Source organism: Amblyomma maculatum, chromosome 10 (genome assembly GCF_055883805.1).
Source record: "Amblyomma maculatum isolate TAMU_Amacu chromosome 10, ASM5588380v1, whole genome shotgun sequence".
NCBI lineage: Eukaryota > Metazoa > Arthropoda > Arachnida > Ixodida > Ixodidae > Amblyomma > Amblyomma maculatum.
Genome location: NC_139353.1, coordinates 66,361,993 through 66,434,081, shown reverse-complemented (window position 1 = coordinate 66,434,081; position 72,089 = coordinate 66,361,993). Strand labels below are relative to the sequence as shown.

At 44.9% G+C, this 72,089-nt stretch overlaps 2 protein-coding genes across 2 annotated transcripts; one reads left to right on the top strand and one right to left on the bottom strand.

Moving 5' to 3' along the window:
* The first annotated feature begins 38,910 nt into the window (after positions 1 to 38,910).
* LOC146176723 (uncharacterized) lies at positions 38,911 to 40,182 on the top strand. The gene has a single exon (XM_084581371.1). It carries the CDS (start codon positions 38,911 to 38,913, stop codon positions 40,180 to 40,182), a length of 1,272 nt encoding a protein of 423 aa, XP_084437497.1.
* Positions 40,183 to 43,879: 3,697 nt separating this feature from the next.
* Positions 43,880 to 46,046, bottom strand: LOC146176722 (uncharacterized). Its single transcript, XM_084582933.1, has 3 exons — positions 45,653 to 46,046; positions 44,813 to 44,939; positions 43,880 to 44,311 (listed from the first exon to the last, which is right to left on the bottom strand). Exons 1-3 carry the CDS (start codon positions 45,913 to 45,915, stop codon positions 43,889 to 43,891), a joined length of 813 nt encoding a protein of 270 aa, XP_084439059.1. The 5' UTR covers positions 45,916 to 46,046; the 3' UTR covers positions 43,880 to 43,888.
* Between the last annotated feature and the right edge of the window lie 26,043 nt (positions 46,047 to 72,089).

Genomic DNA, 72,089 nt, shown 5'->3' with positions numbered 1-72,089 from the left:
CATCTAGGAGCTCATAGTAGGGATTCATCATAGTCTTCCTTATTTTTGCCCGTGGACATAATTTTGATGGTTTCGTAGTCAATAAGTCACCGCCCCTACCGCTTACACGGTCAGCACGGAAAATGCCTATTTTGTAAGGTAAATGACTTTACGGGGGAGAGCCAAGTTGCTTGTAAAATCACTGTCTGGCAATTATGCGTGGAAAGGAGATCTAAATCTCGAAGGAAAGATAGAATAAAGCGGTACTCCCACTGGAGAACCTTTACACCTGACATGATTACTTTCCTAAATTTGAGGCTGCAACAGCTATTTTACCACATCGGATTGGGGTAAAGCTTTGCAATGCCCCTTTTGGTCTTGATCTGGGGAACAGAGGACTTAGAGGGCGCGGTAGAAGAACGGCGCTTCAGAGTAGGGCACGTCATTTCAACAACTTTTGAGGAAACACTTTACGAGAAATGCTGACGGAGACACTGTCGATAAGCTGTATTTGAGCTGGCACTAAATGTGAAGAAACTGCATTTAACCTTTCAGCACAGGTTTGAAAGTAAACTTGAAACTAGACTTCACACTCGCGGAGGCGTACAAGATGAATGGCTAGCAACAATACCAGACAACGCTTTAGTAAAGCTGCTAAATATGTGGTCATGTACAACAGAAAGCGCTTTTTCAACCGTTGTCAGAATTGCGGTAGACAAAGTGGCCTCAAAGCCACGAGTAGAGAGAACAAAAAGTTGGCATAAGTGTGCCATTTGCGATCAAGGAGAGCATAAGCATCTGCTCGAGAGCAACGATTATGTTTGATTAATTCTAGTAATGTTAACTCCTGAGAACGTTTATCACCACTGGCGTCATAAGCGGTGTGCTCGTTATTGCATAAGCAACAGAAAGGCTTTGCAGCAGCACAGCTATCGGAGGAGTGGCCTTCGTCACTCCCCCTGCATCTAGTCGCATACTTGCACGCTCTTCCACAGTGTCCACATCGCCAACAGTTGGTACATTGCAGGGGGTGAGGACGTAGCGGATCAATGAGCCAAACAATTGGCCAAATTTGCAACTAAGATGGACACATGAGACCGGCAAAAGTGTAATCACAAACTCTGTAGCAACACGCACCACGGCCACCACGCGAGAGCAGCGATACACAGAAAGAACACCAGCTCCCGTGTCCTCAAATTCGTCCAAAATTTCTTGAACAATAGATTAAGGGTCTACTCCACGCGCAATACACTTAGTGCATGCTAGCTGTTCTGTTATGAAGGCGTTGATAGGAGTCGAGGTAAAAGAAGTGCAGCTTAGCAGATCTGACACATAATTATTGTTTGCAGATTTTCAAACAATGCCTCATGTTTCGAAAGATCGCCCATCGGTGCGAGTGCGACAGGAATTACATTGACACCCTTTTTAGCATATAAAACAGGAGGCAAACTTTCAATCGGCCGGCTGGCGAATTAATCTGCCGAGACCTCTTCCGGGGAGGTGAAAGACATGCCTGTGCACAAGGTAACAACACCTTTACATTACCGAATCTTATAAAGCTAGCCTGAAACCTGACCAAAAATCCCCTGAACGTGGAAAGGTTTCACCACGAAGAAGCACCAGGCAGCGAGCACCTTCAGAGGACCACCAGATAGGATCTCTTCTCCACGTCAGCACTGGACGCTTTTTCTCGCTGGCAAGAAGTATTCCTAGTGCTTCTGCACTAGGAACAGAAGTCTTTTTTATCTTCTTCTAATTCTTGAAAGGGTTCTACTCTGGTCTGCGCTACAATATTATCCTTTTCTAGTCGCATAATTATAGTCGTCAGTCAAGGATATCCTATATAAAAAACCAGCATTCGTGCTATATGTAAAGGCAAAGGTGAGATATTTCTCTTCTGTGCCTATATTAGAAATTGTTAAATGCGGCGCGACAGGCGTTTTTTCACCTATAATTTAGCAGGGTATTGACAACATCCTATTTGTAAAGAGATTGTTGCGTTCTATGCACATTTTTGCCATCAGTTGTGCTTTTAAGTTCTCTGCTCTTTCATAATTATCCGGCACTGGTAACTTCCCTCTTGCTTCAATTTAGCTTTCATATCTGATGCGCTTGCTTGCTTGTTAAGCTTTTTTTTTTCTGTAAGAGTGGAAGCGTTGATCTGCCCGGCTGTATTTATATATGCTTTCATTTTATTTGAATATTTATTTCATGATATGTTGCTTCCTCTTGGATCTTTACAAAATGCCTTTCTGGAAGTATTTTATTGTGCTGTTAGTAAAATTCCGGCCATATCCTCTAATATGCGTCCTTCGTTTGGTACAATTGTGCCTTGTTTCTCGCGATCACTGATCACGCTTTTTGATGCGTCGTCTAATTTAAGCACCAAGTGTGCTTTTATTTGAGAATCACAAACTAGTGAGGGTTTGGCGCGCATCCATTAAAAGAAGAGAACCTAAGCAAGTTGTCGCACTGGTTTCCTAAGCTAAGAGTCCATAATAGCGTCTAGATTGCATTGTATGGTCTCAGTGCTTTAACTTTCGAAATTTTATTACTATATGAGCGACTTAGGGGTCTCCGTTTGATAAAAATATTTCAGGGTTGATTTATTTAATGTCTTGTCTAGGCCCTGGGGCATGAACAATTCCATGAATGCTTAGGGTTCAAATGAGCCCCTCGTTACATTTAAATTTTGTATCCAGTGCTTCCTTAGAGCGCTAGAAATTGATCAAAAATTGAGCTTGCAGAATATATCTAATGTTAAGTAGCCCTAACCAAAGGCTCCTGAACTTGGGCTTGATTTAGGTCCAAACTCTCATTATTCTTTTCGGTGTGACCCTACTCGTACCCTCTCCAATAGACCAAAATATATTCCTGTTCTGCCAGGAATCCACAATGAGAAAGATATCAAAGAATTGTCACATCAGAGCGCCAATTTTTAAGGCGCATTTTTTCTACAGATATCCGATTTTCTTAAGCTCATCAGTTGCTTTTCTTTTCTATATAGCTTCTCAGGCATATTTACCCACTCCTTCAAGCGTGCGAAAAGTTGCAATGTTTCCCACTAAAGCGTCTCTCCCCATTTTTTCAAGTTACCTCAGCTCTTGCATAAAGATATCTACAGTGCCTCATGCAGCAGGATATTTGTTGTCTTCTATTCTCTAATTTAAAATATTAGTTCTGCACAGGAACTATGTGAATATAAACTACTGTGTGTACCCGCATTTGAAAGTTTCAGTTCTTTTTTTCCTTCTAAAACATCCATGCACTGCATTTCTCGAAGCCAAAAATGATGTGGATTACTCTTTTTGACTCCCCATGTACGATCTATAGAAGTAAATAGAGTAATCCGATATGTTGACCATTTTGTCCACTTTGCAGGTGATAGATGCCTGTTCTGTGCTGTAATAGGTCCATATTCTTGCCGTACAATTCAGGAACTGAAAAAAAGTGAAATATGTATTATTTATTATAATAAATATACTTTTTATGTAGGCCTTATATTGACAACATGGATAATAAAATTGATCATCAGAATGCTAACTTATCGAATAAATCATACTAAACTAGAAACACGGATTATTCAACACAAAACATTTATAAATGAGCCCTCTGCATTGAAATAAATTTAGATAGCCGGGGCTGTGAGTATTAGGTACAATAAATAACGTATTTTAGGACCAGCTTATTTTAAGACATTTCTTTAAAAAAATCAACCTTTTTCCTGCATTACAGACCATGCGTTTAACGATAGACTAGGACGGCAGTAGCGTACTGGCTCCGCTGCTCGATCCTGGTGGCGTCGAGATCCCCTCTTGTTCGTCTGAGCGCCTATTTGGCGTGTGCTAAGGTCCTGATCGCACTTCATTTTGTGCCAGGGACACTGGAGAGCAATGTTATATTTGACACTCTGCTGTGTGGAAGGCACACTGTAGGAGCTAAATATCTGCTGGTATGAAACCTGTACAATGGTTCACATCGGTGCTTTTCCGGAAAGCATTTTATGTTTGGCGGTTTATGAAGGCAACTGCATTGCTTCACTAAGGAACGTTTTTTTATGCTATCTACTACTATCATGTTCACAAAGAAGGCTACCATCGCAACGCATGTGCGCAGCACTACCGATATTTGGTTTTTCGTTTTGCCTAGTAAGAATCAAACCGCTGGAGAGCCCTTTTAACACAAGTGCGACCACGTATCCTGGTAAATGGCAAAGCTATTCCTTATGAAAAGAATCATCGCTTCCTTGGAATCGTCATTGATAGGAACCTCTCGTGGAGTCCACATATCAGTGGTATTAAGAAAAGACTGACGGCGATTGCCCATGTTCTCTCCTTTCTAGGAGGCAAGTCCTGGGGCGCGTCAGTGCACTCTATGCTGCAACTATACCGTTCACTTTTCCTGGGTTACATGCGGTACAGCTTTCCAATATTCAATAATATTAGGAAGACGAACATCGAGATCCTCCAAAGCGTGCAAGCTCAAGCTCTCCGCATCTGCCTTGGACTGCCAAAATGCACCTCAACGGCAGCAACGGTTCTTCTCTCCCGCGAGCATCCCATAGCTACATATATTGCTATTGAAACCATGAGGACACATATACGACACCTCACCCGGGTTTCTCGTCACCACCTGGCAACTATCCCAACAATTAGACCACATACTGCATTTGCCAAAACCGTAGCAGCTCATCGCACCTACCTTCCTTCATAGTTCACTCCAGCTTCAAGACCGAGTTTACCCATATGGAGCCTACATGAACCGAAAGTTTACCTATTTATTCCGGGAGTAAAAAGAAAACGGGTGTACCATTGCCTGCCTTGAAGCAAATGACGTTGGGTCCCCTGTGTTCTATGCACAATAATCGTGAACACGTCTACACCGATGGCTCAGTTGCTTCAACAAGCTCCTCGGGGTCCGTAGTGATACCGTCGAGGTCCATCGTGCTGAGTATCAAGACGACGTACCCCACCTCTTCAACTGGTGCGGAACTGGCTGCCTTACGTGCAGCTATTGAATACATCGGCCAGGAACTTCCAGGTGTCTGGTCCATTTTTACGGACTCGAAAGCAGCGCTTCAAGGAGTTCAAGGTGCGCTACGTCGTGGATCACATGAACAACTAACTGCAGAGATCCGCGTGCTATACCACGACGCTACATCAAAAGGTCATGATATAATTTTCCAGTGGCTACCTGGACATTGCGGTATTGAGGGAAACCACCAGGCAGACCAAGTTGCCCGTTCTGCACACAACGACGGAACTACAGTGAACATTCCTATATCTAGAGTTGACGCAGCTTGTCGACTTCGTTCCTTAGCGGCGGAGCTAACGCTTTCAGCCTGGAACAAAGGAGAATTTTCCAATCGACGCCTCAGGGAACTAGACCCTGGGCTGCGCCTTCGTGTTCCCCCTAACAAAGGGCGGCGCTAAACAACACTGATGTCCCGTATGTGGCTCGGTGTTGCATTCACCAAAAAATACGCTTATGTGAAGAGAATGGCGGATAGCCCTAACTGTAAAAGATGCTGCTGCGAAGAGACCACACAGCATCTCCTTTGCGAGTGCCCTGCTTTTTCAAGCGAAAGATATGAGCTGCGTTCGGCTCTGGACTATGTTGACAGCCGCCCTTACACAGAGGAGAAAATCCTCGGCCCATGGCCACAGAAGGCGTCTGACGGCAAAGCCTTCAAAGTACTTATGTGTTTTATGAGAGACAGAAACTTGATTGAGAAACTGTGACTGTGCTCCTCGCCGCCTTACCGTTCCTATCATTCTCTTCTATCTTTCTCCTTTAAACTCCTCATTCCCCTTCCCCAGTGCAGGGTAGCAACCCGGAAGCTTTCCTGGTTAACCTCCCTGCCTTCTCTCTCTTTCTCTTTCTCTCTTTCTCATTCTATTTTTAAAACGCCGATTAAATAGTTACTGTGAAGCAATTACATACTGCTGACAGGCTCGTAGGCCGCAGGGCTTTCTTCGAATTGTGCAAGCTCCTCTAAAATCCTGATATGCTACTGTATGCACTGATTTTTCTTAATGATATTCATCTTTCGAGTCCTGCAGGCTAGAAAAAGCTACACTCTAAAGCACCTATTAAATACCAAGAGGAGAGAACGAAAGAGAACTGTACACTGCAGCAGACAGCATTAATGCCGAGGCACTATTCGAGGTCATACAGCGCCAGAATCCAAGAACGCGAATTGTGTGAGTAAACGCAGCAGTTACCTGTCGAAATGAGATTTTGTACTTTCTTACCCTGTTCTAGGATGTGTGTTGTGAAGATATATGCACCTAATAAGAAAACAAAGATACGCTTCCAGATACACTGGACACAAAATAATGCTAAGAACGCTGAGCAGAGGAAACTTGACAACCTCACACACCAAATTCCAATCAATAATGCACCCCCACCAAGCTACCATTTTTATGCCCGCTACATTGTCTCCAACCTAGCATCCTCTTTGTGGAAAAGTACACGTGCCCCCATCCCACCGCGCACCTACCCATCCCACATAGCATAAACAGACTGGAGGAGGTATCCCTTTTAAACATAAACGCTGGGCGGCACTTACTACGTCGGTCACGTGCCGATGGGACGTGACCGACGAATGAGACATATGACGAACCACCTGCCCGAAATGTTCTACACCGGCAAAAAAGGTGGATGTTCGCCACATGGCGTGGCTTTGTGCAGGAACGAGGGCGTCAAAGACATGGATTCTACAGAACGTGGGACTCTTGGCGATGAGGGAGGAGTATTTATATAAGTGGAAAACAGACAACACTAAATGCAACACTTTCTTCAGTTTCTGGCAGAAAACGAGTTACACGACTTTCTAAAGTATGCCTTACGGCAAGTCACCGAATTAACAAAAATGCGGGGAAGTTTAGTCGCTTGCTGCGGCGCGCAGTCTGTTTATTTCGCTGAGAAAGGAGAGCCTTCAGATTAGAGGTGTATGATGTCTTAGCTGCAGCAATTTAGGGGGAATATAGGTTGCGCGCGGCAGCTGTGGGACAGATCGAGAAGGTCTAGCGATTGCGAGATGCACCATGGAAATAAGGACTTGTACGCCTTATGCCGCCATTTGACATATAAGTAAATCGCGATATTTTTAAATATAAGTTTAAAAATGTAAAAATGACCTAGCAAATTTTTAACTTCTTGTTTAAAGCGCTTGCCAACTTTCAATCATGTCGGCTGCTATTATTGGCGCTCAGTGAAACTTAAAAAATGTTTTGGTATGTTCAAGTGCCACGCATTTCTATGCATCCTGATATCAACTAGTACCCTCCTACAATTCGCGGTGTCTTAAAATACTTCGCCAATTTAATGCGCTTCTCTGGATTGCGTAGTGGCTATAGAGCACTCGGTTACCGGTTTTACTTTGGCCCGGCCATTGCTAATACCGTACCAATACTGGGCTCAAGATGTGTTCTGCCTGCGACTTCAGGGAACAAATGAATTGCTGTGGCGACTGATTATAACACCCACCGGCTGCGCTTCGGCGTTGCAGACTTTCTTCTGCATGACGTAATCTTGAATCATGGCACTCCCTGTCAACTAATCACAGCTCGTGGCTGCTTCTTCCTTTCTCAAGTGGTTGATGACCGTCTCCGCTCATGCGCTTCTCGCCACAAGTTAAAAACGCCCACCATCCACAAGCGAACGGTCTTACAAATCGCCCTAATCGATCACTAACCGCCACCCTGTCAATGTATGTCTTACCACTATTGTGAGTGGGACATCTTTCGTAACGTTCGCCTATAGCTCCTCAAGGCATGATACAGCCGGATATTCCTCCTTCTATCTACTTTTAGGCCGCGACCCTTTGCTCTCATTCGACACCTTGCTGCCTCTCGACGACTCTTCCTGCAGGTACGCTTCATACTCAATAGTCCGCGCATATGCTTCCCGCTGCATTTCTCGAGACTGGCATGGCGAGTTTCAGCGCTCTTAAAAGCGTCGTTACGACTTTCATCACCGTGACATCCAGTGCCCTCCTAGCTCTCTCGTACTCCTTTGGCTTTCGGTCCGCCTTGTGGGCGTGTGCGAGAATCCTCTACCTCGCTAGTGGACCCTTACCGCGTCTCAAGAACTCACCGATGTGACCTATGAGATCACCCCTCTGCACCCCAAGTATCCTACCACAACCCCTCACCCAGAAGTCGCACTTGTCGCCCGTTTGAAACCGTATTATTCGAGTTCCTCTGTGTAGTACGCATGGAGACTTTGCTTCATCCGCGCGCGATATACTGTTACGGTATGAAGTATTGACTCGACGACGACCTGCTGGTGTGGTGAGATGAAGAAGAGACTAAAGCTAGGCTGGTGTAGTTCTGGTGGTGTATCTCTGACGGTGAACTGTTGAGGGTACCTGCATATAATTTTACTAACACTATATATAATAAACCCCTGAGGTATAAATAAATTTTTATATTGCCTGAGCCCTTCAACTGTCTATTTTATTACGGTCATAAAAAGCAGGGAGATCATACGAAGCAATTAGCTATGCACAATGTTGATGTTTAGCACTTCTGCCTTTCATACGGGTTAACAGATGATTTCTGAAGGAGAAGGCTGTATTTATAGAATGGATATTTCCAAAATGTTTCTGATAATGCTGATACGGCTGCTGCGGTAGATAAAAAGAATTGCATCAATGTGGCAAATAAAAGAATTGTTCCGACTTGAGCAAAGCTTTTCAAGAGCGCTCGTATTGGTGCAGATGGCGCACGATAAGACACATTTTAAAGCAGGTAATGCTTTTCATAAATAATCTACGCACTAATGATTTGTCGTTCATATAACGCTATGCAAAAGTGATAACAGCTCAAGCGCTGATCAAAATTACTGCGGAAATGAGGTGTTCAAATGTGTTTACCTTCGTAGTTGACATATATTTCACTCGAAGAAAATTATTCACATCTGCAAGAATCTTCAGCTATTTGTAAACTGCCATGATTTAGAGATAAAAATAGAAACGTGATTTGGCTTGGCTTTATGCTGAAAAGCCTTTATTGTTATTGTTCCATGTCACTAGAAGTAGACAATTATATTTAAAATTGGTCAACCTGAAGACTATTTAAAGCAACAGCATACGAATAACTAGGAATATGACGCTGAATAGTGCTGTGATAGGCACACAAAAAATAGACACGTTAATAATGGCTGCAAGCCATCTCCCCAGTAGAGAAAATTATATATGTAACACAGTTATTAGACGGTTTCGTGCTGCTAAAACGCCAGCACCTGAATGGGCTTTTACTCGCAAACGCGCGCTTACAAGTGAGTCGCGCTGCCGCAGTATTCCTGTTCGCGATGGAGGCAACTACATTTCTCTGCAAAATCATCGCAATGGCAGTGACTTACTCTGATAGGGCGTAGACCTGATATCACCATTTGTATTTTCCAAAGAACATGTCTGAAATGCTTAAAATATCGATAGATGATCATTCCCGCGCTTCAATGAGAGCGCAGTTTCCTGCCGGTAGCTGTCCTGGTGCAGTGCGCCACTCAGGATGCAATAGGAAATAGGCGATACAGGCGGTTTCCGGGGGACGCCATGGGCCGCACCTAGTGCGCCTCCATTTAGTGGCCGTGCGAGTGCATTCTCATAGCAATGCTCAATAAGACGTGTCTGCAAAGCGACTCGCACAATCCAATTCTAGTGCTGCGATATAATGCAGACGTAAACAATTCCATATTGCTGCAGTTAGTCTTACCTCTGCTAAGAAGCGTCCCTTGCTCGACAGCTAAACTGATTGGTAAAATGATCTGGCGGCGCTGTGTCTTTTACCTGTACCTGTAATAGCTGCGCAGAGTAAACATTGAACCTCAGGGCTGGCCATTGGGAACCAAAGCCAGAATCTGCGACATCGTTTTATTATACTATAGCAAAGAAACATAACACAAAACATTGAGCATTTAGTTTTTGGTGCCATTCGGTACTTCATCCTTAAATGGTGATTTTCAAGGAGTTACTCAAGATCTCATCTGGACTCTTGAACGTATTTGGTAGGCCTGGGGCAGGACTTCCTATGCACACCGGTTGCAGGCAAGCACAAATATTGTGTCAGGGTTCTGTAAAAATTGCTTTTTGTCAATGACAAGCCCCATGCTTGCCCTTTGCGAAGTTTCTTTAGGCTGATAATAAAATTCACATTTGTCGGTGGCAGTCAATATTGTTCCAAGGTCCTCCCTGTTACAAGAGCGGTAGATAAGGCACGTAAACTTAGCGCAATTATTGATGACGTGCTTCTAGAAGCCAACACTATTTGAAAAGGGCTGCAGACGTTTCATGTGCGACTGATGTTACTTCTAGGTGTCTTGGAACGTGACCGTTACGATAAATGCTTTTTTAGCGATAATGTCTTCTTTAAACCTAAACGCGCAATGACACAGAAACAATTGGACACGGGTATCACAGCAAAGTGTTTTCGCATTTATACAAATGAAGTTCCTGCGTTACATGGGCCAGATCAAAACAATTTTAGCACCAAGTGCGCTTTGAGACCAAGTCAGCAGATACATTTCGAGCCTTTTTCATTTCTTCTGAGGTAAGGACGGCTGCATAATCATCGCCAAAAACTATCTCTATTTGCTACATTTAGACCAATGCATTACCTTCTGGTACAGTACTTTATAATGCGCATTTCTTTATGAAAGAAACCGCACTATGCACGGCACCTTACTAAAATTATTACTCAGACTGCCTTTGGTGTTAACACATTGCCGAAATGTTTAATGTGAGAGTTCGACATATCATGAAACTAATGTATGTATGACTATGTTCAGCACATCAAGATGTGATCGTACTACAAGTCGCCTCAGCGTAGGAGAAGACCGGTTTCGCAGCATTTCGCCTCCGCTAAACTGATGCTCAGATGATAGTCGCTGGCTACTTTGCTTGTTAATCCGACCGTATGCGTTCTTCCAACGCCCAGCCGTTTATTCGATGTCTAACAGCCACGTCAGCTACAACGCATCTGTAACGCACACAAACAAGACATTTATTCACGCCTCTACAACTGTCGCAACATGCAAGCCATTTATGCCCGTGAGCCCTAATTTGAGTGTCAGCCCTACTAGGATGCAGAGGCTTGTCGCAAAATCTCAGTTGCGGCATTTTTGGTTCATATATACTCTTGCGGCGCATCAGTGGCGTCCATAGCAAGGTGACCCGGAACCACCAATATTAAGTTTCCGCGGCTGCCCATCCGGAGAACTTGCATCTATTACGCATGAAGCCATATTTCAGGGGCGTGTTTACCGAGGAATGCATTTCAGACTTTCGTAGTACGCAATTTGTGCCTGTGTTCTACAGAGCAGCCGTCGTTTAAATCAAAAGGACTGTCATTGCGTTCTCAAACAAAAGTCAAATTTCTTGGCTGCGCGCATGCAGGATGGACGGTCTACTTTGTATAAACAATGCCATTGCTACCCGGGTCCGGTCAGGTAACTTCTGGTAACCATCACTGTGACATTACACAAATCAGCATCCCTAATGCAGGTCCTCTGCACAATGCTCTGGCAGTCTTTGCCGACCAATTTGATAGGGCATATAAATCTTAACCAGTAACTCAGCTCCTCAAAATATCCCACTAATGGCACTAATGTGAAATCAACAAGTCTGACTGTTTTCTACCACTTTCACTTCAAACCACCCAACGTAAAAGCGCAGCTTCTCGCTGTTAAAAGTGCCGTCTAGCCAAGCTCTGACGTGTGGGTAATTTTCAAGTATTCTGAAGCAAGGTGTTCATACGATGGCCCCACAGACATTCACAGAAAAGATAGCAGATGGTTGTTTCAACAATGTGTTGTAATCAACCGAGGTAATAGACTCGAAATTACAAGAGCGAACACAGACCGGCAGGTAGTTGGAAAGTTGCAACCTCCGATTTCCGAACCGGCTGCTGCATCATTGAGATACGGAGATGATTGCTTAATTTTCCAATGTCTCAGATATTAGCTTGCGTGTAACCTATCCTAGAAAGTCTTCGCCAGCGCCACCCTTCTTTATAGCCTAGGACGTGGCACGTCCTGTGATACAGCGAATGCCATGTTGAACGTTATGTAGTGGGAAGTGCGAGAGCTGTGTGATAAATGTCTTATGCTAGCAATGAAGTCAGGTTCTTTCAGATTCGACCCCGCCGGGGTGGCGCAGTGGTTACGGCGCTCGACTATTGTTCCCAAGGATGCGGGATCAAATCCCGGCCCCGGCGGCCCCTTTTCGATGGAGGCGAAAAGCAAGGCGTCCGTGTGCTGTGCGATGTCAGTGCACGTTAAAAACCCCAGGTGGTCGAAATTTCCGGAGTCCTCCACTACGGCGTCTCTCATAGTCTGAGTCGCTTTGGGACGTTAAACCCCACAAACCAAAAAATCTTTCAGATTCGAAGCCCTCGTGAAGGACTTCGAATGGACTCTGTCTCTTATTCAACTTTCCTTCTCAGCTAAAAACAGAGCGTGGCAGAATGAAGTAGGAGCTTTTCTAACAACCACAGCGAACGCTTCTCCTTAAGTTTCACAGAGTGCTCCTCATGTAGTGTCTGCCCTTCTTTTATCCTTTCACAATTTACAATTATTATACAGGGAAAATGGTGTGCTCCACAATATCTACTCCTGGAAGAAGGTAGATGGCTGAATACTGATTGCAGTGGCGCGCCACTGGGTAGGTGCATCATATGACTTTAAATGTCCCTCCATGACTTCACAGCGACTATGAGTTAACATTTGATTTAAGAGACTACCAGACTTTAGCCTTCTATCCACCTCAAACGTTTTATCCGCCTTTCAGCACCTATTCCCCTCACTGCAGACGCTTCCTTTTGTTCACCCAAATCATACTGTCATCAGTCCCTCCACCGGAAAGCTTTATTTGTGCCAAAAATAACCATTCTAGGTGCTACGACGCCCTGACTGCTGTAACGTTACTACAGCCTTCTATTATTTCGCTTGTTATCGCTAGCTGTTCTACCTTCATCGTATCCGCACCCTCGTTCTGTACCCAACTTTAATAAACAGTGTCGCTCCTCAAACTCCCAATGCTTGGATACAGAATATGATCGTCAAACAGAAACGAGCACCTTCAAAGGTGCCAATACTTCGCTCTCATTGACCTGCAGTGTCAATAAACCACCAAGGGCAGCACTCTAATCCGGTCACCATGTACGCGTACTATCGCTGTCATGTCAGCTTGTTTCGTGCGAAGTTCTTTCGCTCAGCATGAACAGAGCCTTCTAAAATGCTGCAGGTAAATAGGTTCATTCATCACAATCATTCCTTTCGTGTATTGTTCATGATTTAAAGATCGTTGCTCCTATCCTTTCTACATATGCAGGCACATGATAGAAAGATTTAGAGATATGCAAAGTCACTACTTTCGCATGCTGTCCAGTGTTTATGTCCCGATGGGGCACCTGCCATCCACCAGAAATATTCCATTTACCAGCATCCAAGGTGACGATTTACTCCAGCATGGCTTCTGAAACAATTGCACACCCTTCCGTCTCCACCTCTCATCTTATTTCGGCAACTGGCTGACGTCGCGAGGGCAAAAGGCTCCTTAGAATTGAGCAGTCTCCCGCCTTAATGATGCGTAGGCAGCTTCATCAGAAGTGCAACACTGCTTCATCGCCGAAAATGGGTAGGAAGGACATTGCAACTGTAAACGTTCATTATCCCAATGGCGCATTGTTCTCGCCGAGAGCGGACTCCGTTCAGCAGTCCTTATTATCCGACAAGACCCTGACGCTCAAACGACGCTATGAGGTTCATACCCTCGGATCCTATCATGGTACCCCTGACGAAGGCGGCCGTTATCGGCCGCGTCCGGAGTTCATAAAGGTGACGCGGCGGCCCTCCCCTTCACAATAATTTTGACAGCTCTGTATGGCCGCAGAACGATCATTGAATCTGCTGACAATATTTACACAAATATAGAGAGGAAAGTATGACCGTTGCTTTTGTTGGCAGAATTTATTAAACAAGTAAAGAGCAGAGTAGTTCTGATGACTATACGGTACCAATTGCAGCATTCTCTATAATCTTTTGCCTGCACGACACTAGGTTGAACGCGGAAATAAAGTATATCCAGCAAAATTTACGTCACGGTCCGGATGGACGGAAAAAGAAAGGCGAGGATGTGACAGGTAAATGATTTTCTTCTTAAAACGTCATATCCGGCTTACCTTCGCTGATACCGTGTACAATGAGCACATTGCAAGAGTTTTATTTCCTTAACAATTGTGACCAGCACTGGTATTTATTTCATCTTATATTGAAAAATTTCGGTGACCATTTTCGTTGTTCAGATCAGGTTATTTATGGTCCGCAGGTGATGGGAATAAGAAATGACGGTTGTCCTGAGCACTTGTGGGCATATCTGGTCTCACGGTTGCTTCGCCCTTATTTTACACGCGTTCTGCTCTTGCCAGAAAAAGACAGCAATGCCGCTTTATTTACCTAAAATGTGCGACAACTGTCACCACGATTGCTGCAATAGCACTAGAAAATATTGTTTCTCTTCTCTGTAATGTTTCCGACGGATGATGTCTGGCATCGGGTATGGTGAAGCCTAATGATACTATTATCGTTTAGAAGCCAGATGTTGTTCTATGTGGTGCTTAAACAGGACGTTTTCACGCGGCCACAATCATACCGTTTACAGCTTCATATACCTTGGAAACTGTGTTCGGCTAAGGCAGCGAAGGAAGACGCATTTCTAGTTTCTAGGTGACGAACAGGTCAATCAAATGACATGCCAATGGGTGTTAGCTAGGCTAACTGACTACATTCACAAAATTCATAATCGCAAATGAAGCTACTTGAGTGAAGTAAGTTGTTGTGGTGGTGGCAGCAGTTGCAGCAGTCGCAACGGCAGCAGCAGATGCAGCAGCGATGGCGGCGGCGGCGGTCATACCTCACGCTAGCCTTATACTGCACTAAGGTTGGCCGTTAGCATGAATGTTTGTTAAGAAAATGAATCGTACTTTTGCAGTATTCTGGTTTTTGCATTTTCAAAACTTTTGGGTCGGAGCCCCGAACCCTCTCTTCAAAGAATAACACTAATCCGCTTCATTATTGGTAATTGATTATAATTTACTATATAAAATATGTCTGTGCTGCGACCCTGGAAATAATGAAGCAGCAAACTCATTTCCTGGCGCCATTATTTCATTCATTATACCTGGTATATTCGGTAAGGGTTTTAGATGGTTCCTGAAATCGATTCTTAGGCCATGAAATGAACCTGCATGAGTTGAAATATAATACTTGTTTCCCCTTCAGGCAAAACTGCAAACGTTTTTTTCTTTACGAAGAATATGTTCCCTCAGTAACGATTATTCATTGATCTTTATATAGCGATCCGATCGCGCTCTGCATGAGCAGCTACCAAGGTAGTGAAGTGCATGTGCCTTGTTCAAGGAATCTGATCTTTGGAGAAGGTGGTTCGATTCTTGGAGGGAAGTGGCGTGTAGTGAATAGCATGACCGCGCTATAGACCTTTTAATTTCGATGCCTGGGCGCAGCCATCTTAGTTTGATGGTGGCGCCCCGTATCAGCCAAACTGGGAAAGTCCGCTGTGGCTCCTCTTGACGCCATCTTGGGCTGTGCTGTACCTGTTGATGCTGCGGTGCGGCAGTGTAAAAGTGATGTTTCGCGGTGCTCGTGAAAGCCATCCGACACCTTGTTGCTCTTTTGGGCCTTGTTTGAGCGCGCCAGCAAATCGTATACCATCCGTCTGGCATGGCGACAGCTGTTGGAAACAGCACTAGCGGCCGGTGTGACTGCGAAGGACTGCGCTCCACTTCTGCAATGAGGGTATATCGGCATCAATAAAAGAAAGATCTAAATTTCAGTGACGCATTAGCAGCGGAGATAGCGTGCAGACGAGAGCCGCGCGCCGCACCAGCGGCAATGTATTGCGTAACTTATTCGTACTGCAATTATCAATAATACAGTATGAGTAAGAATTCCTCAAGAAAGAGTTTTTGTTTTCTGTCGGCTTGTTGTTTAAGTGAAGAACAGATTTTAGCACGCTCTTCTTGCGCCGGCGAGAGAGATCCACCATATATCGTTGGCGTGGAGGGCTTGCGAGAGGAACGGCCAGCCCGGCGCGCGTGGTTACTACGGCGGAGGAAGTGAATTGGGCATCATATTAGTGAGTTCGTCTGTGGTACTAAGTCTATTTGGCTTGCATAAAACGTTCACGGGCGAAATAAACCAGGATAGACTGGAAAGCGGTGAAGCAGAAATATATCACAGCCGAAACCGGACTGTCGATGCATGTTTCCCGCGTACGCTCTCGGCAATCATCTTGCGATTTCTTTGATTGTTTCGGCAGTCCACGATCACGCATTGCTGTCCCGATGACGTTACCACTAAAAGGGGCGCTAATAAAGGTATTTAAGTCTCTCAAATGACAATATACCGAGGTGCAAGGACGCTATGCCATGCATGAAGCCCACTCGATACAGGCAACAATGAGCCGTCGCAGGAAATCTGATTAGAGAGTGTTTTTCCCCTCTCTTGCTTGCTCTCGGTAAAACGATCTATAGAAGCCGCCAACGTCGGAACGATGCCAGCGTACTGGTGGCAGAGGCAATACGCAGGTTCTGCTAGGCCTAATAGAAATATAATTTCCGATCCAACATAAATATGGGGCACAATACATTTATGTTTGCAGGTTTATTTCGAAAGGAGCCACGCGGCGTTGAAAACATTTTGTGGCGAAAAAATTATCTGCCCACGCGACATACACCACCCCCTAATACCCATTTCAATCGTCGGCGGAGAGGGCGGCGACAGGGCGGCCACCGCAAGTACCGCGTGCCGTAAGGAAATTTTTGAAGGTGAGAAGTGAAAATAAGCAACTTGATGGGCTAGTATTGTGTAAAGAAGCTGTGCGACAGTACCGGATACTAACGATTGCGCGAGTTCTGCAGTTGCTGCTTACCAAAGGTAATTTTAGCACTTCATCTAAAGCATTAGCGAAATCGTTACAAGCGATAGCGACACTGATAACTATCTTAGGCCGGTGACAGTTGCTACTTGAAGCTGTTACGACCGAACATTAGGGAAAGTTTTGTAGTTATTTCGTTAGGTGAGTTTTTTATATGTTTCCCTAATAAATTTCTTAACACGATTACAGTAAAAACGCGGTCGTGCTGCAGTGTCGTCAGGTTAGGTCTCTTCGTTGTGACTGCACATGACTTAGTCACTGCCGTCATAATAGTCATGCGCAAGTACGTCTTTTTTGTTAGTGCAAAGTCGAGACTGGTTTTTGGCTTATAAAGTATGCAATTCATGCAGAATATTTTGTTTTGCTGCCTCGCTAGGGAACGACCACTATCTCGGGCTCGCTTAGCAACTAGACGCATTTTGGTACAATTTTTTTAAAGCGCCTGAAGAAAAGAACCGATACGCGTGAGATCTGCGGGCTCAACAAACAAGCGGAAGTGCTGGGTGAGAACAGCACGCGACAAAACGTAACAAAAAACGAGCAGCTGCGGCACAAGCACGGTCGGCGCTCCTAATGCGCCCGCTGTCATAATAGTTTGGATTGGCTTGTTGCAGCAGTGAGTGGCTTGCGAACATTAGCGACATCAGTGCCTTTCAATTCTCGGTACGATCTGAGGCGTTCACCGATCGTAAACATTGCTAATAATTTTCTTAGTGCTAGTAATCACAAAATATACCCATTTAATGCATTATATACCTTCTTCTACTCTCGGATGGGCACGAATGCGTTTTAGCCATTGCAGTGTTTACCGTCGAAAAACAAAATAGTTTTGATTTAGCTCTGGTTAACCCTATTGTGATTGCAACAGCGGATGCTTCTCTTGTCTGCTAGAGTATTCGCCTGTCACGCCCTATCAGTGTGAGGTGCTACATTATTGGGGACACTTAAGCTCATCCTTCAAGGGCATGACGCGAGATCCTAAGCTACCAGCCCAGATACAAAACCATACTTCAACCAAGCACAATTGATGTGCTTGCGTTTCGCAGTAGCAAAGAGAATGCCAAACGGTTCTGGCAGGTTGATTCTGATAACACCCTCGCATATGAGAAGAGCGACCCAAAGTGGCAGCTCCTGCCCATATCATAGGGATAACGTGAATTCAAATGTAATGGTAGGCTGACTTTTTTATGAGAAAACCATAGGTATAGGCCTGTTTACGGCGTAGAAGCGGCCACCCGAGGTCTTGCTTTGGCTGTCGGAGTATTGCTTTTGTAATAAAACTGGAGGCGCTAATGTCACCAGCAATTTTTCAACCCTACTGATTCTATTGGAGTGTCGTCCCACAGCCTCCTTCCGGTGCACGATTTTTGCCTTAATTGTCACTTGGTGCTGTGAACCCTCTGATGACAGGTTCTGCCACATCACTTATGCGCCACGTACTAAATGCTTAGCATTAAAACACCGCGTTACACATTCATTTTATAAAAAATTATATGATTTTGTACAGACAAAATAAATGTAAAAGAAATGGAAAGTAAAGTCTGTTGCATTCGAAAGGATCATTCTGGTGGTACGTGTCTGGTGAGTGGATTATAAATTTCTACATATGAGATGTGGGGTGAGCGAGAAGGCGACGAATGCACGATCGTCCTATCAACACAGCGGACATGCTAAATCAAATGAACTCCAAGAATTGCTTAACCGGCATTTAAGAGATCGTTCCATTAAAACATTCCATATAGAGAGATAACAAACATGTTACGTTGCGCAAGCAGTTATTTTAAGTAGCCATATTAATGACCTCGTGTACTTCACTCTTCTCTTATGGTATATAGAAAGGCTTTCAGGAGGTCAGCGGGAGAAAATGTAAGACTTTGATGGACCTGTCTCAGACAAAGCTAATGCAACAAGACAACTACGTCGAAGAGAGGATAACCGATGGTCGCTGAGGGTAACAAACTGGATTCCAAGGGAGGGAAAGCGTAGCAGGGGGCGGCAGAAAGTTAGGTGGGCGGATGAGTTTAAGAATTCCGCAGGGGTCAAGTGGATGCAGCTTGTACAGAACCGGGTTAAGTGGAGAAATAGCCTCGACAAATTCGAGTTGATGTTTGCTCCCAAACAAGTTCCAGCTAACGCCCAGAGTGCGAGTAAAAGTGAGCACGATTAGTCGGTTCTTTCCCTCTGCCTAAAAAAATACCTTTTGTTTCGGAATTTGTATTCCACAAGAATTTGACGCAATCAATCATTACCCAAGCATTTTCGTCACTACGATATGCTGTGTGGGTGGCGTATTGTTTGTGCCTCTAAATTGATGTCAACACCGTGCTTAAGAGCAAACGCTTGGAGACTGAAGTTCGCAAATAACATGCCACGCATTTCAAAAGCTACGAAGCCCTTTCTCGCTTGATACACAATAAGGACTCTGTTTCCAGCCTAGATAAAGAATAGCAAAGCTTAGGGCATCACCCTTCAAAGTGTCGTCAGTAGATACGTAATAACGGAGTAGCAATGGTTTGACGTCTGGAACGGAAATAAACCTGCTTCTGCGATCAGCCCTAAAGCAACTGCTAAACGGGTGCCGCACACTGGATATTTTCTTCGATACGTCATTGGATAAGACCTTTTGACGTAGGGTCGTGAGCAAAAGCCGCATGTGACACGCACCTGCTGCTTTAGCTCGGGAAAACTGCATCAAAACGCCATCTTTCAGCAGCGACAAGGAGAGCAATAGTGACACATGAATGCAGATAACATTTGTGGTGGTGGCCTCGGTTGTTTCTGATATCAGATAGCCTATGCTATATTGCGACCCACTGCAGTTTTCCTTTGAGCAATTAGGCAAAGCATATACAGTAGCTATCAGTATCATTTGTACCACAAATAGCCTATTACTATAAAGGCAAAGTCTATATAGTGGTACACGACGCCTATATTGTAGCTCTCAGTACCATATCGTACAATATATAACCTACCTAACCCTATATGGTTTACTACTGCTTAGGCATATATATATATATATATATATATATATATATATATATATATATATATATATATATATATATATATATATATATATATACACTATATGGTAATTTAAGGTATCTGATACTATGCCACCGCCATGCGTACTGTACTTCACATTTGCTCACGACTGTACTCAAAATGCTGAAATGCTGTACTTGCTGCCTTTTTCCTTCTGCGCTGCTACTAGCAACATTTTTCACGTATTAAAGCAGAGTTTTTGTTTTGAAAGTTGCGCGGACAGAAACACAAAACTATTTGCAACACTTTATTTTTCATTCTGAGTGTTTTGAAAATAAGAAAGATACGTTCAAAATAGCTGAGCTTTTGAAAATTCCTCCTCTTTATAATATTCAATGCTTTAAGCCACGTTACTAGCAGGATATTACATTTCCGCCATATTTGCTGTGTACAGGCCTTATCCAATGTGTCTTGATTAGACAAGTGGTGTGCAATGAACATAAATAGCGTAAAGCGAATGCAGTTGCTTTTCTAAGGGCAAGCAGCTTCTGCCTCACTCTTTGAATTCAGTCTGGTGGAAAGGACCCAGGCAGCACACCACAGTGGTCCTATAGTGGTCCTATATTGCTGGCAAGCGGTGGTCCTGCAGAGGCCCAACTTTAGCGCTGTCTAGCCGACACCGGCTAATCTAGTCCACACCACATCAAACGGTGGACCAAGGTTGCCGTGTTCTCAAAATGTTGGTGCTATCGTTCTAAAATACTGGCACTACTGGACCAGCTTATCTCATACTTTCCCAATAATGGTGCATGCGTCTTTAGAAATTGGATACATTACACCAATTTTGCATTCCGTTCCTCAAGTATCGAAAGTGCCACTTCTAAGAATTGGCTTCATTGGACCAAATGGTACTGTACGCTCCCATTATGGGTCGTGCCGGTTTTAAAATATCTCTATATTAGAATACTTTCTTGTTTTACTCTAGTATTTGCAAAGCCGTTCTAAAAAACAGCCGACAATGGACTACATTGTCCCTTGATGTCTCGATATAGTTGCGCCACGCTGAGGCCTGGCTATATTTAGTTTCGAAAAAAAAATATTTACAGGTAATATTCAAATCAAAACAGAGATTTATTTCGTATATTTTAATGCACGCGTACTAGAAGCAAATCAATCAAATTTTTAGGAAGCATTTTCATCATCATCATCATCAGCCTGACTATACCCACTGCAGGGCGAAGGCCTCTCCTATATTTCTTTAATTAACCCGGTTCTGTGCTACATGCATCCCCTTGACCCCTGCGAACTTCTTAACTTAATGCGCCCACCTAACTTTCTGCCGCCCCCTGCTACGCTTTCCTTCCCTTGGGATCCAGTTTGTTGCCCTAAGCGACCATCGGTTATCCCCTCTTCGCAGTACATGTCCTGCACACGCCCATTTCTTCTTCATTTTCGCTAGAATGTAAGTAACTTGAGTTATTTCGCTGACTCACTCCGCACGCTTCCTATTTCTTAATGTTACCCCTACCATTTTTTCTTTCCATAGCCCTCCGCGTTGTCCTCAACTTAAGCAAACCCTCTTGGTTAGCCACCACGTTTCATCCCAACAGGTGACTACTGGTATGAGGCAACTGTTGTATAGTGTCCTCTTGAGCGATACCGGTAAGCTGCTAGTCATACTCAGCGAGTGCTTGTCAAATGCGCTCCATCAGAATATTATTCTTCTTGTTATTTCCTTTTCATGGTCCACATCTGCGGGTACTATCTGTCCTAAGTAGACATATTCGCCTACTACTTCCAGTGCTTCGCTACCTAACGTAAAGTGCTCTTTCTTCCCGAGGCTGTTGAACATTATCTTAGTCTTCTGCATATGGATTTTCAAGCCTACCTTTCCACTTTTCCTGTCTAGGTGACTAAACATTCTTTGCAGTTCATCTCCTCAGTTACTTAGCAAGGCAATGTCTTCTCAGATTACTGAGGTATTCTCCATCTGCCCTTATCCCTAACTGCTCCCATTCCAAGTCCCGGAATACTTTCTCTAAGCTAGCTGTGAGTAGTACTGGGAAGATCGTGTCTGGTTGCCTAACACCTGTCTTTGTGGGAAATTTGCGGCTTTCTTTGTGCAGAACAATGGTTGTTGGGCAGCCACTATATATATATATATATATATATATATATATATATATATATATATAGGATTCAAGAACATTTAACATACTAGGCCGCTTTAAAAAAACTATACAGCGAAGTGTACGCTTCATTTAAAGAAATATTTATTGGACTCGACATTTCGACCAGAAGCTGGACTTCATGAGGAGTGGGAATGTAAACGATGCGGGTAGATTTAAAAGCTAAGAACGGAAAAGAAACAGGTGGCGGAGAGGCAAAGAGGGAAAGAGGGCTTAGCGGGAGGGAAGTACTATGGTATTGTTGGGGTAAAAAGCCTGTGCATATGGGGAGGGATGAACTGTAGCTGGAGAGTAGAAAAAAAAAGAAATAAGAGGGAAGTACAATTGTATTTTGGGGTAAAAAGCAGGTTCAGATGAGGAGTGATGAAACCTGCAGGTGGAAAGTAAAAAAAAAAGAAAAAAAAACAGGGCACATGGGAGGACGTACAGTAAGAGGTAGCAGGTATGACCACAGGCGACTAAAGCGGGCATTGTGTGCCCTTCATTGTGTGTATGGTGGGGGAGGCTGACATTCCTGTGGGACACCTGCAGTAAGCTTGACTCCGTTCTCTGTCTCTTTCTGTCTCTCTCTCTCTCTCTCTCTATATATATATATATATATATATATATATATATATATATTGAGGAAGAAGGCCAGGTCGAGACGGCAAGGCAAGGGATGCCGTGTCTGGCGTTTATTCCGATGGACAAAACGCAAGCGCGCGCCGGGGCTGGCACCGCGGGACGATGATGATGGTATGTACAGGAGGAAGAAGAAGGTCATGGTACGTACAAATGAAAGAAGATCCGTGGAGGGCTCACAGAATCTGCCCGGGGGGTCGGAAGTGGCCAGGCTCCTAACCAACCGATGTACCACCGGCGCACAAACGGCTTCAAGCGAGATACATGAACAATTTCAGTTCCACGGTGGCGTCGGTCGGCTGGGGAATCAACAGGTGTGACTTGGTAGTTTACTGGGGACGTTTGGTTGATGACCTTGTAGGGACCAGCATAGCGGCGCTGAAATTTATCGCTAAGGCCAGGGGTGCGCAGTGGTGTATAGAGAAGTACTTCGTCACCAGGATGAAAGGAGACCACCCGATGCTTCAAATCGTAGCGAGTCTTGCGGTCTTGCTGGCACGCTTTGTATAGAAACGGGCAAGATGACAGGGTCGGGCCACACGGGATAAGAACAGGGCTATTAACGATGAGGAGTAATCGGGCGTAGAGAAGAAAGAAGTGTCGAGAATTGTGTGGGAGGATGGTCGAAAACGAGAAAAAATGAGGAGTAATCGGTAGTCCGCTGTACTGCAGTATTATAGGCGAATGTGACGAATGGTAGAACCGTATCCCAATTTCGATGATCCGGTGTGATGTACATAGATATCATAGCCGATAGGGTGAGATGAAATCGCTCAGTCAGTCCGTTAATCTGGGGATGGTAGCTTGAGGTTGTCTTATGGAGGGTGGATGACGCACGAAGAACTTCGGATACGACTGTCGATAAGAAGGCCGTAACGCGGTCACTTAGAAGCACCTGAGGAGCGCCATGACGCTATACAATTGACCGCAAAAAGAAATTAGCTACTTCTTTAGCGGAACCACTCGGTACAGGGGCCGTCTCAGCATAGCGTGTAAGGTGGTCGACAGCTGTTATAATGCAATGGTTACCCCCATCGGAGAGAGCTAGGGGACCATGTAAGTCCATGTCGACTACGTCGAATGGCGTGGCGGGGCATGGAAGAGGCTGTAGGAGGCCAGCGGGCGAAGAAGTCGGCCGCTTGCGACGTTGGCACAGATGGCAGGAAGCGACGTACTTAGCTACGGTAGAAGATAGGCCAGGCCAAAAGAATCGTCTTTTCACGCGGTCATATGTTTTGTCAAAACCAAGGTGACCGACAGTAGCGTCATCGTGGAAAGCCGCCAGTATACGTGGGCGAAGCGCACGCGGCATGACTGGGAGCCATTAAGTTCCATCAGGGCAATACACGTAGCGGCGTAGTATGCCATCTTCGAGCTTGAAATTGCGAAGCTGTCGGCGAAGCCTAGCATTGGGAGGATTCGAAGCGCCAATAATTCGGTCGATGATAGGCCGGCAATAGGCATCAGCTAACTGCTGCGAGCGGACTGCGTGTTTGTGCTCACAATCGTCAAAAGAAACTGTTGTGACATGCGTCGGGGGAAGAGATGGTCGGCCTTGGTCAGAGGTGGAAATGCGTTGCGAAGAAAAACAGCAGGCTGATTCCGTAAGTGGGCAGCGAGAAAGAGCGTCGGCGTCTTGGTGTTGGCGACCAGATTTATAAACGACGTCGAAATTGTATCCTTGCAGGCGTAGAATCCAGCGGCCAAGTCGGCCTGTCAAATTTTTCAGTGAAGACAACCAGCAAAGAGCATGGTAATCGGTCACAACTGTGAAATGCCGACCATAGAGGTAGGGGCGAAACTTTTGAACAGCCAGGACGACGGCAAGACATTCCTGCTCGGTAATGGTGTAGTTTTTCTCAGCTGGTGTCAAGGACCGACTGGCGAAGGCAATGACTTTCTCACGCGAAGTAGCATCGCGCAGCAGAAGGACAGCGCCAAGACCGTGACCACTGGCATCAGTGTGCAGGATGGTAGGAGCGCTGTCGCTGAAGTGGCTAAGAACGAGATCTGATGTGAGGGCGTGCTTTAGGTTGGTAAAAGCAGTGTTGCACTGTTCAGTCCACACGACAGAGATGCGCGCTTTAAGTAGTTCATGAAGTGGCGCCGCAATAGTTGCAAAATGCCTTATGAAACGCCGGAAATATGACGCCAAGCCGAGGAAACTGCGCAAATCTGCAGTCCGTTGCGGGCGAGGAAAATTCAAGACAGCGCTGATTTTATCAGGGTCTGGATGAATGCCCTCATGGCTAACCAGATGTCCCAATATTTTAATTTCCTTCTGAGCAAAGTGGCACTTCTTGGTGTTGAGCTGAAGGCCCGTTGAAGAAAGACACGTCAGGGCTTCATTCCGGCGCGTGAGATGGTCGTTAAAAGTTGCCGAAAAGATAACTATGTCGTCCAAGTAACATACACAGGTTCTCCAGTTTAGGCCACGAAGTACCGTATCAATCATTCTTTCAAATGTCACTGGTGCGTTACACAGGCCGAAGGGCATAACATTAAACTCGTAAAGTCCATCGGGAGTTGCGAAAGCGGTTTTTTCTTTGTCGCCCACATTCATAGGTATTTACCAATAACCTGAGCGGAGATCGAAGGTCGAGAAATATTCGGCGCCTTGGAGAGAGTCAAGGGCGTCATCTATTCGCGGCATCGGGTAGACATCTTTACGGGTAATTTTGTTGAGTGCGCGATAATCAACACAAAATCGTACCGATCCGTTCTTTTTTAACTAATACTACTGGGGAGGACGATGGGCTTGTTGATGGATGAATAATATCGGGACGGAGCATGTCATTCACATTTTCTTCGATTAGTTTTCGTTCCGAGAGAGAAACCCGATAAGGTCGTCGGCGTACGATCGAGTTACCTTCAGTAATGATGCGGTGGTGTGCAACACTAGTCCGTCCCAGTGGTGGAGAAGTGGCATCAAAAATGGCTTTATGGGCTTGAAGCATTTCCAGCAATTCTTTGCGTTAGTGCGGCATGAGGTCCGGACTGATTGTCTTCGACAGCATGAGAAGAGAGACGTGCGATGAATCACGTTGCTGAGGTAGCGGGGCGGTGAGCACAATCATGGACATAGGGTGAGCATCCACTACGCATGGCAGGGAAGTTCCTTTAGTCAGCACGAGGGATTCACAGAATGTGTTCGTGGAAGCCGCTGCGGAATCGTACAAGACTTGATGGGAAGGCGATTCCACGTGCAAGATGACGATGAGATAGTGCGATGAGTACATCCCCGTCACTGATGTGTTCCCAAACAACGGTAACAAGCTTTTCGCATTGTGGAGGCAATACAGTATCAACTGCGGCAATGAGGGAATGACGTCCTTAAGAAATGTCAGAAGAAAAATCCCTGCCTGTGATATGAATGATACGGTCGCCACAAGAAATTAGTGCTGAAGCGGTCGACAAAAAATCCCATCCAAAACTCATCTGATGTGCACACGGTGAAAGCACAGCAAACTGCACATGGTGGCGGACGCCGTCTATAACAATTCGAACTGTACACTTTCCTGAAGGATGTAGAGGGACGTCATTTGCTCGATGAAGTTCAGGTCCATCATATGGTGTAGTTACTTTCCCCAAACGGTGGCACAAATACGCGCGAATAACAGAAATTGCAGCCCCTGTGTCAGTCAAAGCTTCGACCGGTAATCCTTCAGCTAAAACGGGAATCGTATTGTACGGGCGATGAGGAGGACTTGGTAAGTTCGCAGAGTGCAATTTCACCTCCGGAAACTGCATCGCTCAGTTTTCCGAATGACGGACAGGAACAGTTGTTGCTGGTCGAAGTGAAGAAACAGAGCGGCGGTATGGGGAAAGGGACCGGCGTCGGGATACATGGGCACCATTTGGTTCAGACGAGGATACCGGCGGTGGAGAGGATCGATGAGGTGGGCTGGGAATAGGTCGTCGCTGATTATATGAGGGTACGTCACTTTCGAAGGCGTCGTAACTATGGTGCTCGTTCTGAATGCGTCGACGACAGAAGCGGGATATATGTCCTCGTATTCCACAGTAGTAGCACACTGGGCGAGAGGGGCGCCAAGGTACGTAAAAGGGTGGCGTAGGCTGAGCCGTCGTCACGGCGTTGATGTGGTTGTAGGGCGATGCCAGTTGGGGCGGCGGAACAAAAAGAGGGGGTGATGCTGCGACGGCGCGTAAGTCGATGTTGGGCGGGGTGCAGGAGAGTCGGACGCCATAGGTCGGGTGATGGTTGCCAGCTCATCTTTAATGATGTTGCGGAGACCGGCGTCATTAGAAGGTACGGAAGAATGATCGCACCCGTGTCGACAGACAGGCTTGAGGGTTTGGAGCTCCTCCCGTATGATGGCTGGAATCAGTGCCCGCAGATCCAGTTCAGCAGATGTCGGGCCAGTAGCAATGCCGGGCTGCAATCGGGAGGACTCCAGCTGGTGGATGCGTTGGCAGGTCGCAATAATGGCGTCAACAGTAGAAAGAATCTGGGCAATTCTGGGCAAGCCACAGAATTAATTTCTTTCAAGATGTGGTGTACGCATTCAGATTCTGGCATGGTGGGACTAGCATACGCCAGCAAAGTGCAAGTATGGCCTCTATGTAAGACGCGTACGACTCATCGGGACCTTGGAGGCGAAAGGCGAGCTTGTTCTTCGCGACCTCAGTCCGAACTGCTGGGTCTGCGAAATATTGGCAGAGCTGCTGCTTGAATGTGGTCCAGTTAGGGGTGTGAGGTTCGCGGTTAATAAACCAGGTTCTGGCGACCTCAATGAGGTAGAAAGAAACATTCAGAAATTTTAGAGCATCGTCCCACCGCTTGTAGTTACAGCAGCGTTCATAGGTGTCCAGCCAGTCATCGACGTCTTCATCGCGACGACCAGCGAACAGCGGCGGGTCGCGTTGTCGTGTGGGCACAGTTGGAGGGGGTGGTGCAGCCGAGGTAGAGGGCCCTGCCGATTTGTGGGTACTCTCGGTAGACATAACGATGGTGGCAGGCGGTAAACAGCGACCGGAACGTAGCTCCAGCGAGAGGCAGGGCACAAAACGGCAAGGGGATCAAGTCTCACCTTCGCCACTTGTGGAAGAAGGCCAGGTCGAGACGGCAAGGCAAGGGATGCCGTGTCTGGCGTTTATTCCGATAGACGAAACCCAAGCGCGCGCCGGGCCGGCGCCGCGGGACGATGATGATGGTATGTGCACGAGGAAGAAGATCATGGTATGTACAAATGAAAAAAGATCCGTGGAGGGCTCACAATATATATATATATATATATATATATATATATATATATATATATATATATATATATATATATATATATATATATATATATATTCTAGCATTTTCACGTATGGCTCGAATGCTATGTGTAAGGGCTGGTAATATTCCGAAAAAGTTTGTATCCCGTGGTTGATGGTATGGATATGATGATCAATAGTAGAGTACCGTTTCCGAAACCCTGCTTGGTCTTCTTTCTTGACTGCAGTCTAAGGTCTTCCTGATTCTATTAGCTATTACCTTAGTAAATACCGTATACGTAACAGACAGTAAGCTGATTGGTCTGTGCTTTGTAAGGTCCTTAGAATCCCCTTTCTTATCCCAGTTATGCCACCCAGTTGTCCATATGCATCTGTATTGCTTATCACGAATAAAAGAATTGATTTCAGCAACATCGTGCTCCTGATGGGGAATACATTTCAACACTCAATGGGTTGAAAGCGTCTGAGTCTAGCACTCTATTTTATGCAAGTTGCACAAGGTGCTTCACTACAGCTCAAAAAGCATTTTATTTATCCTTTAAGATGCTACCTCAACAGCCTTTTTATTCCACCATTAACCGCAGGCTACAGCACACGGCTCTACATGTGTATTACAGGAATATTTGGAGCTGTTTTGGAGAAACAGATGGCTGATCTCCATGATTTTCGTTGGAAAGTAATAGCAGCAAGGGGTTGTAAATAAATATGAAGTCCGAGATTCATATCTCTATATTTTATTACACGCATGCTAGAAGCCATTTCATGGAATCTCTGTAAAAAGCATTTGAGTAGAATTGCATTTAAATGCATTCCAAACACAGATGCAGAAGCCAAATTTCGATTTTGCTCGTCCACTCATTTGCTGAATAACTATATTCACAGGCCACGTTAACCGAACCCAGCGCGTGGGTAGTCGTTAGTCCGAATAGCTAAGGAAGAAGGTTAAAAAAATGATTAGGGTCAGTTTTTTGCATGGTGGCTAGTGCACTTGGAATGACAATTTTTCGGTATACAAGCCTATTCCCCCGGACGTCATGAAATATAAACTGGGCTGCAAGCTGATGCGCCCAGTTGTCCACATGCATCTGTATTGCTTATCATGAATAAAAGAATTGATTTCTGCAGCATCGTGGTCTTCATGGAATACATATCAATACTCAACGGTTTGAAAGCGTCTGAATTTTGCGCTCTATCTTATCTAAGTTACACAAGGTGTTTCACTGCAGCCATTCACGAAACACGCATATAAGTGACGAGAATGCCAATTTGAATCACCCTGTCCACGCAGTAAAATTCCACATGTCGCGCTATGTAACAACACGTATTCCTGCTTTCTTTGACCAGGTATTTTGTGCTTCCCTGCCGATGACGATGTGGTCATTTTAGTTTTCTGCCTATTTTATTGCACTCTTGCGGAGTTTTTTCAATTGGCACTGCCACAGGCTTTTGCTTACCTGAAGTGTGCTCTGACTAGTCAGAGTCAGGAGTAGCTAATAATTCTAAATGTTGTCAGTTTTGTTGGTTTTGGTTGTTTTCTTGCTTAAAGCTGTAATACACTAGCAATCAGCGTCTGGTACAGCGCGCCACCCTATTTAGAGATGAGATCCGTGACACGTGAACGGACAGCTTAGTAATAAGATTATAGCCGTCTTGCCAGACGTCTTGCATAAAAAATGCATGGTTTCTTGTATACGCGAAAAAAGTTAATGAATTGACGATAAGTGTTGGTTACATGTGTGACATCATGGTTTAACAAAATGCTCACATCCGAGTGCATTATACTCTAATAAGTGTTTTATATCTGTTCTTTTCTCTGAGTAGCCTTTTTATTCCACCATGAACCAACAGGTCGTACCATACTGTCGAATATTTAAAAGGGTTTACAGCTGCTTTGGAGAAATAAGTAGCTGAGTTCATTATAAAGTAGTAGAAGGTAGAGGTTATATAAAAAAATAAAACTAAAAGGAAGAAAATTATTCGTGCGACAGCGTGGGATCCGCGACGGGTGAAATGAATCAGACAACGAGTGGACGCTAAGAGGAAATCAATGAGAGCAATGGTAGGCTGAAAGGGCGGGTTAGAGGCATAGTTAAGGTAATAATAATGTAAGTATATGAGCTCGCGACCCGCGCTTATGATGTGTTTAGCCAGCGCCCTCACAGCTCAAAAAAAGGGGGGGGGGGGAGGGCGCACTCCACGCACGAAGTTTTGCAACTGACTGAACAATCACTGAAATGCCATCTACAACACTCCCTTCCCGGTCAACCCGCTTCTCTGTAGGTTTCTATCCTCCGCAGTGCGAGGCGCAATTGTTTCTCCGTGATTTTAAAAGCTCACCCCCAGGAACCTGTTTTCTCTTTCGCCCGATTGCACGCCGCAGGTGCAGTCGCCCTCCATCTAACTTATCTTTGGGAAGGAGAGTAGGGCTTTGTGATTTCTCGGTCCGAGTGGCTCTTCTCGCGGGCTTCGCCTGTTTGCCTTCTCCCCCTCCCCCCCCCCCCCCCCCTTTTCCGCCTCTTCTTGCGTTGATGGTTCTTCTCAGATCGTGTGTGTAGCATGGGGAGCTCTCTGGAATCAGCCCTGCTCTTCGGGATTGATGTCTTTGCTCTGCAGTGCTCGCTGCTGCGCACCCAAATTCCGGTTTCTTTGTCAACGGCTGCAGAGCTAGAGAGAAAGGAAAATGTACTTGCACATCTAAACACAGAGGCACGCACTCTTGGCTCGCCTGAATCCTTCCTTTACACTTGCCTTTTGGACGGAAAATACGTTCGTGCAGTGCCTCTAGCCGCCGACCCCTTTTGTAATTCGAAAGGTAAATAGTCTTTGTTGTTTGTGTTAATGAACGTGTCTCCTTCTCGCCACTGCATTCTCCACAAGACCAAGCGTCGAACGATTCAACTCAACATATTTGGAGCTGTTCGTAGACTGTAGAAACGAAAAGCCTCATCTGATATGTTGTCGGAGCGCTAGTGCACGTCAAAAGCTATGCCTGGAAGAACCTACATGTAAGTAACCCCATCCTTCGGTTCGGAAAATACTACAGTATATGTGAAACTATATTTTTTGGGACAGCAATAGAAAATCAAAATGCTGGGACGAGTTCTTGATAACGTTTTGAAAACTGCCAAGCTTAACAGGTGCACAAAGGATCGCTGAGCGAATGGTTAGATTTCGAAGTTTCTGGTGACTGATCCTCGGGATACGGACCATCTCTTTCATGTCGTCTTCCATCGCGGCTGCGTCGGGGATTACGTCGGTCATCCACCGGAGATCGGAAGCGCTTGCTCTTGCTATACAACAGGCCAGTTAAGGCTAGTGCACATGCAAATGATAGTCAATTATGTCTTAAGCGGCGGCATTGAAGCCAAATATTTCGGGCTTGTTGAAACCTTGTCGTTCTTCCTGCTTGAGCCGCCGCAACCGCTCGGAATAGTTTCTTTCTCAATGGGGCTGCAGAAGTGGCGAGCATTTTCCTTTACATTTATTCTCCTTAATGAAGTGCGTAATGCTTACGTACAGTTTTTTTTGCATCCCCAATTTTAGCCGCACATAAATTGCTCCATGTGTACAATTCATACTTCCAGCTTGTTCCGCCGAAATTTTCTTTCCATGTGAAAGCCATAACCACTTTGCCAGGAGTTTGTCGCATGTGATTTTTGATATTATAACGTCTTTTTTTTAGTTACGGCATGAGAAGAGACGTTGATTTGTGTTTGCTTTATATGATGCTGTTCAAAACAAACTCCATTGAAATCCACGCTTTCCGCGGATTTAGGCGTCTTCGCGAGGGTCCTTGCATGAACTTGCAAAAACGAACTGTTCAAATCAGGCCGAACATTCCCCTTCTTATCTCTCTCTCTCTTCAGATTGATTATGTACCAGGCAATAGCTTAATTTGTTAATTACAGTTGATTTCAATTGCAAAAATACCAGGAAATGTTTACCTTCTACATTTCGTATGTAAAGCTGCAATTTTATTCCTGTTATCTTTCACTTTTCACAACCATTCCTTTGTTTTGTATGAGGAGGTAAGTGTGACATTTGTGTAATTATTTATGGAGGTTATAGAACTGGAAAAAACTCAACGATGAAACAGCAGATGCCCTTCAATCGGAGCAGTGTTCCGCTGCCATTCGAGTCCATCTGTTCTCAAGGCACTATTGAAAATGTCCAGCCGCGTGCAATGTAATCTTGACATTAAACACAGCATACCAACCAGCGCAAGAACCACGAAGTCGTGGCAATAGCTCATAGCAGCTTTTTATGAAAAAGGTTTGTCACATTCTAAAATAAATATGTGACTACTTTATACTGCTTGCAGCATGGGACACACTGCTTGAAATTACAAGTATTCTCCCCTTTTGTTGTTTGTGTATTTAAATAATTAAGCGAATTCCTCGTTTTTCAGTAATGCTTATGTTTCTTTTTCTTTTTTGCAGATGCCATTGTGAAGCGAAGAAATAGCTGCTTCTGATATCCGGGATTTCATCTTCGAATGGTTGCCCGATTGGCACGCATCCTCTTCAGATAGGCACTATTCCCTTCGCTGAAGAACTTCGGAACACTTGGGCGCCTCATAATGTGGCGTAGCCTCTCCTCTCTGTATGACCCCAGCCACCTCCCAAGAGCTCCTACTCCTTGCATTTTATACATAAAATGGTATCTTATAAGTATTGGGTTAATTTCAATCGCCGTCAGCTGGATAATGATAGGAGATAGGTATACAATTATGAATATATATACACTGAATTTTGAAAGAGTGTTCACACTCTAATGAAATAGCCGGTTATCGAACCTCGCTCTCCCGTGTGTGTTGTGCCAGCAGGCACTGAATGCATGTATCGAAGAGTCAAACTAATATTTTTTGTGAATCATTTTACGGCCTTCTTTTTAAATGCGTTGTTGCTTGCTAGTAAAAACGTTCATTGCACTGGTTGCCACAGAAAGATTGAAATGACAGGTTTATCATTGAGTGGGTATTTAACTGTGTCCCCTACTTAGACTGTAAAATAGAAAAATTAGTCGCACAATCATGTAGGATAAACTGCTGCAAGTCTTTTCAACGCCTGCGTAATGCATAAGTTCACAATGGGACGTCAAAGGGAAAGCCACTGATACGACAATATAAAGAAACTTTTGTTTTCATAACCTTGGGAATGCCAATGGATTAGAAAAGCCGTAATATTAGGGCTATCAATGAACACGCCAAAGGTAAACGCATATTGGAGGGTACCATAGTGGAGTAACGCCGGACCACTGATGGCATGACCGATGGTCCAATGTAAGAAAACGTAGTAACTTCTCTTAGATCCAATGAAGGTCTGATATTAAAACACCGGTTTTTCAACATTAGACCATCGGTGCTTCAATAGTGGGGTGCTGCTTAGGAATATCCACTTCTTGCTCCATACTTGCTTCAAACTTTTTCTGTAAGGCAACGTTGGACCATTCTCGAGAAGTGCTATCATGTATTTACATTACCTGGTGTAAAGCACATACATTGGAAAATAATCATATTCGTGTTACAACTGCTAAAGAACAGGAATGATTTTTTTAGCAAAATTAATGCGGACCTGCTAGCTTGACCAAAGTTGGCGTCGGCGTGATCTACTGTTCGAGCAATATGGAAATTTCTGGTCCGCCACTTTTTCCTCACCCCCCCCCCCAAAAAAAAAATTGCAGTCTTTTGCAGCTGTAGCAAGTAGACAAATATAGGTTTGCTTATTACTTCCTCATTACTAAGAAGTATGTGACGTTGTTGATGATATACAACTCAGTGTATTGTACTGCATCTATATTTCCTGAAATACTACCCGGAATATGCAATACACTACAAGTTTGTGTGGCCAGAGAAGGGAAAAGCACTTAGTAAGCATTGTATATAGCTCGACTGTGAACGCAAAAGAGACAATACCTTCCTAATGTCGAAAACTTCAGATCCAGGTTTGTTGATGCTTGCATGTGCATTCTGAGGCCATTCAAAACTTAAGCTGGAATCAGCGACGCACAGGATCGCTAAAAGGGCCGCGAACGCCATCTCGAATACTATACGAGTTTGTTTTTCGCCGACGAAACTTTTTATGTAATTCATTGGAAATTTTTAAATCTTGTCACAGTACACGCGATGATTTATTATTGTCTCATAAGGGCAACGCCCTGCTTTTCTGTAAAAAAACAACAGCATATGGATTTAGAATAGAGCTACTTGTGCTTAGAAATTCTCAATGTGTAGTTTTTTGTTTATCTTTTTTTTTTCTGTCAGGTGCTCGAGTATAGTACATACATGATATTTGTGCGCTTACTTATATATCTGCAAGAATAATTGGAGAGGTGCATAGAGCAATTTATTCCGAATAAGGAACTCCAATCTTCTGAATCGTTTTCTTGTCTTGCATTCTTCAGATAGTCGTAACTTCGAGCCGCAGTCAGATAAAGTAGCTTTGCCGCTTTTGAGTATCAGTGAGTATCACAATATTTTGCACTAAAGGGGTTATATGAGCATGCAAATTATTGTTATGCTGTGGCATGCTTGATATTTCTAAAAATTAGAGACTGCATGATATATATATATATATATATATATATATATATATATATATATATATATATATATATATATATATATATATATATATATATATATATATATATATATATATTTACATTACCTCACAGAGCCAGGGGCATCACAGAGGGAGAGTGGTAGATACCCGAAAATGAAGAAGGTACAGTACATAAATGTCAAATAGCACCTCTGTATACAATGTTAGGTTACAATGTTAGGCTCTGTATACAACGGGGAAATGCTCATGGTTAGTAATGCCAACAATTTCTGCGGGAAGGAAGTTACAGTCTCGTGAGGTTCGCGGCAGGAAAGTTTGCGAGATGCATTTTGTGTTACATGATAAAATTCTTACTTTGTGTTGATGGTCAATGCGATGGGATACATTCACATTTGATAGTTTTTGAAGTAGTAATGTGTGACAGACCTTGTCGAACGCTTATAGAAGTCTAAGAATATGCAGTCAGCTAGTGATGAGTTGCCTAGTATGTGATGCAGAGCATATGTAAACGATATTAGCTGTGTTTCACACGATTAGTGCTTCCGAAAGCCATGTTGCGCTGACGTAAAAAACGAGTTTGATTCAAGGAAAGTAACAAGGCTAGTGAATATTATATGATCCAGCACTTTGAAACAGGTACTGGGAAGAGATATTGGGCGAAAATACTAGGGGATGCTTTACTGCCAGATTTGTGGACTGGAATCGCTTTTCCGATTTTCCACTCATTAGGAATTGTTGAATGATCAAGTGATTGCTGGAAAAGTTTTGATAACATTATAGAAGAATAAGCCGAAGTGTTTTTTAAGAACTTTGAATTATTACAGTCACATCCCGGAGCAGTGAAACTGAGACCATCAATAAGCCTATTGACACTTGGCATATCAATGATTATTGGGGGCATGATAAAACAGTTTGAATACTATATTGTTGGACTATCTACATCAGATATATTTGTAAAGTTGCCAGTAAATGCGCGGTTCAGAATCGTAGCACAAACGTCGGAAGGAATGGGGTCACCTGATGAGTAAGATAGGGCGAGGCTATCATCAGTGGAAGGATTAATGACAAGCCAGAATTTTTTCATATTGGAGGTTAGCACAGAGAGCAGTACACGTGAGCAAAATTTCATTTTAGCTTCTTTTAGCGCATGCACGTACGTATGGGACGCAACTGTATATGAAGCCCATCGCTCGCTAGTTGGGGAAACCTCTGCGATGCGGTAGAGGCATTTCTTTTTGTTAGATAGACGCTTGATGTGACTATTATGCCAGGAAGCGTTTGAACGATTGGTAACCGTGCGAAGGGAAATTAACTGTTCAGTTAGTTGGGTCATTATAGCTGTGAACATACTCCATTTAGTTTGCACACTCCGGTTGTCAAAGTTATCAAAGAAAACATTGATAACGGAAGATAGCTCGTTAGTTATCGTCTCAAATATTGCTCTGTTGTAGTCACGTAAAACTTTTCTCTTTTTAAGCTTACTCGTAGGGAATAGGTCAATGTTAAAGTGCAGAAGCAAGTGGTCGCTGATGCTATGAAGCTATGTTTTAAGTGATATTATGTCGGATGCATTTGTTAACACTAAATGTAGTATATTCGCTTCGTTTGGCTGTCATTCTAGTTGCTTGCGTGTACAGTTGTATTAAAGAGAATGTTGAGCATGCATCTATAAACTCGCGACCTTGAGGAGAGAACGGGGCATTGAAGGGGAGTCCGAGCTCCATGTTATGTTCGGAAAATTAAAATCACAAAATACGAAAAGCGGACATAAAGGAAAACGTGCATTGACCATAATATGGCAACGTAAAGTTCTTCAATATACGTTGGCGGCGAGGAAGGTGGACGGCAGCGAACCCCTATCACTACTCGCTGGTGATTAGGGTGATCGTAGGCCAAACTATTTCCAGGTTGGTCTTGATGTGTATGCATGATGAAGGGATGTCATTAGAAATAGCTAGGAGCGCTCCGCCGCCTCACTGCGTGACACGATCACACCGGAAGAATAAAAAACTTTCCGTGTTTCAATCTATTTCACTGTCTTGAACAAACGCAGTGATCCACGTTTCTGTTAAGGCGATTATTTAAGCGGAGCAAGTGTCAATAGCTGATGTTAGATCGTAATATTTGTTGAAAACGCTTCTGACATTAGTGAAAAGAACAGATACCGAAGCTGCGATTGCTTGACCACCACCCCTCTCGCGTACCTAGGATGTGTTATCCGAGACAGCGGCAGAGATGGCACCAGCATGTGTGCTGCGTGTATCAATGTTAACGACGGGGTCAGTGTTAATGTCGTACATGTAACATGACTTCTTCATAATTAATTCACGGTAGCACAGCTTGTGGGGGGGGGGGGGGGGGAGCAGTTTGGCTCCTAACAAACTCAATAAGCTTTTTTTCGTGCCAGACTTGTTCGACCGAAAAATCTTCAGTAAGGGAGACCTATTTATCTTTCAGGCTGTTACGCTTGGTGAGGATTAATTATTTTGTTTTGAAATTTAAGAATTTTGCAATGACAGGAAGACATGTGTTGGTTTTGAACGTCCCTAATTGGTGACGCGTTTTGTGGCGTTGTAGGAAAGGGAGCCAGGAAGGTAGTTCCGATTCCTGTCAGGTTGCATCCGAATTTCAAATGCCGTGGAAAATAAATTTTTGCGCCGGGATCTATCATCAAGCTCCTCCTGCCGTAAGGTTAATGAGTTGACTAACCCTGGAAGTTCATTTGTTTCAGTGTCAATGCCGAAAATTTCCACGCTCAGTTCATCTAATGTTTTTATTGTTGTCTTCAAGCACCTCTAGGCTGGCCTGAATGGCAGTGATATTCATTTCAATAGCTATCTGGCCGGTTTTAATAGCTTTACGCCGGCTTCTAATTCTGTCTGTGCTTTAGAACTCTGAAAGGAGCGACTATGACTGTCTTTAGGTAACGAAAATATACCTTTCATCTGCTCTACGGGATCAGAGGTCAAAGATTCAATAACTAGGAGTGATTCCGAGCGTAAGGTTGGAGGCCCACTGTTCCTCTCCACATCACCAGCACGTAATAGTAAAATGATCATAGAAAAGCACTCATAAAAACATCGCACAACACCTGTGGACACGAAAACAGTACTCAACCAGACGTTGTTACTTTTCTTAGCGTATAAAGGTAGCTTTGTACACACCTGCATAGCAAAATGGAAGCGACTAAGGGCGAGATTGCAAGTACTGTCGCCGTGTCCACTGAAGTGAAAGTTGTTCAGCTGGGTTATTTAATTCATGAATGCGGATGATGTTGCTGACAATACGGAAGTTGGTTTGAAGATGAGCTGTATCGTATCTGGTTCATTAAGGAAGGGCGAGAAGGCAAGATGCAAAGGAAGCACCCCGTCCGACGTGCAGGCATAGTAGCAACCCACTGTTGGTGTGCAAGGCTGGCATATCGGGTTCCACTAAGTGGTCGATAACCACGGCGGAAGGAACGCAAGCAGGGCCTGCATAGCAAAATGGGAGCTACTCAGTGCCAGATTGCAAGTACTGTCGCCGTGTCCACTCAATTCATCGACTGTTATCAAAGGTATGAACGTGACGGGGTGATTGGAAGAGGAGGCTGGAGAAGTGCGAGGAAGGTTGGCCTAGAGTCCTGTTCTGCCTCGAGTCCATCCCCAATCATCTGTGCTCATCTATGAATAAACGCGTCCCATCCATAAGAATGTTTGATGGTGGGCGGCTGGGTACATTGTCCAGGATCCGCTGGACCTTCGTCCCGCCAGCTTATACCCTCTTTACACGGGCAGACTTAACCACGGTTAGCGTAACTACGGTTTATAGGGCTTAACCATGGTTAGCGCAAACTGTAGTTGCCCGCGCTTACACGCGGTTTGGGCTTGTCGGTTAGTGTGACGGAGGCCATCACGTGATCACTGCCCTTATTAATTTGTGATTGCACCTACAGTAATGTATCATTAAACAAGGTTACTTTAAAAAGCATAAATAAAAGAAAAAAAGGTTGTTTATCGCACTTCCACCTGCGGGGCTAAGTTTTGCTTGCGCATGAGGCAAACATTAGCGAAACGCAAAAAAAGCAGTCTTCAAACAATGGTTGCAGTTGGCTTTAGAGCCGTAGAAATAGCCACTTGTAGCTGTAGCCACTACTTTCCTGGGAGCGCTGCCGATTCTAGCCGCAGATTCCACCGGACTATTGTGATCGTACTCACGCTACTCACGCTGGTATCGCTATTCTTTGTGCCTCTTTACTGCAGTCGCAACGCGTGTACCTCGTTAGTGCGGTTACAGTTTGCAGTGTGGTCAAGTGCGGCGCCTGATTGCTTTTCTGTGGCCTGGATGTGCGGTATCTTGTCCCGTACTTTTCAGTGAGTCTAGCGCTGCGATGGCTTTAAGCAGACCTGTGGCGGACGTTGGGGATGACGCCGACGTTGAATTTTGGGCTGTCTTTGCAGCGCATCAGGCAGCTCTTCAACGCCTCCGCTTGCAGCAGCTTGCTCTTAGCGCCGACATCGGCATGCTGGAAGCAAAGAGCAGGCGTCATCGAAGGCGATCCAAACGCGTTTTGTTGGCGGCAATGCTACAAATCACGCGGGAGCGAGCTTTATGGATGTATCCGCGCCCAAACTCGTGGTATGAGACGACGCTGCCGCATCTTCCAGATAGCGGTTTCCGCGAAAATTTTCGGCTTAACCGCTCCACATTTCAGTACATTGTGGGCGTTTGTGAGGGAATGCGGCGGCAAGACACGAACATGCGAAAGGCTATACCTCTGGAAAAACGCGTGGCGATTGGCCTTTACCGCCTCTCAACGTCAGCTGAAGAGCGGACTGTCGCAAACCTTTTTGGCGTGAGCCCTGCCTCTGTCAACATCATTTTCAGAGAATTCTGTGCTGTGATTGTGCAGAACCTGGAGCCGCGATTTGTTGCCTTTCCGAAGTTACACGAATTGCAAGAACATATGCGCCGGTTCGCTGCAATTTGCGGATTCCCTCAATGTGTTGGTGCTCTGGATGGCTGCCACATTGAGGTGTGCCCTCCAAAAGATGAGGCCACTGATTACTATAACTACAAGGGTTGGTATAGCACCATCTTACTCGCTGTGGTGGATCACAGTTATAAGTTTCTTTACACCAACTGTGGGAGTCCTGGAAGGAATAATGACTCTGCAGTATTTCAGACATCACGACTTCCACGTATTTTAGCCAGTGATTTGTTTCAGTTAGAAACAAAGGTAATTGAGGGAGTACAAGTAGGCCCAGTGCTCCTCGCTGACCAAGCGTTCCCCCTGCAGGGCCACATAATGAAGCCGTACCCCTTTCCTGGCTCAGCTGGGTCGCCTGAACAGACCTTCAACTACCATCTGTCAAGTGCCAGGCGTGTGGTGGAAAACGCTTTTGGACGTGTGAAGGCACGCTTCAGAATCTTGCTGAAGGGCCTTGAGTGCGATATTCACAACGTGAACAATGTGATCCGTGCTGCTTGTGTGCTGCAAAATATTTGTGAGCAGCTGAGTGATCAGTGTGATGCAGTTTGGCTGGGTGCGGTGCAAAGCGCAGACGAAAGGCGCCCGCAGCCGGTATGCACGAGTGCCCAAGCAAAGCCGTCAGGAATAGCTGTAAGGAATGCCCTGGCAAAGCACCTTGCAGTCAACTGAAACATTTGACATAAGTATGCTGTGAGCAGTCGACTCCGAATTATTACAGTTGTGGTGAATGGGCGAGGCTAACAACACAGCACCACTACCACAAACAACGTCACCTGATACTGTGCTTCTTTCTAGTTGGGCTTTCTACATTCGGCTAAGGTCGAATCATAATGCCACATGCAACCCCCCAAACCAGAATGGTTTGCGCAAGTGTGCATGCTCCGTTATGGCACCTCCTGATATGCTGAAAAAGTTGTGTAGTTTGTTTTATGCCTATCTACAACTGGATGGCTGAATGAACTGCAAATATTTTAGCTGGGTCAACTAATATATATTTCATTATGGGTCACACAAATGTGCTTAGCGTGAATACAGTCTTCTTCTGAATGCACTTTAACGCAAGATATCTGCTGTAGCATCACTGAATTTGTTTTATTGTTTGCTTTTCTCCAACTTTAGCATTTCCACATTTCTTGGACTCTGGTTCAATTCGTCATATTTTGTTATCACAGGTCGGCTTCTCATGAATATTCTGTTCCTTCCAAGGCAATTATCTGAGGTACTGGCTTTGTACGACCTGCGGCCCTTTTTTTATCACACTTTTCATCAATGTTCAGTTTGTACTTGGTTGGACAGTTGCATAATGACCTTCTTTTAACGTTACCTAATCCTTGGCATGTCTTTTCTGGTATATTATTGTTCGCCTTCTGCCACGTTTTTCATATGTCACCTTTATTATTATAGGTTGGAGCAGATATGCTGCATTGGGCAAAACCATTCTTACACACTGACACACCAGGAGTTATGCCAGGCTGGAATTGAGCCTTTCAAAGTATGCTTTGGATGTCTAAAAACGCTGTTTGATTCTGGCTTTATTTTTTTTTGACAGTACACTCCAGAGTCTATGTTTGCCTTGTTTGCTACCGTATGGCTCGATGAACTAGCAGTTGCAAAAGCTTAGGCTAGTTGAGGTTTAGTTTTGTTCCGTGCTGCATAGATGTGCTCAAGATGAATACATAGGCAGTTCTGCTGCGTAGCAGCTAGACAGATCTGCAGGGGTCTGCTCTGTTTATATTGAGGATGAGAGGAAGGTGGTGGCTGCAGGTCGGCGCACAAGGATGTCTGCTCGAGATTGCTTTCCTCACATTACAGCAGATCTGATGCATTGCAGACATAGCTGATGCCATTTAAGAGTTCCTTTAACGACTCGAGTTTCGGCTGCTACAGCCATTCTGCCACTGCACCCTTCATTTGGCCATTTCAACTCCTTGTCTCTTGTGCTGAGCTGCCATTAACATCCTTCTGTTGGTGTCTCTGTGATCGTGTTGTATTTCATGTTAGACATCAGACAATGCGTGCCTGCGGCAAACAGTTTTTCTTCAAATGGACCTAAAGCTTCCTATAGCCACGTGATGTTTCGATGGGTGGTGCACTGCTTGCACACAGATGGTGACAATGCATGTGCATATTCAGATGGTGACATTGTTGGCATAGGCCGTCAATTGTACGCCTTAAAACTGGACGAGACTATGATTTATTCTGTTCACAACTACCGTTCTGTGGAGAATTATGTTGCCAATCTTGTACTGCCTTTTTTTTTTCAAATCTGAGGCGCCACGTGAGAGACTGTTTGCACTCCTCTGGAGCCTTATTTTTAGCCAGCTGTTTTGCCCTTTCCTGGAGTTGCCGTGATGGCTCCCTCTTTCCTCCGTCAATTGTGGTAGTAAATTTGACAGTGCAGCCTATGACGATGGAGTGGAGTGTGTTGTGCAGCAGGGCACGGAGATACTATCTGGGACACCTTGCAAACATGCTACAGTAATTGATCCTTGTAACAACTTGAATGTCTTCAGCCATATGTTTTTAGTCTTGTATTTTTAGTCCGGCCTCCAGTAAAATGCAGTGGGAAAGTTCTATCATTGTGTACTGTTTAAGGAGATTGTTTTATTTTTGTGTTACTTGCCACAATTTATTGTTGTGAATGATTCTCCTAATGAAGAGCCATTATTATCAGTACACAACTGTATACTCCTTGCTGTTACCTGGCATTTGGGGAATGGTTCTAGCATCATCATGACATGGTTTGCTCAAATTTATTCCAGTAGAAGCTCAGTAGCTTCCTTCAAGTTCAATTTTTGTTGACTTACACAACATGCGCATAATTATTGTTCCATAACAATACCTCTCGTATGCTTCTGCAATCTGTAAATCAAGAGCACGGGTCCTAACTAAACTGCAGTAAATCTCGTCCACTATATCAACATTCTTGGCTTCTTAATTGGCTTTTGCTGTAAACAGTACTTTGAAGGAAGCGTGATGTAATAAATATGTTTGCAATGAACCACCAGCAAGCAACATACATTACACCTGCATGATTTTGTGACAAAACTAATTTGCCATTTTTAAACTCTCTAATCTCAGCTTCAACACACACTTGCCGTAAAGGAAGCCCATTGGGCTGGAAAACAAATGAAAGCCATGTAGCAGATATTAATCAGTGCACAGGCTACTGCTTTTCTGTGGTGAGGCATGTGGAAGAATACTCTAAGATTAAAAGTTTTAATCTGTAGCGACGCGCGTTGTCAGTGTCAGCTGCATATCGAAAAAGACAAGGTGGCCCCAGCACGTGTTACGGAGAACGCTCTGGAACTTTCATCTCTCCAGATCGCTCCTCCTGGATGAAACAAAATGCTGAACTGTGAACTCGTCTTTTATTCCACCTGTAGAAAAACACAGTTTCAGAAGGGAAACACTACTGGGTAGGAAAGTTTGTGACAGATAAATGGGTTGCCGTGTTATATATTACTAAGCAGTACTCTAAATCTGTAGAAATGGGTGCAGGTACCGTTACGCCTTTTAAGACGTGCACCTTTCCGTGATAGGACATGCGTCACGAAAAGATGTGAAAGTCAAATAAAAGGAGGAATCTTTGAATTGCTGGACATTCACCAGCTAGGCCAGCCTGCTTGAGAAAGAAATACAAAATTACGAGACTGTACAACTTCTGCTTAATGTATGCAGCAAATATGCTCTCTTTGTTCTTGGACTGTAATAGTTTTCTTCAAGCACTGCCAACCAAAATCTTTTCTTGCCGTGTATATTGTGTCACAGACTTAAGGATGATTTGGTAAGCACTTCTGAGCTGGAGTAGTAGCCTATTTGAACTACTTGAGCATAGTTACAAAAGTAATTTCTCAAAAGGTTTATGATATTACAACCCATGACTGTACAAGTGTTCTCTTGCTTGTATTTTGCTGTTTTCTCTACTTTAAATGGTCTAAGAACAATCATATGGTGGAAGGTTGAGTTTGTTGGTCATACATGATAGAAAAATCAGCAGAGCAAATGACACACAAGAAACACAGAGGACTATGCTGAACCGACAACTATATCATTCAAGACCCATGCACCTTCTTCACTTCATCCCTGCAGCTAACTTTTTTTATCTTTCTGCCGGTAAACCCAGAAAATCCATTTCCTTTTTCAATACTACCGAAGGTGTACTGATGAATTGATCACCAGAGTTCTTTGAAAGCTACAGTGATGTTATTGGTTACATGCACCCACTCCTTATTCACTCGCTACTCTTGTAGTGCATATGTATGCTTAGTGGTTAGAATTTGCATCTGGAAAATGTCATTGACCTCATCACATTATATCATGCACCGCAAACCAACAAAAAATGGGAGTTCATGATTCATCTTCATTCATTTGGTCAGTTTTCTTTATTTTCTTTAGACGTTAGGTACTTATCCAGCAGCCGAACCATACTGGCATTAATATCGTTACCCTCTTGGGTGAGGCGTACCATTTTTTTTCTGAGTTTATGGGCTCTTTTTTCGGCTTTTTCTGCTTTCGCAGAATCATCTTTGTGCAGAGCAAGCAGCTGCTGCACTGCTGATGAAGTCTCCCGCTTCCTTTTGCTTCTCTCACCACCTCTTCTGTAGCTGCCAATATTGGTTTGGCTGCTGCTTGCGGTACCACTTCCTCCGGGTAGTACACCAAGCACTGCAACAGTAGTGCTGCTAGTGTGTGGTGTTCCAGCGAAGACTTGGGGGTCCGGAGTGTCTCCGAGGGGCCAATCTTCCCCTGTCGCGAGCACCTCGGCATTTTCTGGTGCCTCAGTGGTGACTGGCAGCTGCATATGACCAAGTATAGCATATAGCATTCGTTATCTTCACAGGGGGTTAGTTGACTTAATGGCAAGCAATCATCAGCTGCCCTGGACTATGCCGACCAAAACAAAAAAGGTACAGTTCGAAAACTTATCTGCACATAACTGCACAGCTATATTAGTGAAAAACTCAACAATACAGTCTCGTAAGCTGATAATTCAAAAACAGTAATGAATAGTATGTTTAAAATGAGTGAGACACTGAGTGTGCTGTTTGTAATATACAACCTTAACAGCGGGCCATACCAATTACAAAAAGTAGATAGAGAAATGAGAACTATAGTATGGCACTGTGGTTGTACTTTTACAACCCATGACTCTACAAGTGTTCTCTAATATTTGCAGCTGGCATCCCTTGTACGGTGTTCTGTACACAGTATTCTGAACATTTAAAAAATCAGTAGTGAAGGAATAATGCCGTGATTGAATTGTCTAATAATGGTAATGTTAGAAGTTACAAATCACCTCCAAATTTTCCTCGACCCGCCCATCATCATTGATGGGGAGGCTACCGAGGAAACTGTGCAGCTGCCAGTAAAACAGCCACGAGACACCAGGTGAACCAGTTGATGTCCCGGTTCGTCTCAGCTGCCTGGAAAGATGGAAATGATTTGAACATTAAATGTGCTCTTATAGAAAATATATCTACACTTGATCTGAGCAATTTTCTTGAAGCCATCAAGCTTCTCTGTGAACACTGGGACTTTGACTAATACTACATAACTTGGCAGGTACTGGTAAAAATGTGACTTTACTCTACCAGTTGGAGCTTTGCTAGTGGTTGATTCAGCTGATAGCGTTCTAGCAATATCTGCGCAGTAGGCCAACGAGGCCGCGAACAGTCTTATATGAAAAATCAATCGAGAAATTTGCTTAAAGCCAGAAGCACTCCATAGCGATAAATTGAGAAAGACGAAGCCTGCATGTAGAGCGGCGCATGCACGCGGACACGAACGAAACGTATAAAAAAAAAAAAAAAAAAAGAAAGCGAACGAGCTCGCGCTGCATTTTCGTGCAACGTACGCTCCTTCTTCCGCGAGGCATCGGACGCTCATGAGGTAAACAATATGACGCAGAAGCAAACGAAGGCAAAAAAAAAAAAAAAGAACGAGCTCGCACTGCGTTTTGCCTGCAACATACGCTGCTCCTGCGGCGAGGCCTCGGACGCTCGCGAGGTAAATACGCGCCGACGGCGAAAGGGAATTGCAAGTTGCTGAATGTAATGCTGCCGCACATGTGGGGTGGCGACACACTATGAAAACAGCGCTGAAAAAGCAGTGCAATAAAGGTAAAGGTCGCACTTACCGGTATTTCTTATTCAAGTTGTCCATCTTCTGCTTAACCTGCTTGGCCGAGTATGGGCCTTCACCCGCAGGTAGCCCGGCGTTTAGCTCTGCTGCAATAGCAGCATATATACGCGCATTGCGCGTATTTCCCCGCAGAGCTGGTAGCTGGTCCTCCCAGATGGTGATCAAAGCCGCTGTGGTTGCGTCAGGCCAGTTCACACGCCTCTGGGAGGACGATTCCTGGGACGCTGCCTCCGCCATGCCTTCCGTGGGAGCCGCCATTTTGTCAGTTTGCTCTAAACGGAGGTTAGCCAGCTCGGTTTAGGTAACCATGGTTAGTGGCGTAACTACGGTTTGGCTTGCCGTGTGAGCGTGGCTAACTATAGTTATGTGTAACCGCAGTTTACTTAACCATGGTTAAAAGTGCCCGTGTAAATGCGGTATTAGCTGCTTTATTAGCCCTGCAGTCGGAAATCTGCTTCATGCCAATTCAAGAGGTTCAGACACAATCTTCCGAACAACTCAGCTCTTGAACAGCCTTGACGTTCACAGTTGAATAGGATGATGGCATTCAAGACTGGCTGACCCTTTACCAACGAGTCTGAAAGCACAATCGTTAGGATACGACTGCTAAGCTCGCTGTGTCTTTTTGTTGCCTGCACCACCCTCCTGAGGCATAGAATCACGAGGACACACAACTTGGATCCGGACTGTGGAGACAATAACGTAGTGAAAAAAGAGTAAAGCAGATCCTTGCACAAATAGCTGAGGTTCCAGTTGACAATGTACGAAGTGCATTGAGGAAGTGCTTAGAGATTAACGGCTTGTCTACGTAAACATGTGTGAAGAACACAGGGTAGGTAGGCCACGTCCTGAAAGGAGGCGAGGAAGAGTTTTAGAACTTTCTAATTCGAAAGACAACCTTGCCTCTACAGCTGACATGATGAAGCAGTGGCGTGGGTTTGAGGCACTACAGTCGCGGCGAATTTCCCCAAGATTTCGTCAGCTGTCTTACATCAGAAGTGTCACCAGCATCAATTTTTCTACTATGAAGACATTGCCTAAATATTTCGGCGGATCGTGGGTGAAGTGGTTTCATCTTAACTACAAGTTGCCATCCTCAGTAAAGCCCGCCACGCATGCTCTATGCTTGAATCGCGTATGAACTAGCCTATTATCTGTGCTGAATGTACCAACAAAAAGCGCCACACCTGCCAGGGCGGACAATATCAACCCATTCTTTCCGTATTTTACGAATACAGACATAAACGGGATCAGTATTCGGATGAAGAATTTCCGTCTAAATTACATCGACACACACCCACCGGATATCCTACTGCCTCTACGGTAAAAGAGACGCCGGTTTGTTACTGTTGTGGCCTCAGAGGAAAGATCCGCCGCTATTGCCAGCGTTGTCTGTCTACGCGCGCTTCTGTACGATGTGCATCTCGTTTTCAAGATGACATGCCATGAGAGCCGTCTGCTTCTCTTCGCCAGCCCTCTTTTCACCGTACCGACCGCGCTAATAGACCTCTCCCTCGAGTAAACAACGTGACGTCACGGAACGCACGTGCGGCGACTGCAGCGCTCTCCGATGCAGCGGAGATGGGCAAAATCGGTCGTTTTTCTCGGCCGCCGCCGTACTGAATGCAGCGGCGCGCGCTTGTGTCTCGATTATTTCTTACACCGTGGTCTCAACCAAGGCCCATTCCTTGTCTGGACTAGCCTGCAATGCGTTCCTGTGTGTTTCAAACCGATGGAGCTGTCCGAGTACGCGATCTTATTGCCTGAAATCGCTCGCCGGCGGTATGTTGAAAAGTTAGTAGTTTTCGGGGACCAATACCCCGACCCCTTTGTTTTGAAGGACTGGAAAAATGACCCCAAATTGTGGCCAAATGTTCGTTTTAGTGACATATGCCTGTACCTTGTTCAGACGCCCGGCCGTAGCTACGCCACGGATAGATTGAAGTCCTATCGCTTGTTGAAGGCTTACGTTCTTGAAGCGGAAGGGCATGCGCCAAGTTTTCATTGCCGACGCTGGCTTAAAGTCCTGCTTTTTAAAAACTAAAGCGGTGCCGTCGCAGAGGACCACCGGCGAACTATATGAAGCTTGCTTTTGCATGAGGAAGGAACCGTACAGGCAGCCCACTGCACATACATGGCCGTGTAAGCTGTGTTCGGTGTGACGTCGAGCAATAGCGTTTTAACACGTTACTTTGATAGGCAGGAATATAAATGCATGCGGCAGATTGGAAGTGCATTACACGCAAATCGTCCCGCCAGAATATATCATTGACGCATGAAATCCGCCTGCGATACGCAGAGCATAGGATCTCGCATGTTTTGATCGTGTTATATGGTTTTCGACGTCGCTGGTTCGATCCCGGCCGCGGTTGCAGCGGCGGCCACTTATCGATGGCGCCAAAGTTTAAAGTGTGCTCTTGTGTCGCGCAGTGTCAGGCCTTAGGTGGCCAAAATGCTCCGGGTCCATGCTATGCGATGTGCCTCACAACCCATATGCCGCCTGAGCACTTCAGACCCTGCCTATCTAGCCTTTACGCTTGCAAGTCTAGCCTTTACACTTATAAGTCGTACATATGCTACCAGTTTGCTACAATTAAAATGTGTATTACCCTCTACCGTCCCTGTGCACGCTGAACGTTTTCTAGAGATTCTGGCACTTTAAATGCTGTAATAGCTCGATTGGTAATCTACAAGTTTCACAGTGTGTGCGCTCTTGTAATGCTTCACATTTAACAGTAGTAGGTTAGGAGAAGCTTGCACGCATGTGGCTTATTTACTCTTCAAAGTGCAAGTGCTCGTTTCATCTGGACTCACTCGGTCTACTACGTACTTCACACCTTTGTGAGTGGAACAAGTTCCGGGAAAGTGTACGTAACATTTTTTTTATTCCCTCTGACTACTTGATCTTTATTACCTCAGTTTTAGCTTAAACTCTCTGACAACATACCTTACAAGTTGTTACTTGCCATTGAGATGAGCTGTATATATATGAGCCCAACAGAGGTTGAGTTGAGCACCCTTTTTGAGGAAACATGAGGAAAATGTTAATGAAGAAGTTAAAGAATGAGTTACAGCTTGCCTTCTCAAAGCCCCTCATTCTATGGATACAAAACAACCTGAAGTCAAACAGTTTTATGTAAATCACCAGATAGTGTACTAAGTCCAGTGAATGACAAACTAGCTGAACTCTAAAACAATTCAGCATGGGCAAGTTCCGCAGATCCGGTCTGTAGGTGTTGGCTTCCATTTATCTCGGCTTAGTGCGTGCACACACACTTTCAGGAGATTTTCGTCCCGTGGAAGACGAAAAAAGCGTATAACAGAGCTTTTCTTGGGCGATTAGTGCATCCCACTGCACAGCAGCTCGTAGGCTTTACGATTCAGGGTCGAAGCAAAGGTCCCAATGCCCGCAATGAAGAGTTTTGTTGCTCGCGCAGCGAATCTCTATGCGATCGCATGCATTCAGGTGACTTTTTTGCCCATCGGCGTCTGCGGCGCAAACCAGAAACGTCACCACCGTGACGTCACTCGCATCGTGTGACGTACCCGAGGAGAGGTCTATTGTCCTGCCTCCGAGCGCAGCATGACTCCGCCTTCTATCCGACAGCAACATTCAATGTCGCCACGTCGCCGCTCCAGTCTACCAACCCTGAGAAAAAGCTGGTGCGACCGATGGAGGTAAAGTCGTCGCCCGGTCAAGATTACCACTGCCATTCCTGTTTTCATGCTGATGAACATTGTGTGTACGTGAGAATAACGTCAGTACAATTGCTTTGCTTGACACTCATGCCGCTGTGTCCATGATGACCTTTCATTTAGAAATTGTCTCAGCTAGAAAGTTTCATTTGCGAGCTGAAACTGCGGTGAACGTTTTCTAAATAATAGGAGTCTGCTCATTCAGTAGAAATGACCAAACATTGCCCATTTTTAAAAACTAAAGATTGACCAAGGGTTGAAAAAAATGAATCAAACCCAAGCAGTGCCTAACACAGCATTTTCGCACTTTAGATTCGGTCGTTTTGTACTTCCGAGAAATATTTAAAACTCTAACGGCTTCTATCTGTTCTTAATATTTTACAACGTTTTAGTGCAAAAGAGGTTACGCGGAGCATTGCTTGAAGAATGCTGGCCAAAGAGCCTGTGAGGTACCTGTACAGAGAGTAGACGGACCTCTATGTCCATACCTTTTTACTAACAAGCGCTCTAAGCGGAGTAAAAATAAAGATGACGCTGGCCCTAATTTCGAGATAATCTCCGAAGTTCTTGCCAACATTCAGCAGATCAAAAAAGAATTATCCGTGGAGGGTAGTCTTAGTGTAACGAGTAAGAACTGTTTAGAGAAGACAAAATGTGTAGGTGCCTTGTCCCACTGTCGAAAAAATTCCGGCTCTTGTATTTTCTTCATTAATCCATGCACATGAAGCTATTAAAAGAATTATGTCCACAGGTAAATTACAAAATTTTAAAAGTAGATGGTTCATTCAGACTAAGCAGGAAGGCGTCGGGGCCAACAGACCCATTTTCATCACGTTGGTTCCTCCGAGGAGCACACGTTGAGGCTAGCCGTCACAACGATGACAAAATACTCCGGTCGACGCTGATAAGAAAAGAATAGAATAAGTATAGATGCCCAGTGGGCCAGTGACACGTTAGAAAGAGTGGGGTGTTGAAAACGTATTATGTAATTTGTCGTATAAACTGGATTGGCTGTTTATAGTGGTAAATATATCCCGCTTTAAAAAACTGGTACATGACAACCTACACAGACGAAATCGCCGCGTGTGAGCATTGTGTAGAATGTATCATCTCTTTTCATTGCAGAAAGTCATATTTTGAGAGTCAGGTTGGAACTTCATTGTTCTTATATCAGAAAACGTTGGCAATATTCTCACGTGGAAGTGACAATGCTAATGACAAAAAATGAACAGTCTTGGAGTTTACTGGAAAACCTTTTAATGGGATGGCTTGCGTCCTTAAAAGAACTAAGCTATTTGGCGGCGACGACAACAACCAGTGCTCTCGCTTGGCGTCAAGAAGAGAATTCCCGTTGCACCCATTAGCACTCAATTTAAAGGCGGCGAAACAATCTAGATAAATCAGTAAACGATGACTAGCATAACCTGGAGCATTGTAGAAACACACACGAGTGGCTAGAATCTTGAGGATACATCTCTGCCCATCTTGTGCTGCAAGGAAATTGAGAAAGGTGCCGCTCGCGATAACGAGCGTGAACAAATAATAATAGGATTGATCGTTGTGCTAGAATCAAAGTCGTCGTCATGCACACCTTCTCTTGAGCGCTGCCCCCATTACTTTTTTCTTACCTCCACTTGCCCAGAAGAAATTATGTCCGAATTAATATCTTAAAGATGACCAGTCCCGGCATTGACAACATCCATGGAAAACACGTATACATTATCCGATCTATGCTCGCACCTGTTCTCAGTCACACCTTCAATCTTGTTTTTTTTAGGTTGTTGTTATCCGCCGCAGCTCAAGATAGCGACAATAATACCAGTGTTCAAAAAAGGCGATCCCGCTATATCAAATAATTATCGACCAATGGCCATTCCCAGTCGAAAAAAACTACAGAACCTTGTCAAAAATACGACAAAACATTCTGTAGTTCTGTCGTAACCATCAGATTTTTCTGTAGTTCTGTAGTACTTTTCTGTAGTTCTGTAGTTTTTCTGTAGTAAAATTCTGTTGTCTGTAGTTCTGTAGTAGTTTTTTGTTGTAACTACAGAAATTTCTGAAGTTACTACACAATGTTCTGTTGTCACAACAGGTTTCCCGTCAAAAACAGCATAGAAATTCTGTCGTAACAACAGAAAATTTTCTGTAGTTTTTTCCGACGGGGTTCTTCCTTTTTTGACAAAAGTTTACAAACAATATTTGAAATAAGGCTGTCAGGATATATTGAAAAATACAACATATTGACAGATACTCAACACGGTTTTCGACGCTGACTATCTACAGATACTGCTATAGCTTCTCTCGTAGATTATATCACGCTTGATATCGATAAAGGAAAGTTTTCAGGCGCAGTTTGCATTGATTTCAGCAAAGCATTTGATTCCATATTCACTCCCTCTTGTTTCAAACATTTGAGTCGTACGGCATATCAGGACCTCCACTAATGCTTTTGAAGAGCTTTCTTCGTTACTGAGAGCACATAGTCTGTATTAATAACCATGCATCCAATAAAGCTCTCACTAACATAGGGGTTACTCAGGGTTCTATTCTAGGCCCCGTATTGTTCTACTCTATATTAACGATTTAAAATCCTGTTTTAGGCATTGTAATAGTATATTATACGCAGATGATTCTACTATGATAACATCGCACCATGACCTTTAGGAGCTCATATCTAACCTTCAAAATGGCATTAATTCTCTTTAGCATCGGGGCCATATTCCCCGCCTCACTGTGAATATTACTAAGACTTGCTTTCAGATTTTCCATCCCCCCAGAACCCATTGCCCGTCTCAGCACTGCTATAATTCAATTCCACTGCCATCGCGTCGCAAGACCGAATTTCATTTCTAGGTGTTGTTATTGACCCTCACCAAAAATTCCATTATCATTAGGCGGAAACTTGCAAGACAATTTTATTTGGATTATGTGCACTAACCAAGGCCCGATCCTTTTTCCCAATTAACACGTTACTATCACTTTACTACGCTTGCGTCCACAGCCACCTAAACTACGGCATTTCATCCTGGGGTAACACCTATCATATTCATATTTGGCCATTATTAAAACTGCAAAAGCAAGCCATACGCATCATATCCTCCACCCCTCAAATGTCACCGTCGCACATTTTGTTCATGAATTTAAATGTTCTACCCCTCTCGGCTCTTTATCTGTATAATATCGGTATTCTATTCTTCAAGATTCTTCACCATCAGCTCCCATTTAGCATTTTTCCTCCCGGCACGATCAAAAACAACAGCGTTACACGGTTCGCTCTACGCAATAATTTTGTACTGCCTAAGGTCAGTACCAACGACGGGAACAAGGCCTTCAATTTTCGTCCATATCATTTTGGAATTCTTTGAATTTCAACATTAAGAAACCTAATACACTTTCACCCCGCCGGGGTAGCGCAGTGGTTACGGCGCTCGACTACTGTTTCCAAGGACGTGGGAACGAATCCCGGCCTCGGCGGCCGCTTTTCGATTGAGGCGAAAAGCAATGCGCCCGTGTGCTGTGCGATGTCAGTGCACGTAAAATAACCCCAGGTGGTCGAAATTCCCGGAGCCCTCCACTACGGCGTCTCTCATAGCCTGAGTAGCGTTGGGACGTTCAACCCCACAAACTAAACCAAACCTAATACACTTTCTTTGTTCATGTTGAAATTAAAAAAATTTCTTCTTAATTTGTGATTTCTTTATTTATTTTTTTGTATCGTGGAATTCGTAATTGTTTTTGTACTTTTTTGTATCTATTTTTGTATATAAATTTTTCGGCAATGCAGCCTTTACTGTGTATTTTGTTATTTATTTTCAGTGTTTCTTCATAAATTTTCTTACAATAATATTATTCTTCATGTAGCCTATCGAAATCTATAACCATGAGGTCCCACCTGTGGTCTTGTACAATGAGACCTCTCGCTGTATATTCTTGTACGTTTTTTTTATTAGAAAATAAATTTCAACTTCAAAGTGAAAATGCTGCTTGCCGGCGACTGTCAAAAAAGAACAAATAAAACTTCAAATATTCCCCTTGAAACGACATCGCCTCGATACGTACCTATAAACAAAGGAGGGTACACAAAATGCTACAACTTCAACTGATACTTTTAGCGCAAGTAATAAGATTTCAGGCTCACAACGAGGATGATGTTCGGTCTCGCCCTGCGCTGTTGCATATAGTCGTGTCGTCACGGGTAACCGTAGTCAACTCGAAGGACTCTTTATGGCCTGTTGCTTTGTCCGGTCATGGAATCGACGCCGGTGCAGGCAAGCTCGACGGTGCTCTGAAGTGTCAGTTTAGGCGACAAAGACCGGCGGCTCGTGTATGACGCGGACGCTGTTCACGCCCAGGCGTCTGAGTAACAGGTAGCGCGGCAGGCCATGCCCAGTCGTCCCATTGCTCGGCACTTCGTCAAGTTAGACTCATGTGTCAAAGAGAAAAGGTACCGCGGCGAGCCACGCCCTTGTACTGCGGCCGCAAAGTACAGCGGTCAGGCGCGATGCTGCAGTCCTCAGGAAGTTCCCCACAGGATGGTGAATCGCTGTGCGGCACCAGATCCCAGAGTCCGTACCAGATGTCTCGCAGGTGCTGGAGAACCGGCCGTTAACGCCAGGATCAGAATGGTGAAGCATACCTCTCAGCGACGATCTGAAACGTGCGTCTGTTCCCTGCCTCGAACGAACTCACAGGCACTGGTTCGGCCCGCACGCGGCTGCACTACTCTTCCTTTTCACGGGTCACCCGCGCACTCGCGATCACCGTCATCACAGAGTCCTATATCTTGTGTTTGACATCGACATACATGGCGGGCATATCCGCGATATTTTTATCCAGACGTTCTGTAAGTCGTTTTTTCTGTCGGTAGTGGTGGTCGTCCTCCGTTGCCTTGTGTGGCTTTACTTCAGATGACTTCGGAGAGCAGAATCGTAAACGCTTTTCCTATGTTCATAATGAGCCCTCCGGGGGTGCTGTATCGCTGGAGAATGCACTCGACAAAAAACTTGGAAACTTTTCCTGCATTCTCTTGAGCAGGGCTTTTGCTTCGGCACAGTGGGTAATCGGTGGCCACGCATAACCACTTGTTAACTCCTAATGAATTGCCAAATTTATGAAATGGCTAGATCGGGGCTGGTATGGATTGCAGCGCCCCCTCAGGTATGATCGAAGGCGTCTTGCTTAGCTGACACTCCTGGCACGCCTTCATGTAATGTGCATGGCCGGCAGGAACCCGCGGCCAATAATACTTCGCTTGCACTCGATACAACGTTCGCGCCATCACGAGATATTCTTCTGCCGCAACCACGTGGAAAGCTTCCAAAAATCAGATTTCATTAGGCACGACAAGGAAGTAGGTGCCCTTGTTGGGTGCGAAAGTTTTCACAAGGACATCGTTTTGCAACGCGAAGGACGACAGCTAACGCCTGAACTGACTGGGAAAAGCGGTCTTGCCTTCTATGTAATCCACTAGGTCTCTCAACACATCAGAGCGCTGTTGCAGGGAACAACTGCGGTGCTTAACGGTCCCAAGAAGGCGTTGTAGTTATCTTCCTTCGATGGCGCATGTGACAAATGGGAGCTCGTGACACTCTGCATCAGAATGTCTGCGGCAAGACCTGTAAACTAATGTGATATCGGATTCTGGGAGGCGTAACTTCCTTTTTGCAAGACGGCCGCAGGGTCTTTTAAACTTGTGGGCCAGCAGAACGCGTGGTGATCACTTACTACATTGAAAAGTGAACTGTATAGTTACGAACGAAGCTTCGGCGTGGCCAAGATAATTGCGAAGCATTCTTTTTCAGTCATTGAGTAATTGCTTTTGACTTTTGAGGCACACTTGCTAACGTACGCAATAACTTTTTCTCCTAACCAAAACACCACCCGGGAGGACTGGGAGGCGACCCTACTCGCCTGCTCCTACCTGAAAGCCCAAAAGGCCTTGGTCAAAAGAGCAACGGCGGCAGCGGAAGCCACTGGGGTCCCGTACTAGGGACTCCACCTAGTGTTTGTGAGGGGAAGGGCTATAAGCCTGACCGCAGAGCAACCTTCATGTAACTCCATATTTTATTAAACGTTTTCACCACCACCGCTGATAATCCTCTGAACGAGGACTTTGTCGATACCAGCATTGCTTGCTTAGTAATGATTTTCAGTCTCAGCGTTTTTATCAAAATGAACGAGGGCAGTTGTGGACTACAAGGGGTGTTTGAGTTCATCTTAGGCTTCTGCTTGCGTTGCTTTCAACTCAATTGGCACGTATTTCTTTGTAAGCAGTGTACACGGTTCGGTGAAGTGCGAAAAGTGCATAGTACGAGGAATCAGCGCACCGCTTTCTTGTCTCTTGGCTGTGGAAAGTGAATAACCGCCGCCATTTTGTTTGAGACTGGATGAACACCGTCCTTGCTTATGATGTGGCCCAGGAACAAGAGCTATTCTTAAGCAAAGGAGCACTTCTCTGCTTTCAGCATTAGGCCTGATGACTTGGTTGTGTTAAGCTTTGTGCGGAGCCTTTGCAGGTGGTCTTCAAACGTCGAAGAGTAGATAATGATGCCGTCTGCAAACACCAGTCAAATATGCCACTTCAAGCCAGCTAGCAGGGTATCCATTACTGCTTAGAACACGGCGGGTGCGGAGCAGAGGCCAAATGTCATTACCTTGGACTCGAAGAGGCCGTATGGTGTCATGAACACGTTCTTCTCGCGTTATGTTTTGTCTACCTCAGTTTGCCAGCAGCCGCTGTTTAATGCCATTGATGCAAAGTAGCTAGCAATGTACAGCCGGTCCAACAAATCATCGGTGTGAGCGAGAGGGTAAACATTATATCTATTTGTCCTGTTTAAGCAGCTTCAATTGATGCAGAAAGGACGTCTCCCGTCTTTCTTCTTCCCTACAACTGATGCTGCCCAGGGGCTCTTCAGTGGCTGGTTGGCGTCGTCACGAATCATTTCATAGGCTTGCTCGCTGATGACTTCGAGTTCGCGCGGCAGTACACCGTAGGGGCTTTGGCGCCGATGTCGGGCATGTTCGTCCGTGCGAATGCGGTGCTTTGCCAGTGTAGTTTGTCTCAGCTTCGATGCTGACGAAAAGCACTCGCTGTAGCTCTTAATAAGAGTGCGAAACCGGTCTTGTCTGCACCGGGGTAGTGCCGAGTTGATGTCGAAAGTGAGCAGATTTCTTCAGATGGGTGAATCGTCTGATGCTGGCCGGGGAGGACAAAGACTTGTAGTGCCCTTGGGCAAAGTGCAAAGTGCTCGTAGTGCCCTTGCTGAGTTGCCTGTAGTCATCTGTGAAGATCTTTGCTAGAACCTGCACTTGTCCTCTTCGAAAATTGGCATTTCCCCTAGCGGTGACAAACACCTCGCTCCATGAGCAACAGGGTGTTTTGTTCGATGGCGCTTTCGAAAGTTTTAATATCTGCTCTATCTATAAATACTGTGACACTTGATCGGGGCAGCATGGTTGATTCTCCGTCGAGGATGTATATAGCTACATCTTCCGTCAAAGCCTTCGTAACAGGCATGATGTTGTCCATTGAATTCTTGATGAACTTTGATCGAAAGGTGATGATCACAGAGAAAATCCAAATCCAAAATCTCGTCTCGCGAGCGGTTGTGTAAGACAATAAAACAGGTAGTATAAGTGCGGCCATCTACTGTCACTTGCGTTAAATTTTCCTAAAGAATTTATGAGGCTACCGCCCGCAGTGCGGATTAAAGATCCCCCCTATGTGGGCGTCATTTTCTAGAGGTGCGTAGTGAATGGTCCGCTATTCACATAATGGTCAGCTCTGGTGCACACAAAGGCAGTAACCGTGCGGCCATCGATAGCCACTTCAAGGTCACTTGTTCGCCCTAGTATTAGGCGTTTGCCTCGGTGTTTGATCTCGGCTCCTTCGTCTACTGCGGTATCGATCGGAGCACACGGTGGTGCTAGAATCAACTCTGGTCGGTCGGACGCCGATGTCTTCGTGTGGAGTGGCAGTATAATGACTGCGTCGCCGTTATTCATCGTCGACGGCAGAGGATCTTTGTCATTTCGCCGTTGAGCAACCTCACTTTGATAGGTAGTGTCTGCAGCTTTCTCTGTAGGGGACCTTCTTTGCACATACCTTTACCACGGCGACGCAAAACGTACCCGCAACGTCTATGTTGAGTTGGGCAGACAAGTTGATAGCGCCTGCTCTTCCCTGCGCTGAAAGGCGTTGATATCCTGAGATCTCTCGCAATGCCGGGGTCATAGGGCGTCGTTAGAGAAACCTCGCAGGCGATACGCCGGCACGGGCAGTGACAGAGAATGTTCTCTCTTTAACCACAAAGGAAGCTGATTGGCCAGTTGTTGCAAGTCTTCCGGGCGTCGCATTTCCTGGAGCTTGGAGTTCGTTGGTAGTCTAGGGAGAGTAGGCCAAGTTGCCGTTTTAAGGAACAGAACGGTTTTAAGATACAGGCGAGGGCTTGGAAGGTAACGTTGGGAAGCAGGACGACGTAATGCAGCAGAATGGTTTAATGCTGTTCCGTCATGCGCTGGAGCCATCGGAGGCATCGCTTGAGAAGAACCCACTGCCTCCTGTACTTCTTCACAGTTTTCAATTTAACCCACATTATATTGCAAGCGACGATTGAAGTCGAATATTAAGACCAGACTCCATTAACACCTTTGCCTCCTACGCGCCAGGCACCGTGCGTGCCTGCGCAGTGAACGCCACTCGCCTGCGCGCAAAAAAAAGCGATACACAACTCCAAGCGCATGGCGCGGTACGCGCCCAGTTGCGCGCTGCATAATCGGCGTAACTTGTCGCGGAGGCTCTTCCATCACTTCTAGAGAATTTTTACGGTCTCTGTGATGAAAGCACAAGAACATACATATCAAACGTTTGACATACACGACATGAATAACGAAGTTACACGCATGAATAACGAACGGACAGGTTCAGAATCTTACCTTCGAACAGGGACAACGCCCAAGTTTCGCTGCCACTGCTATCCATAGCGCCGCCGTTACAAGCTCGTTCTTATGAACATCGTACCTCGCAAGCTATAGCGGCTGCCATCGTTCGATGGCGACAATGATCAGCAGCTCGTTGTTAAGTTCATTTATTTGGCTGCCAGTGCAGGACGACGCGCTTCCACTGAGGTGCAGATCCACAATTTTGCTAAAAATATGCTTGGAAGGCCCACCAGACCCACCCCGGAAGACACAGACTCAGAGCGCCCGCTGATTGGTCAATGATTGCACGCCGGAAAGAAGACGCGCTGCTGCGAGCAGCGCACGCGCCGAATCGGACCCGAGCGTCGTGAACGCGCTCGGCGCTGGGCGACGCGTCGCGTATGTGCAGACTTCGTCTAGCCGGGCGTGTGCACATCCAAGCGCGCAAGACGCGCTTTGAGGGCTCATGGAGTTGAGCCTTTAGTCTTAATTGTTTCTCCATTTGTTGCCTGAAACTGCCAAAAACACTTGTCAATCGACAAAATATCGACATCGGCATTTCGTGATACATTTAATACGTGTTGAAATTTACAAATTAACCATGTTATTCACATATTAACAAATATTAACAAACACACAGGGCTGCGGTCTGAAATCTTAAAACATGTAATCTATTCGTATTCTTATTATCCGCTTATATCTTTATACTTCATACAATGGATTGGATAGATCTGCTTATTCCAGCTTTAGGCGGCGTTGACTATATTTTAGGAAAATAAACGTATTTTATTAACATACGTATTTTCATTAACAAGGACAAATTGTTTTCCCATAAAAGAATAACTCACCAACTCGCCTTTCTTTTGGTGACGTCATAGTTCTGAGGCACATAAATTTACGAGAGTTTTCTCTTCCCTACAGCATACCGAAAGGCATCAGGTGCCTGACATTGTTTCACGCGCCATAACAACATTACGCGACCGCGCAATAATATGCCTAATATTCAGTCTTGATGTCAATTCAGGGGTGCAAACTTTCTACTGTGTTACGATATTGCTATCATCGACAAAATATTTCTTTCCACGCATAGCAGTTCCAACGCACGGAAGCAGTGGGGTGTTATAAAAAGTTCTTAAAAACGTAACCAAATATTCGTGGAATCTTTCCAATGAAAGGATTTGCATTGGAAGCAATCTAGTCAGTCTACCTGACAAAAATTGTGACTGCTTCTTGTTTTATTATTTACAACATTAGAGTCAGGGTAAAATGTAGCTTACCGTGTGCTTTAGTGATTTCCCATGACACACATGTTGCAATGTCTGAAAACGTAACAATAAAAACAAAAAACAAATGAAAGAGCCCATGCAAAATCACCCTATGTATGCTTGCAGCTTGCGGGGTAACTATAATCTATTTTAAATGCCTTTATTAAAATATTTGGCATCAGTGCTTCCTACTTTGGCGTTTGGAACAACAATTACGTACGTGCCTCTAGATAGTGACAGTTGGCTCATGACACTACAGGGCGTGCGAATTATTTTGCACGTGGACGTTGTTGTGCATCGTAAAGAGCTACCAGGGATGCCAAAACACAAAGGTAGCGGGAGCGGTTTTGCCGTTTAGGTAATCAATCAGGTCGTTCAACTTAGATCCAGGTACTGGTGCTGTCCCAAGGTGCTGGCTCGTATCATTCAGAGGAAGTCGTCGTCGGCATCTGCTTTCAGAAGGGAGAAAGCGCGGCGTCAACAGGAGCCCATAGACAAGTAGTGTGCATGCGGATGCTGCCACCAGACTTGAAGCTCACTGTGATGTTGAATTCTTGGAGACATAAGCTCCATCAAGCAAGGAGGTCGGAGATGTCTGAAACTAGCCGCCTGGAAACTGGCCGGCGGTCGCCTAAACCCTTCAATATACGGAATTAACTTCAAAATGACACTGATTATCGCGAGGCAGTCCATCATTTCGTCAAGTAAATAACTTCGGTTTTTGACAGGGTCCTCATGGTGCAAGCAATACTTTTTCCACTCTAGCACTTCTCTTAACACGGATTGCGGCTATACCCAAGCGGCTTGGTTCAGTACGAATTTTAATCTCACCATTTTCATCATATTGCCGGACGACAAATGGGGTCTCTAAGTGTCACTTATTCTCCTAGCAGGTTTCTGCATGTGGTTCTTTCTCTTGAAATAGTATGTCAGTTTGTAAGCTGTGTCAGAGGTTTGGCGAAATGCGATAGATTCTTGACAAATCGTCGGTAAAACGCGCACTGGACGTACACCTTTCTTTTGACCGGGCTTTGGAAACTGTGTGATCGCAGCTGTTTTCTGCGGATGGGGTGTGAACTCTCTCCTTGCTGTAGATGTTGCCCAAAATTAAAAATTCTTTGAAAGAGAAGTGACGTTTCTCTGCTTTCTGATTTAGCCATGTCGTCTTGATTGCGTCGAGTACTATCCGAAGCCTTCTCAGTTGATGTTCAAGGTCTAAACAAAAGAGAACAATGTTGTCTAATTTTACCAGATATATCTGCGACTTCAAGACAGCCCATATAGTATTCGCTACTCTCTGGAACGTCGCCGAGGCGGAGCGGAGGCCGAAAGAGATTGCCTCGAACTTAAAAAGTCTGTCTGGCGTGAAAAACGCGGTTTTCTCGCGGTCTTTTTCGTTGAACTCAATTCACCAGCACCCGTTCTTCAGATTCATTGCCAAGGCGTACTAGCGTTGCAGAGGTGGTCCAGTGTGTGGAGGACGTGAGGGAGCAGGTAGACTTCCTTCTGTCTTACGCTGTTCAAGAAGCGGAGGTTATCATCGCAAAAATGAAGATAGCCGTCAAAAGAATGGCGTGGGCTGTCCAGCTGCTCTGGCATAGATGATGTCGTCGCGAAGCACATCATCGACTTGATCACGTATGGCGTGGCATTCTCGTGGCACTACACAATATATGCTTTGAAGAATAGGTTGGGCGTGTCAAATATTATATTGCGGTGCTTTGATAATGGTGGTTGTCACATAAAAACATTGCTGTAGCATTTAAGATAAGAACGAATCTGGAGTGGAATAACAAAGATCCTATTTACACTGAAAACGATTCCCTGCCATCACCCTCTTTGCAATTCGTTGGCCAGATTTGGAATATGTGCATAATAAATTTGTCTTGCATGATGTCATACAATGTCACAAGGGAGTAAAAAAGATGACCTCGAAGTGGCGTTTACGCGCGGATATAATCATGATATGCACATTTTTATTAAAATGCTTTCAAGTGTCCTCCGTTAAAGTTTTTGGTAGACGGCACAACCGTAACTGCAGAGATGTGATCGACGTGCGCTGTAAGTGTTCAGGGGTCGATTCTTACTGAGGAAGGAAACTATGTTATGAGTGTGCGGTGAACTGGCTGATAAATTACTGGGTTTCGAGCAACCGCAATTGGGTAGAGCGGCATATCGTGGGAGCGGTACGTGTACGCGTTGCATTTCTTGGAAGCTTATTCCTTTGCATCGAGGGAAGCTATGGACAAGCGCAACCGTGAATGCCTTTCTTCGGCATGTTGCGCGTGTAGTCGAATCAATAATATGCGTTAGTGTGCAGAAGAGGGTCTACCTATCAAACGCACCGGAGGAAAAGAGGTTTTGAAGGAAGGTTATCTCCGGCATTGGATATTATTGGGTATCATGGTTCGAACAAAATGAATATTTACGTCGAAAAGGCGACTTTGCCATTACCAGCAAAGTAAAACTATATTGCTTGGTGTCATATCTAGACACATGCATGTTTTTGCTTAACAGTTAGCGTTTCGAGGCAGCGGCTAACGACAAGTATTCGATGCCCATATGATAATTTTCTCCATCGATGGTCGATTCCCGGGCTTCATGGAAGATACCTTCTGGTGATATTGAACTGTAAGACTAATTATAGTTCGCAAAGTTGTTCGCGGACGAGGAAGCAAAAAATAAGATTGATCGCAAACAATCGCACTCAACTACTGCCGCAAAAAGCAACATCATTAAAGGCCTTCAAGCCATCAGCTAATCTCGCACGGGCATGATTCTTTTGCTTAGAATAGCATACTCGGCTTGGAACACGATATTCGGGGATATAATGGAGCTGCGGCTGTTCAAAAGCGGTTAATTGTACGTCTATTGTGAGCTCTACGAACCTTTCTCTCTATTGATTGTCAAACATTTATTAGTATGCATATTGATGCTAATAATGCATAAAAACGCATTTTCTTCAAATATAACTTTTTCGGGGCCTTTTTAAAAAGCAAGCTCTTTAGTGTCTCATTGATTCTTTGGTAGTACATCACGGCTTGGGAAAATAAGGACGTTCGTGTTGTCGTCACCTCGTACTCAACTTTTAAGTCACCGCTGGAAAATAGAATCGTTTTTAGCGTTGTTAAAAAAATTTCCCCCTGCCTGCCATGGGGAAGAGCTGAGTTGTATAAACCGAGGGCTTATATCCTCGAATAGATGCATCGTCCGCAGATTGGTTGGAAAGGGTAGACACCTCGAGGGTCTGCTCGCTGTTTAATGAAAGCGTTTGCGGGTGGGAGAGGTAAAATATTTTTGCCGATATTACAGAGCGTGGCGGCGCAGACCCCAACATGGCATTTGGGAGCGGCGTCCATGTACGGAGGGCCCTCTTACAAAACGAAGGAAAGCCCTTGGAGGGCTATCCTAGCGAGAGCACTAGTAATAATCTTGCGCTGGTGCTGATCGGTGGTAGTGATGAGTAGGCGCTCCCAGTAATATAGGGCCACCACTGGTGAAGGAGGATATGTAAACAAAGAACAAGTGAGTAATGTGTGTAGAAAGTCGACACGTTTGCCACAGAGCTTGCAGGAAAATTGAAACTGATCAGGAAAGCGGACGTGGAGAAGGGGGTATGGGACCGTGAGAGTTTGTAACTTGTGCAAATGGGCAGCTTGTGTTATTGTGAGAGTCGTGGCAGGGGTACGTAAGTTCTCCTATTTTTGCGGTATTAGTTACTAATTTCACGACCGGATAGCAGGCACTCTCTGGCAACTGAGAAAGGCCGTTCTTCCGCATCCTGGAAAGTGAGACCTCGGGACAGGGAGTGAGCCTCATCATTACCGGGATGGCCCGCATGTGCGGATGTCCACACAAGGGTGACAGATTGTCGGGGTTGCCAAAAACGCGAAAGGTGCTTGGTGCGTGAGGACATTAAACTATTGGTAAAATTAAGGATAGCCGATTTTTAATCCGAGATGATTAATCCGAGATTTTTAATCCGAGATGATGGCAGGCGCGGACGCCATGGCTCGCGCAATGGCTTCCTTCTCCGTCTCTGTTATAGAATCGGAGAGAATTGAGTGAGCAGTGAGACGTTTTGCATGATAGTTTGTAACTGCTGGTACCTTACAATAGGTGTTTGGATAAGTGGCCGCATCAGCAAGATGTTCCGATTGGAATTCACGCACCGATCGGCAGCACCACTCTGGAATTGATGTGCACCGCTTAACCGCACAACTCAATACTGAGCGTCGTCCTCGTCCACACACCCAAACGCTTCGTCCTTCACTTGCTGAATGCCAGCATGGTTTATTACATAATATTATGCTACATTGGGGTCTTCTCCGCTCCACATTGTCTGTGTAAGGCTTGCGCTCTGGCTGGTCTCAGGTGCCTGTCCCGTTGCGGGTTCATGTTTTTAGACGGGGGGGATGGGGGTGGGGGCAATAAAAGTTTGGAGGGACTTTCAGGAGGTAATTGGGTGCCTCCTGATGGATAGCTATTGTGGACCTCCGCAGAGAAGATAGCAGTGCGCGACCTGCTGGTGTACGCGAAAGGCTGTCAGTGTGGCTTCACAGAGTTCATCATACGTATTATGGGCCCCAATCTTTAGTAGGCGGAATGTCGGGGTGCTGGGAGGAAGGCGCAGGGCTGGTTTTGTGCAACTGCGGATTAAAGCATTTACTCGATCGAGCTTTTTGCTTGTAAGGAGTAGGTGCGCTAGAGCGTATGCGTTTCTGCAAGTAACGTATGGTTGAGTCAGGCGAAGTGTGTTCCTTTTACGAAGGCTTCTTTCACGATGTGCTACGCGACTAATAAGCCGAGTGGTTTGCTGAGAATGAGTCTGGAGAGCTTTGATTACATCGCGAAGGGCTTCACAGGTATTTGAATTCTGAAGTTTCGCCATTACTTCTGCTTCAGTTATAGGCTGCCTTACAGAGTCCTTTAGCCTGGGTGGGGAATCGATTGGTAGGGTAAAACGTATGTCTCCTTGAGGTCCTCAAGTAGCTCGGGGACGGTGTAGAGGACGAGTGAATTAGTTTTGTGAGGCTATGTATTTGTGGTGCCGTAGATTGAAATGGGTCTATGAGATGTCGGAAAAAGTTCCATGTTTGAGGCAGGCTCATTCATAACCGGGCTAAAGGTGGGAGGAGCGTGTTCTTACTTACGGCCTGCGCGCCGAATGAGGGAAGAATGTGGTGATCTCTCGACGGCTGTTTGCCATGGTCGCGGAGAGGGGGCACATAGACCCAACCCAACCTCTCCTCATTAGACGCCTAACCTCGCGCCGACAGGGTTCACCGCACATGTTTTAATGGACCCGCGAACATTTCACAGACATCAATGCAAACATCAACTGCTGCCACATTCTTCTGTATAAATTAACGGCGCACACAAGAGACAGTTGAAGCCTCGCTGTTCACAACCCAGCCCCCTGTGGAACCACATTTCTTGCTGCAGAAAGGTGGCAGTCATGGGTTGATAAAGACATTAAACAGCGATTTATTTGAGTCATTTTTGAAAGAATTCGACACCTGTGCGGCGGCAATGATCAACAGGATGCGAGTGGGCCATGGCGGCTACCCTAGATCGGATTGCGATGGTCATGTTTCAGTTTCGTGACGAGATGAAGACCTACTGGAATGTCAGGTCGCAAATTCAAGTTAGATGACTTACGCGTTCATATGCTGGTGTCTACATTGCTACGTAATTCAAATTTTAGATTCTGGGCCTTGTGAGTTGCTTATAAATACTAACAGGGAACAAATGTGACCCTCTGTACGCACTGTTACAAGATGAAAACAGGAGCGGGCTATGCTTCCCAAGGCCAAGGTTTTTTCCCTTTTCAATGAAGTAGTGATTTCTTTTTTTCAATGCGTAGCAAACGACTTGCTGCGAACGCATACGCTTGAAGTTTTCAACTGCCCGTCCAGCGTCGGCTTGAAAGCGCGTAAGTATTATGCTGTCCGGAGTGTAATGACGAAATCCGCGCAAAGCGATCAGCTTCTTTAATGGGCGAAAAAGTGATGCGAATGCTTTTAACAACCATGCAAACAAAATTGCACAAGTAAAAAATAGGCCTTACAAATAGGCGCACAAGCCGTCCGGAATCAGATTATGAGCTTGGAATATATAAGCTCAGGGTTTTTGATGACAAAGAAAAAGTCCAACTACAAGCTGATTGTTTATGCAGCCTTTAATGACTTTTTTGAAGGACGATTTCTAATCGAAGTTTGTACCAGACTTTCTGAAATCAATGTTCGAGATAAAGCTCGTACGATTCAATAAAAGTTTTATGAAAAGTAATTTCCATTGTTTATTTTTATTTACTTGTTTGTACTGCTGGCCAGAAGCCGTTACAGGGTGGGTACAAAACAATTACAAAATAGCCATACTGCTATACTTAAAGCAGGTATACAACGTGAATATTCACGAAATGGCACAACTACAAAGCAAATAAAAAAGAGACATTCATCAGGATGTCATCTTTCTACAGGTGGAAATTAAAAAATACAATGGCATTAGAAATAAACGTACATATTGAAAATAAAACACAGCATCAATGAATTGTTAGCTCGTATTTCTAGACACTGAAAAAATATCGTTCGGAATGGATTCAAATTTATTTATAATATGAGCTGTTAGTATCTCATGGTGCAGTGAGTTCCACTTCTTTATTGTTCTCAGAAAAGCAGGTACTTATATGTATCTATTCATGCTGACATGGGCTGAATTTCGTCTTGGTGGCTGCTTCTGACTGTTGGACACATGCGCTGCTTTATGTATTGTTGTGTGTACAAGTTGAATGTGCTTTGGCGAATGAGAGAAAAACGTTTTAAACTAGCTGTTTTTCTGCGTTGAGAGAGTAGCGATAGGTCAAGTTTCTGGAGCATTTTAGTGAATAAGTCAGTTTAACGATATTGGGATAAGGTGAACCTCGCTGCTCCTCTCTGAACTTTTTTCAATTTTCTCTATGTGGGTCTTCTTGAGCGGGTCCCACACGACGCTCGCGTACTTTAATGTCAGGCGGAGAAATGTCATATATGCGGCTAATTTTCATTTTCAGGAGCGAATTTTCAATCTTTAGTCTTATGTACCAGAGCTTTTTTCAAGCTTCACAGAATATGTTATGTATGCTTAGGTGAAACCATATCCAATGACCTCAGCTGGAAAGTTGAGGTCATTGGATATGGTTACACCTAAGTACTTGATGTCATTAACATGGCGCATGTTACTAACATGGCGTATGGACTTACCTTCTATCTCATAATCGAGAGTAGACATTTTTAGTCTTATTTTTACCTCTCATGTACACAGTCTTACTGTTGTTTATTTTAATTTTCCACTTGGCGGAGCAGTCAATAAGAATTTGTAAGGCGGTCTGTAAAGTAATCTGTACGTTGTGGCTGGCTACTTTGGAGTAAATTAAGTAGCCATCTGCAAGAAGTCGAACCTTGATATTGGAGTCAATCCTGTCAACGACATCATTTATATAACTGAGGAAATGGACGGGGCCTAGCACTGATCCCTGCGTCATAACCTTTGCGTTATAGTGTTTGAAGTTTCCCGAATCGACGCTTCTCAGATATAATAGAAAGCTTTGAATATGGGGAACCTATCGCTTAGTGTAAAAGAGTACTTGCGGGTTGACAATGTGCACGCGCGGAGTGGGGCGATGATTAGGTGAGGGCCGCAATAATTACTCTGGGCATTCGCCTTCTCGCCCGCTATTATCCTCTTCCATTAACCGATCGGCTCCTATTCCCAAACTCTCAAATTTATGCGAATTCGGCCCATAAGCCAAGAGGTCTAGGAGAACTGCGGAGAGAACCACCCATTATTTTTGAGGATGCCCACGTTACGATGGGGAATGTAAATTACTGTAAGCAGATACCCCCAGTTGCCTGGTCTGCACGATCGGGAGGAAGTGGGAGCCAGGGCCGTCCGGTTCAGTCAACTGAACTGACCAGGGTTGGGTTACAGCACCACAAACTAGCTACGGCGAAAGGTGCGAACTTGCCCGAAGCATAAACCGGAAGAATGAGCGCGCGCCTCTCCCGTTTAGCCTGGCCATGGCTCACGTTACTATCAAGACGGTTGCATAGGAATTCCCAGTTTTACCTCGAAAGCGCAGCTGCGTGTCTCTATATTTTTTTAGTCAGCTCATTCTGCGGTGGATAGTTCTCTTCCATCTCCGGCATTGCCAGTGCATTTCAAGACTTGCTTTAGCATCCCATAGATGTATGAGTGTCACTGGAGTGGTCAAGGGGAAGTTGTCGGGCGACTGCCTGGACATCCTTCTGTAATTGTGTAGTCCACGCAGTGATGCCGGTGATTTGAGCAGCTGTTCAAATAGATCTGCATTACCGACGGCAGTCCAATTTGTTGACAGTAGATCTTCCAGATGGGAGGTGAGGAAAGTGAGCTTAAGGAGGATTTCAGGGATGTAGTGATCACTGCCTAAGGGCTCCTTGGTGTGGCACCAGGTAGGTGCTGGAGGCAGGTAAGTGAAAATATTGTCGGGAGTAGTATTTTTCACATTCAATGTCCGATATGTCAGGGTAAATGGCGTCAGTGATGAGAACCCTGCCTGTTGCGCAGAGAACCATACCCTTCATCTTTTTGCGGAATAATGCGCGTGTCCCCATGCTGAAAGTGGTGCGTTGAAAACACCCACAATTTCGAGAGGACACTTGTAAACAGTTCTGGCCAGTTTGAAGAGACAAACGAAGTTTATATGTATCTGTTTTGAGTGACTTTACACATTGAGAATGAAAAGGCTTTTGGCCTGTGTTTGCCGAGGGACCAATACCAGGAGGAGATGGTCGAGGTTGGTATAGCTAATCTATGAGTGATGGTAGGGAGTAAGCGCTTCATTAGAAGGCCAACTCTGGATATCGCGGCTCATTGAAGAATAATGTGACATTATCTGGAGGTTATAGGATTAGTGGGTTTCGGCAGAGCCAGGATGGTAGGGCCGGTTATGCAACGAGTACGTTGCTGAAGACTTTTGCTTTTAACCAAATCCTCTGCAGTTCCACTGCCATGCAGGTATCATTGAACGGTTTGGCCATCATGGATTACAGGCATAATAAAACCTGCAATAAGAGATGGTAGCCTTGCATAGCGGGAGTACGGTGTATGTCCTGGATGAGAATGGGGTGTTCTTGTAAAGGAGTGGGAGGTATGTCGTGATGCTCAGCAACTTTGTCTTTCGATGTCTGTACTGGTGACTGTCGAAGGTGCTGATACGCTCCTCTAGATTCTCAAATGCGTAGTGTTGTCTGATATTCTATTGCATGCTGGCATCTGCTGAATTTATTGACCAGATGTGTTAGCATGGCCTCTATGCGTTGCAATAAGACCGCCGCAAATGCCAGTTGCGATCCTCAGCGCTCAGCGCTCCGCGAAGAACCTATATAAAACTGCAGAAGGCGACCAGATCAACCAACGATGCTCCATGTTTGACACAACGGCCTAAATATAAGGCCTACATTGATATCGAAGAGTTTCCTAGATTTGCCATAGCTGAACTATCATTCGTGCTGATATTGGTCTATTGACAGCTAATTTGGCACTACCAGCATGTGTTTATTTCTGCCATTTCCCTTTACGGCCCATATAGTAAAATTTCTACATGCGATGGCGTTCAAAGTTCGGAAAACCAGTAACTTTCTCCATCAGCCTGTCACAGGCTTTACCCATTATTAACCTGCGAATTTGATCGGCATTATCGAGGGTGGCAGCAGTAATCCTGCATGGTTATGCAACATGTCTTGCTACTTGAGACCTTAAGGATCGATGGAAAATAAATTTCTCTCCGAAACGGTTCAATGAGAATTTTTACTTATAAGCAACTAGAGTGTATTCTTAAAATGGGACAGCAAAGGTATTCAGAATAAAAGATTATTTGACCCCTTTATACATGTCTTTGTTCTCGTTGCGAAATACCTTGGGGAACTGAAGGTTCGACTGCTGGCCATGCCGTGGCAATAAAGTAGCTTCTTACGCTCCAGTCATAAAAATTGAACAAATATACCCATCTGCTACAAGCTATTTAGCTTCCTGCGTTTTGATGTAGCCTAGTATTGATAACTAAGTCTAAAGTTAAAGCTCAGCTACTTTGTTCATCTGATGAGAAGAGAGGAGTCGCTGGAGAAACATTTGATGTTGGGAAAGATTAGGGGTCAACGGAGAAGTTGAAGGCAGCGAACGCGATGGTTAGATGGTAGCCTCGAGGCACTGCAGATGAAGTTATCTGATGTTAGGAAGGAAGTGACAGACCGGAAAGCGTGGCGTGATATGGTCCATAGGGTCACGAAGAGTCGGATACGACTGAACGACTGAGCTGAACTGAATATTGATAAGTGGCCCTCGGATATGTAAGAATGGGGAGAGAAATAGTTATTGGGATATGCGAACAGTTGCCCACGTAGTTGGGGTATGCTGCTATGAGGCGCTCAGGTGCACTCAGTTTGTGTTCGGATGGGAACAGTGCGTAGCTAGAGAGGACGGAATGGCTTAAAGAACCGCTTACTCCAGCTGTCCTTTCGACGTAACGAACTCAGCAACCATCTGCGTGTGAAACTCTGGGAATCAAAAACTGCCTTCTTGCTTTCACCTATGGCGTTCGTTAAGAAAAAGATATCAAAGCACAAGCCTTGCTGCATCAAGTAGAAACAAGGATGATTGTTTAATTACAGAAGCTAGAAGCAAAACAGGCGAAACATATTTGTAATTGTGCACATTACTGTACTGGAAGCATCGAATAAAAGACAAACAAAAAATTTGAATATGCACTAAACTGAAGCTGAGTTCAGCTATTAAAAATCTTTGCGATGACAATCAATAATGCAATTTGGTGCGGAAGATGGGTAGGCTGTATTTAATGATATCATAGTGACATTGAAGGCAGTTCCCAGGCGCAAAGTAATCGGTTACAGTACCTTGACATAGGTGCACTGGCATGGTTTAGGAACCCCACTCTAGTCAAAGGTATTAGAACTTTCACAGTTGAGTTTTGCCTAGCCATAAAATCTATAACTAACTTCAATAATTGCACGGATTCTAATTTCGCAAACACTTACACAGCATAATGGAATTGCTGTGACAAATGAAGAACAGAGAAAGAAATTGCACCTAAGGGTTAAATATACTAGAATTTTGCCCATTCAAACCCAGAGCAATTAAAAACAAAAATAACTGTCTTTTACGCAATCCCTCTGAACTCCATTTTCCATGCTCTGTGTCATTAGCCCAAGTAAACCTAATAAAAGCCACTGTGACATTTTTCTATATTATGATTCTTTTTTAGCACATATACAGGGTGTCCAAGCTAACTTCAGCCAAGGGTTAAAAAATGAAGCATATGAGATAGGCCAGAGAAGCTACTTGTGTACAGCTACCAGCCATCTGGCGCACCATAGCCCTTCTTTGTTTTCGAATTAACTAATTAGTAATTAGGATAATTTTTCTAATTTACTAACTGTCGCCTTGGGACAACAGATGTGATTTGCAGGGTTGTAGAGCATCTTCTAAAACCCCCATTCTATCTACTTCCGAAACAGAAAGCCTCACTTGTATCGTTTTTCCAAGCCCTAAACAGAGCCCGCGAAATACAAAAAATATCACGTGGCTGGGGCATTCGTGCGCTGCGATTGTGGTACTAACAATGACGGCCTCAGTGAACGAAATTAGCTTCGGCAGTGATTAGACAGCCCTGTCCCAGCGGCAGGTTGATATCTTGACGTTGGTTGCAGCCGGCGTGGTAAGCCCGTTTCGACTTGCGTCATCACGCGCGCCGACTGCATGAAGCGAACGAAGAACCACCGCAGCCATATGGAAGAAGCTGACGCCTGCTCTGGCGGGTCTTCATTGTTCTTCACTCGGTGCCTTGCTCTGCCTTGCCGCCTGTTTTCCTGTTGCCTGACCTCCTGCGGCTTGGTCCTCTGCCTGTCTTGGACTCTTCTGATTTTGAACTGGTGAGGCCGTTCCACAAGTGGGGTATTTTCCCAGGTTTCCCATTTATGCTTTATGTTCCATGCCTAGCTAGGGCTACGGCCATGACATTGCCTTACCCGGGCTCAGGTCGGGTAAACTGGTTCGCCAGTTTGCGGGCAGATAAACTGCCTCTAAAATGCTTTTCTGCAAATGGTGTCAAGCATATCCCTGTGACAGTTATTCCCGTTGGAGATGGATTAATTAAAATAAAAAAATCCTCGTCTAATCCAAGATCAACTGAAAGCTGCAACCAGCCGATACCTGCAGATTTCGGAGGTGCGTGCATTTGGTAGAAGAGGTTGTGGTTTCTACGTGCGCATAGGCCACCAACCACCGCGGGTTCGAGCGTCGCGCAAATCGAAGCCCCGATCAGCCGTCACCGCGCGCACACTGAAACACCGCAGCGCGCACTCAACCTCCACCGGGAGGAGAGCACTTCGCTGCAAGGACACAAGCCTCCAAGTTCACAAAGGAGACGTTTATTGAAACGCCATCCTCCAGCGGCACACACATACACACACACACGCGCACATACACATATATACAAACGCACATACACACACA

What these genes read in the sequence shown, in the direction of transcription:
- LOC146176722 (XM_084582933.1), bottom strand. Translation starts at nt 45,915, where the DNA reads ATGGCGGCTCCCACGGAAGGCATGGCGGAGGCAGCGTCCCAGGAATCG. An exon ending in AACTTGAATAAGAAATACCG is followed by an intron (nt 44,940 to 45,652) that starts GTAAGTGCGACC and finishes CCATCTTTCCAG; the next exon opens with GCAGCTGAGACGAACCGGGA. An exon ending in GGGTCGAGGAAAATTTGGAG is followed by an intron (nt 44,312 to 44,812) that starts GTGATTTGTAAC and finishes GGTCATATGCAG; the next exon opens with CTGCCAGTCACCACTGAGGC.
- LOC146176723 (XM_084581371.1), top strand. Translation starts at nt 38,911, where the DNA reads ATGGCTTTAAGCAGACCTGTGGCGGACGTTGGGGATGACGCCGACGTT.